At 32.7% G+C, this 72,089-nt stretch overlaps 2 protein-coding genes across 2 annotated transcripts; one reads left to right on the top strand and one right to left on the bottom strand.

Moving 5' to 3' along the window:
• Positions 1–22,509: 22,509 nt before the first annotated feature.
• LOC131057232 (2-oxoglutarate-dependent dioxygenase DAO-like) lies at positions 22,510–23,687 on the top strand. Its single transcript, XM_057991418.2, has 3 exons — positions 22,510–22,904; positions 22,999–23,326; positions 23,424–23,687. The coding sequence occupies exons 1-3, from the start codon at positions 22,510–22,512 to the stop codon at positions 23,673–23,675; spliced, it is 975 nt and encodes a 324-aa protein (XP_057847401.2). The 3' UTR covers positions 23,676–23,687.
• A 15,396-nt stretch (positions 23,688–39,083) lies between these two features.
• On the bottom strand, positions 39,084–40,454 carry LOC131857753 (2-oxoglutarate-dependent dioxygenase DAO-like). Its single transcript, XM_059210463.1, has 4 exons — positions 40,292–40,454; positions 39,820–40,222; positions 39,472–39,748; positions 39,084–39,326 (listed from the first exon to the last, which is right to left on the bottom strand). The coding sequence occupies exons 1-4, from the start codon at positions 40,452–40,454 to the stop codon at positions 39,084–39,086; spliced, it is 1,086 nt and encodes a 361-aa protein (XP_059066446.1).
• Positions 40,455–72,089: the final 31,635 nt, after the last annotated feature.

Genomic DNA, 72,089 nt, shown 5'->3' with positions numbered 1-72,089 from the left:
TTCCTATCATCAATGTTTCCTACCTAGTCAGCATCCGTATAGACTTTTAGGTCAAAAATATTCCCTTTTTGATATGCTAAGCCATAATCTTCAGTGCCTTTAAGGTATCTAAAAATTCTCTTGATTGCTGTCATATGTGTTTCCTTGGGATCTGCAAAAAATCTTGCAACTATACCTACTGCATGTGCTATATCCGGTCTGTTGTGAACCACATATTACAATTTTCCAATCATATATCAGTAAAGTGTCTCATCAACAAATGTAGAATCATCATTCTTTGATATTTTATAGTTGGTAGTCATAGAAGTACTTACAGGTTTAGAATCCTCCATTCCAAATTTCTTCAGGATTTCCTTTATATACTTGGATTGAGAAATGAAAATCTTATTTTTCATTTGTAGTATCTGTAAACCTATAAAATACTTTATTTCACCGATTAATGACATCTCAAATTCTTTGCACATTTCATTTCCAAAGATCTTGCATAGGGAGTCATTTCCACAAAAAATAATATCATCAATAGCAGTATACCATTGTTCTCATCATTCTTCATATACATGTTGTTGTTTTCACTTGTCCTTATAAATCCAATCTCAATCAAATAAGAGTGCAGTCTTTCATACCATGCTTTGGGTGCTTGCTTTAGACCATATAATTCTTTGTTCAGCTTACATACCTGATCTTTATTCTTGTCTTCAATAAATCCTTCAGGTTGTTCAATGTAAACTTCTTCTTCTAGTATACCATTCAAAAATGCAGATTTAACATCCATTTGATATACTTTGAAATTTTTGTAAGCAGCATATGCCAACAATGTTCTTACTCCTTCAATTATTACCACAGGTGCAAAATTCTCACCATAATCAATTCCTTCTTCTTGAGCATAACCTTTGCAAACTAGTCTTCTTTACTCCGAATGACCTCACCTTTTTCATTCAGCTTGTTTATGAAAATCCACTTTGTACCGATTACATGTTTCTCTTTTGGTCTTGAGACCAATGTCCATGTTTCGTTCTTCTTGATTTGATCAATCTCTTTTGTCATAACATTTATCCTATCTTTATTAATAAATGCCTCTTTTACTATCCTCAGTTCAAATTCAGATATCAGACATGTGTTTTGTCTCAGTTTGTTCTTTGTCATTACTGGATCATCCTTATCTCCTATAATCTGACTTGATGCATGATTTCTTTTGACATACTTGGCTAATATGGGATCAGTAGGCTATATATGATCTTCTTCATCACTCGGTAACTGAGTATTCTCTTCATTTTCTTCATCAACTTTCTCGGTAGGATTTCTCGGTTGAACATAAACAAATTCTTCATAATTTTCTGGTTCTTTGGAATTTCCTTCATCATTTCTTTCTCCATATTCATCAATTTTCACATTTGCACTTTCTACTATTTTGTTAGATGATTTTATCAGACATTTAAAAGCTTTGCTTCTAGAAGAATAACCAAGAAATGTTCCTTCATCACTTTTCTGATTAAACTTTCCATTTCTGTCATCTTTCTGAACATAACATCTACTTCCAAATATCTTAAAATAACTTATATTAGGTTTCTTATCATACTAGATTTCATATGGTGTCTTCAAAGTTCCTTTCTTCAATTGTACTCGATTTAGGGTGTAAACTGCAGTGCTGGTTGCTTCTCTCCAAAATGTTTGAGGTACCTTTTTTCTATCATCAGGGTTCTGGCACAATCTACAATTGATCTATTTCTTCTTTTAGCTATCCCATTTTTCTGAGGTGTTCTCAGTGCAGACACTTGTCTCTTTATACCATGATCATTGCAAAATAGGTTAAATTCATCAGAAATGAATTCTCCTCCTCTATCAGATCTTAGACATTTCAACTGTCTTCTTGTTTCTTTTTCAACTCTAGCCTTATACCATTTGAACATTTGAAAGGCTTTTGATTTCTCTTTTAAAAACATAACTGACATCATTCTTGAGTAATCATCCACAAATAATATGAAGTATCTATCTCCATAATAACTTTGAACTTTCATAGGACCACAAAGATCAGTGTGCACAAGATCTAAAATTCCTTTAGAAGTGTAGGACTTACTTGTAAAACTTGACCTTGTCATCTTACCCATCTGTCATCCACGACATATTTCATTCTCTTGATTTTTCCAAGCTAGGTAGACCTCTTACTTGGTGGTTCTTTCTTATTTTGATTAGGTTATCAAAATTTACATGACAAAACCTTTTATGCCATAACCAGGTATCATCTATGTTAGCATATAGACAATTGTTCTTAGTTGAGTCAAGATGAAATTTATTACCTTTTGTTTGTGTCCTAGTAGCAGCTAGCTATCCATGTTTGTCATGAACTTTGACACATCCCTTCTGAAATTATATTCGGTATCCTGTATTGTTTAGCTATGCTACACTCAACAAATTGTATTTCAAACCTTCAACCCATTATACATCATCACATTTAGCATTTTCAAGAAGTGTTATGGATCCTTTACCTTTCACTGGACATGGTGCATCATTACTGAATCTTACATAACCTCCATCATAGTCTTCTAGTTTAACAAACTTGTGTTTATCACCTGTCATGTGATGTGAGCATCCACTATCTATGATCCAAGAATCATTTTTATTTATGTGAAATATTAGGGATTTTTCTTCATACCTTTCTTCATCTGATCCATCTTTGATGGCCACATAAACAACTTCCTCTATATCAGTTCCATCAGATTTATCATCATTGGATTCCTCATCAACTACTAGGCATGTCTTTCTATCTTTCCTTCTGAAGTCTCAGTTTCCTCTGTATTGGTTGTCTTTCTATCTGTCATATCGGTAGTCTCTCTTTTCACTAGACTCTTTGTCAAGATAGTTAGAAGCCATATGGCCTATTCTATCATAGTTAAAACATTTTAAAGGTAGCTTTCCTTTATACTTACCTTTTCCTCTCGGTAACCTTCTAGCTAATAATGCTTCAAACTCTTCTTGCTTTTTGATTTCTTCATATAGTTTGTGTACCTCTTCCATGTTTTTGTGAAATATTTCACTTGCTCCACTGTGATTTCCTTCAGCATACTTATACATTCTATCATTGTAATCATTAGATTCACCAATATGAAAAGAACTGAATCCAGATTCAACTTTATTTACTGAAGACCCACTATTATCAAAATTACTTAACTCAAATGCATGTAGCTTACCAATAGTAGCATCCAAAGAAACTGACATGTTTGGTACAGATCTTAATTCATTGATTGCAAAGACTCGAATAGCATAAGCAGGTAGAAGTGTTCTAAGCAACTTACTTGTTACATCCTTTTCTTCAATAGTTCCCCCTGCTCCTTTGATTTGATTGACAATCTCCTTTCACCTTGTACTATATTGAATTATGTTCTAACCTTCATTCATTCTCATGGATTCAATTTGACCTCTTAGGCTATCTACTTTTTCTCTCTGAACATGTTCATCACCACCATACACAGATATGAGCTTGTTCCACATCGCTTTGGCATCATTGCAGCCTTCTAGGTCATTAAACTCTGAGTTGGTTAATGCAGATGTTATTTCAATCATAGCTTGAATATGTTCTTGCTTTGCCTTTATCTCTTCCATTGTCATCGGGTTGGTGTTGGGTGCTATGTAATCATTCTCTAGATAATATGATGCATATTCTCCAATTCCTGATAAGTGTAGCTTCATCCTTTTTTGCCATGCGGAGAAACTAGACTTGTTCAACTTTGGTGCATCCCTTTTATACATCTTTGGATCTTTGCCTCAAGTACCTTTAAACTTTTCTTTTGGAGTCCAAAGCTCTTATACCAATTGTTAGTTGAGATGAGAGGGGGGGGTGAATCATAAAAACTTACAATCCAATATATTCAATAGATTCAACCTTGGTGGCCTTTAATGATATGCAACTAAGACTGTAAATCATTCAATACTTATAAACAGATACACTTAAACATCATAACACATATAACACCAGATTTAACATGGAAACCCAAATAGGGAAAAACCACTATGGGATTTTGGACCCACTAAGAAATATACCCTTCTAGAGTATGCTCAGTTAAAAGCAAATCTTGTTAAAGATTACAAACACATTGCCAAATGTGACCCGGTTAAGGGATTTCCCTTAGACTTGTTTGAGTCTTGCACTTTGTTAGAAGTGACCTTGTCAAAGGATTTGAAACACTCATTTAGAATGTTACCTTGCTAGAGGGTTTACAAATAAGACTATTAAGTCTGCTTGGTTAAGAGATTTCCTGTTACTTACAAAATTAACAACAGTAATAAAATATATCTGCAACTTCACATCTGAAATGCTAAAGCAAATTCTATTTGCTCAAAACAATCTTGTCATACGACTTATCTTGTCCCTTGTTGGGCTTGTTGTGCTTCTCAATCTATTCTTCAATCAGTTCTTCAAGCTTCTGTGCTTGGTAAACATTATTGTAGCATCATTGTGCATACATTTTCTCGCATCCATTGTTCATCAACAATTCCATATTTATAAACAAACTCTAACCACTAAATCTCTTTGATCACAATTCCCATGATCAATCTTAGCCATCAGATCTTCAAACTTGACTAGGTTCAATGTATCCTTCAATCTAAAAAATGTTTTACCTTGCCTTGGAACTTGCATTCCTTCCTTGGAACTTTTGCTAGGTTATTGCGGTTCAATCTGTGTTGTAGATCTTCCTTTTTTATTTTCCATGTCGTTGATCCTCAACATACTTCATGTGTGTCATACCAATCATTTATTCATCTCCAGCTCATCAGCATCCTTTATTAAATAATGCTTTTATCCATCCAATGCAATCTATTATAACTCGGTTGTTACTCAGTAAATACTGAACTTCATTCGGTAGACATTCTATCTTCTTTAACCAATATCGATAACCTTAGGGTTTACCGACTAGGTTCTTTGCTCGGTGATATAGTACAATATTAAACATCATATGTAGGATATCAAAACAATCAAAACAGCATGATCTCATCATTGTCTAACTCGGTAATAGTTGCCCATTGAATAACTTATTATTCTCCTTCATTATCACCTTCTTTTTGAGTCACTTACCGACCTTGTAATTTTCATCAAAACATACTTCTTAAGATATGGCAACATCATTCTGAGTCAGAAAATCAATTGCTTGACATCAATAACAAAATAATATTATTAAGATAGTAAGCATCCTCCTTCAGTTATATCAACGATCTTTAACAACCTTCTCAATGTCCTTCTTGAAATGCCAACAATCTCCTTTTTTGTTGTAATGCCAACACACAGTCATGTATACACAAGGAAATATTTCCTAGACATTACAGGCTCACATGAAGGCTATCTCTAGCATACATCACATACCTAATGATTATCTCACTCATACATCACATAAATAATAGTGGTATTCTCCTATGGGCATTATAGGTGATGGTTACTCTCTCATATATGTACATCACAAGATATAAGTTGTTGGCTCATTTACAAGCTTAACAGATAAGTGACTGGTTCATATTCATGCATCACAAGTTATTAGTGATTGGCTCATGTACATGAAACAATAAATAAGAGTGATTGACTAAAGTGCAATCATAACATATAATAGAGACTGGCTCATATTGGCATCACAAAAACAACATGATTGACTCATCCTCAATAGCTAACTATCTCTTGTCCATAGTGCATCCTAGATAGAGAACGAATGTTTGTGCATTGTGCACTATACCATGGATCCCATTCTTCTCCTTCATCATTTGCATCAATGGATTTGGGTAGGGGATTCAGTGCATTCGATACTACACTATGGGTCCATCCTCAACCTAGCAGGGTCAAGTATACCATCAAACTAACAAGAAGAGGATTCAGTGCATCCCATACTACATTATAGGTCCATCCTCAGTCCCAAGGATTTCCACAAGTAGTGAACCAACCCAGCCCAATGGATTCTGACTTCAATCACCTATAGGCCATTGACAAAAAGTCTGTCCATTTTCAACATATACCACTTAGTGACCTTAGTGATATTATCAACAATCCTAAGTAACACCTAGAATCAATCACCACCATGCTAGGTGACTTCCAGTGAACCCTCATGATATAACGGTAATCTCTAGTTACTGCTACCTACATGGTAAGGTAACTACATGTGCAACTATTATCATATCATATCCCAAACAGCCCTTAGCAATCCCTCGCCTTCGTGAACTCGATGAGTGTTGACTGATCCAACAATACAATAGTAGCTCTAGGCCTCTGCTAGTGGCATGGTCCAATGACTTGACCTGCTATTTGTTACCATAAAATATCCAGGTTATTCTAGGAAACATCACCTCTATGAACCAAGTGATTGTTGACTAATCCCTTTTAGTATCCCAAAGATCAATCATTGGCATTGTCCAATGATTTCCTCTATCTACATGAATATCTCAATGGTCCACTCTTGTGGGGGGATCATACATATCAACATTCACAATACTAGAAAAATAGATAGTACAACACAATCAAGTAACTAAGGAGCCTATAACTCTATCTTTAACTTCACAATCACATGATACAATTAGAAAAAACCAACATAAGATAGCCTCATCTTAGATCCTATACCCTTAATCCATTACCAATTGTATCTTAGCCAACCCATGTTCACTTGGGTTGACCACCACTTGGCCACAACAATTCTTTTTTTAACATTGATTAACAACTTCATCAACCAAGCTACCTCCATTTCATTCAGAATTGTTGGTATCTAAACTCCTTCAATCTTCATGGTGGTAAAAAATCAAAGATACAATATATTTATATACTTATGATAGAGATATTAGCCTTCCACGATTAGGGTCATCTATTGACCCAAACATTAGCCTTGAAGTTTCACTCCTAATTATCTAGCCTGCATATTTACTCAGGGAAAGTCAAAGGCTTTGTAGTTCGCAATCAGAGGGAGATGATTCTCTTCTCCTGATGAGATCTTGATCTCTCTCTAAACCTGACAATTATGTTATTATATTAACTTAGTGTTGTTATCATTAAGAGATACACATTGCCATCAAGTGTTGGTTCCATAACCAAGAGTACCGGATAACTAGTGTTCAATGTGGACATACATACACAAAAGGGTCATATCACATATCCTATACTTGGTCATTATCACAATCACATATACACAAGGTAACATTTCCTAGACATTACATCTTTGCATGAAGGCTAGCTCCAACATACATCACATAGCTAATGTTTAGCTTGAGCCCATGCATCACATAACCAATATTGATTTTCTCATATAGGTATTATAGGTGATGGTTAGTAACTCATATATGTACATCACAAGATATAATTGATTGGCTCATTTACACTCTTTACAAATAATTGACTGATTCATATTCATGCATCACAAGTTAATAGCGATTGGCTCATGTATAGGAAACAATAGATAATAGTGATTGACTCAAGTGCAATTATCACATATAATAGCGACTATCACATATAGGCACCACAGAAACAACATGACTGACTCATCTTGAATGGCTAACTATCTCCTGTCTATAGTACATCCTAGATAAAGAAGGAATGTAGGTGCATTGCACACTACATCATGGGTCCCATTCTCCTCCTTCACCATTTGTATCGATGTATTTGGGTAGAGAATTCAGTTCATCCCATACTACACTGTGGGTCCATGCTCAACCCAAAAGGGTCAAGTATACCATCAGACTATCAAGAAGAGGATTTGGTGCATACCATACTACACCATCGATCCATCCTCAGTCACAAAGATTTCTACAAGTAGTGAACCAACCCAACCCAATGGATTCCAACTTCAATCACCTAAAGGGCATTGACAACAAGTCTTTCCATCCAAGAAGAAGTAGCTTCTAACATATACCACTTAGTGACCTCAGTGATATTGTCAGCTATCTTCTTCACAATCTTGAGTAACACCTAGCATCGATCACTCCCATGCTAGGTGACTTTGAGTGAACCCTCCTAATACAATGGTTAGCTCTGGTTACTACTACGTGCATGGTAAGGTAGCTACCCATGCAACTATTACTATATAAAATCCCTAATAGCCCTTAGCAATACTTCACCTTCATGAACCCGATGAGTGTTGACTGATCCAACAATACAACAGTCTCTTTGGGCCTCCGCCAATTGTGTGGTCCAATGACTCAACCTACTTTCTGTTACGGTATCATGTCTAGGGTAGTCTAGACAACATCACCTCTGTGAAGCAGGTGATTGTTGACTAATCACTTGCAGCAGCCCAAACATCGATCATTGACACGGTCCAACGATTGTTTGTCTCTGCATGAATATCCCAGTGGTCCACTCTTGTGGGGGGGGTCATACACAACAAGATTCACAGTATTACACAAATAGATAGTACAACACAATCAACTAATTAAGGAGCCTATAACTTTAGGTTTAACTTCATAATCACATGATACAATTAGAAAGAACCAACACAAGATGGCCTCATCTCAAATCCTATACCCTTAATCCATTACCAACTGTATGTTAGTCAACCTATGTTCACTTCCTTGAACTTGATATTCCATGGCACATTACATATTATTAGGCTTATTTTATTTTTTAAATTCTTTCATATTCTTTTAATTCTTAATTGGCCTCATCTGAAGTCTACTAGGGAGGTAAGGTCAAAACGTTAATCATAACTTCAAACCTTAGAGTTATCCCCCCTTGACCCTACATAGGGTCATCCTTCACCCAAGGACTACCTACTTTCCCGCTTCCCAATAGGTCAAAGTCACATGTATTTCTCCTTATAAGGTCTCTCAAAAGAACAACTACACACATGTTCCCAAGGTTTCTTTAGAAACCTTAATTTTTAACATGTCTTCTATGTCACATTTGATTTTCATCATGTGTTGATATTGGATCATTCTTCCTATTCTATTTGATTCCTTTCCAACCCTAATAAAAATATTCAATCATAATAGGCCCTAAATCATCATGATTGGCCATTTTATCATTTGATCATCTGGTCCTAAATCAACCTTTATTGATAATTAATCAATCATTAATTACCAATCTATTCAATCTTTTTATCAAATCCTTTTCGATTATCTTTAATCAATTTCTAGTAGTCTTCTATCAATCAACATTATCAATTTAAATCAATTGCAATGTCAGACATGCCATTATAATGACAAGATGGTTGAACATAGTAAAGGCAAATGGCATGTCTAACATTGCAATTGATTTAAATTGATAATGTTGATTGATAGAAGACTGCTTGAAATTGATTAAAGATAATTTATTTGTTGTAGAGCATAACCTCTATAGCCTGGGAGGCCTCCTTAATGAAGCGAAACACCACATGTATGGCCACCAGAAAATGTGAGTAGAAAAATAGAAAAACATCAAAGCAATATGATATTAGGCAATCACAAACCAAAATTGCAATGAAAATAGATCCTATCACATTCAATAAAGGAATAAAAGCACAACATAAAAAAATAATGCAAGCCAAAGTGCAGATGTCGCCTTCATTGACCTCCATTGTTTCTCTTTTTCCTCCAAATATGTTATGGATCTCACCTACAAGTGAAAAAGTGAGCAAAAAGAAAGATAATTGATAGTGAAATAGACAGTTTGAGGATACTTGAGATGTGGTTTTACTATTGGTTTGTCTTTGATATCTGGCAACTTAATGAAATTGGCTTGGATTAGATGTTGCATAACAAATTCAATGGGCTCTCCCAATGGTGTAAACTGTCAAGGAGGCCCATATCTTTACCAGAAAAATCTATGTTGGTGACCTTGTTTTTGGCCTTATTGCTACTGATTACATTGTTAATTTTGTCGTTGTTGGATTACATTACTTGTTTGGTTTGGTGTTTGTTGAGTTTGTTGAGAAGTCGGAGCATTAGAAGCACTTGGTCCTCTTATAACAATTTTAGGTTTATTCATGTTTATTGTCCTAGTATCAACCACACCATCACTAGTGACATTCTTATTCTTGGACTAAAACATAATCTTTTCATTTGAGATATTCGAGTTATTATCGTTATTAACTTTGATTACTCCCTTGGAAATGAGAGCATTCTCAATGTTCATTCCTTTTTTAATGAGATTTTGTATAGTACTTGGACTCTTTAACTTTGGCTAATACATCATTTCAAGGACCAAGTTCTAAATAGAAAGATTAATCTGTTTTTCTTCTCGTATATCAAGAGAACATCGACTAACCAAGCTTCACCATCTCTATAAAAATGTCATCAAGGTTCTCTTGGCTTTTTCTTTGTGTTGTACAGATCTGACATAGTTATCTCATTGTTGATGTTGAATGAAAAAGGAGAGAAAATTTTCAGCCAATTCATGCCAAGATTTGATATTACTAGGTAAATGTGAGTACCAATCCATAGCTTGTCCTATGAGACTTCATGGAAAAAGGCACATCAAATATGTTTCATCATAGATCACTTTAGTGCATGTCGCATAAAAATATTGGATGTGATCTATTGGATTACCCTTTCCTTGATATTTCTCAAAATTTGGTGCTTCAAAATGTTTAGGAAATGGAGGCATGTACAATCTTTTATCAAATGGATTAGGACACAAGTCCTGCTCTATATATAATTTATTTATAATTTTGGTTTCTAATGTCTCAATTTGTTGCTGCATCTTCTCAATTTATTTCATTAATGGATTCGATTGCAAGATCTTTGGAGGTTCATCATTCATCCCTGAATGTCCTCTTTGGTGATACACAGTGCCCCCAAGTGGTTGTTGATGTTCTGAAATGATCATCTTTGGCATCTCCGGCATGTATATATTTTGATATTGTTCTTGTTGTTGAGGGATTGTCATACTTTGATCATTTTTTTTGTGTTGAATAAGATGGGATGGCCATGTGCATCTGTGGTTGATATTGCACTTGAGGTTGTTTCATTTGCATTTGTGCATTTTCTTGTTGTTCTTGTTGTGGCACATAATAACTTTCTTGTCTTTGTTGCACATATTGAGGAACATGCTATTGTTGCAACTAACGTTTATTTTGAATTGGAATCTATTGATTTTGTGCCACATGTTGTTGTCCTGATGTAAACTCCATTAGCTTCAAAAATATTTGCATATGTGCTTTAGGTTGTTTGACTTTTACATGCAGAATGGAAATTGCATTTACTTGTTGTGAGGTTTATCCAAATGACTGTTGTTGTTGCAAGTTTGCATTTACTTGTAATGGCCTAAAAGGCACTGTTGCTTCTTGTTGAATATGATGCTGTTGTTGTGCATTACGTGTTTGCATTTTTATTGGTGCCTACTATGTACTTTTTAATTATTTCAATACTTGTTGTGCTTGTATGCCACTACTTGCTTTCCTTGTTGCCATTATTTAAGGCCATGTTTGTAAACTCTATGCCATTTGTGAATGTGTATTTATCGCTTGTATCAAGCTTGAATGCACATAAGAACTTAATTGCATCGTATAATTGGTTTGAACATCTAGGACATTAGGCATTCTAGATGTAAATTTCTCTTGCATTTGTGATTGTGATCCACTTTGTAGAACTTGTGATATCTTTGGATATGGCTGATTTACCAATGTTTTTCCATCGCTATTTGATCTTATGGATATGACGTAGAGTTGTACAAAGGGTTATTAACCGTTTCAAATGTTGCCTTTGTGTGAATAATCACACTCAAATATTTAGAACGATATTTTTTCTAATAGTGTAGTTGGGACCTCTTGTTGTGCATTCATTTCATTTGGATGAGGTTCAAAACTCAAAAGCTTGCCAACTTCATGTTTTGTTTGAACCTTAACTAGATTGTTAGAAGTTGTCGCAGAATCCATCATATTTCAATACTTGTTGGGAAATATCTTGAATATCTTATTGAAAAATTTATCCATTTTCCTCTCCACTTTAGGATCGTCAAGGAACATTTGAATATCATCAAAATTATCGAAATCTGATGAAGAGTCTGACATGTTACTTGGTTCAGTTTTTTGTTGAAGATATTGGTTTGATCCAAATCCTTGTAAAAGGGTTTGTTCCTCATGTGTCATTTGAGGTTGTGTGCCATGTTGTAGGTTTAATTGATTAAATTCAAATGGTGCACTGCTTGGTGGTGCTGGTGGAGCACTTCTAAATCCTGATTGCATTGGTACAAATATGGGTTCCTAATATGGTGGTGGCCCCAATTCAACTGTCCCATATTATGGTGTAGTGTTACTTATCGAACCAACATTTAGATTAACTACTAGAGTCTAATATTGTCGTTGTGCTTGCATGTTTTGAGGGTTTTCCATCGAAAAATACATGGCTTGATATGTTGATTCATGTGATTTTTTGGATTTAGACCTTGTTTCAACAGGCATGCCACTATGCAAGATTTTTTTGGGATTTTGATTTTAAAATTAATTTATGCAACTAATGCAACCTAAAAGGATGATGATGCAACCTATGCTTTTGGTATTTTGAATTTTTAGAGTGACAAGGGTATGCAAATCAATGCACCCTTAGCAAATGATAATAAAAACTAGGGAGAAAGTGCAACCTATGTTTTTTGTTGTTTTCAAGATTTGGACAAACCTTTGAAATGCAAACCTAAAGACACCACCTTAGGAAATCGAAATGAATTCTAGACCGTAGTGAGACAAAGGACCAAATGACAAAAGGACAAAATCATAATTTCAAACCTATACGCTTGGATACTAAGCTAGGTTTGACAATATGATGTTGCTGACAAGAAGGAAAAACGTTGGGCAAGGTCAAGACTCCCTAAAAATGACTTAGGGTTTAATCTTGGGTTTTTAATTTTTAATTTTGACAGAACATAATCTTGGAACTATATGAAAAACAAAAAATGATTGTGACAAAGACCTAACGTATGGACCGAAGGTATGATTTGATAATGACCTAAGTTGTGAAGAGACCTTAAGGGTGTAAATGAAACCTTGTTCTATGATATGGACAAAATTATTTATGACCTAATGATATGACTTAGGGTTATATGATATGACCTAAATCTATGAAATGTAATAACTTTTGGGACAGTGATATGATCTAATGTTATGAAACTAAATGACTAAGGACCAGTGACCTAATGCTATGAGACCAAGGATGTAAATGCAAATGTATGATTTTATTTAGTATGACCTAAGTGAAGACCTAATTTAGGTATTGACAATGATTATATAAAATGTAACCTAAGTGAGGACCTAATTTGGGTATGCAAAATGATAATCCAAGACATACGGAAAATTATTTTTAACTTAAGTGCAAAATGAAGACACTACAAATGAAATAGACTAGAAAGAATAGTAATGATTATGTCCTAAGACCTAAGTTTGGACTATGCAAAGTCTAACCCTAAGTGACATGTATTTTGAGACAAGGATTTCCAATGTTGAATGAATACTTGGACAAAATTTTGGACCTTTGTTTGAACCTTGTTTTGAATTTGGTTTGGAGAATGTTTGGACTTTCTTGAAAATGTTTTTTTGTGACACATGTTTTTAATTCAACTTTTGGCAAACATAGAAGACAAAATTTTTTGTGGAATTTGACCCAAAACAATCATTCACCTTCACAACATTTCCTAAGGTTGTCAAGGACAATATCTGTTTAATCCTCTTACCATAAAATACCACATTCAACCAAATAGTTAGAATCTTGGTAGCATTGGCTCCCCTCCATAGTGCTCACCTCTATGGGTATACCAAGCTTTGAATTCAAAGGGAATCACTTCCCAAGAATTTAATATCTCTAATTGAGGGGTACATGAGAGGTTTCTTTGGCATGCATGTATCACAATGCCTTAGTCAACAAATAGAGGGATTTTGGTCTCTAAACATAAGAGGTTTTAGCCAGGGCATCTGTTCAAGTGGGCATAGATCTGGTGAATTTAATTGTCACTATGCCATTCGAGCACCCATTTATTATAACGTTTCTTACAAACATAGTTATTTAGAGAGGTTTGGAAGAGCTTAATCTTAGCCTGTCACCACTTTGGGTCGTTCCCTCTCACCAACGCCTATGTGAAGTGTCAGGAAAATTAGTAGGCAGGCTCTCTAAAGGTAAAAACACACACACACACACAAAATGAAATAAGACATAAAAAACTCGGTGTTCTTTATCCTTTAGAAAATAAAGTGTGCAACTATTCTCAAATTGCAAACACTTAGTTTTGATGAAATTCTTTGACTGTGGCCTACACCAAATCAATTTGTAGTTTCATTGAAATATTTTGCCCATGAATGCCAATATGTTGCACAAATTATCAATAGACTATCCAATTTATACCCCTACTTAAAAGGCTATATGAAAATTGTGGGGTTCATTTTAACACCTTATAAAATGAAATAAGAATTTTTTGTTCATTCAATCCCCTAATTAGACTATGCGATGATTCATTTTGAAACCCTTAGTAGATTGTAATGAGAGATTGTTGTTGAAGTGGCATCCAAAATTGTTGTCCCTCCATCCAAACTTTCCAAACCTATTCCTCCATCACCTCCTTCATCCATTTTCGGTCCTTATGGCCCAAAATCCTCGACTATTCTTCCATCAAAATCCCAATATCTCAAATCCATTTTTCCTCCATTAGTCCACCACCCCTCAAGGTGTGTGCCAATATTGATATTGCCAACATTTTCATATACTCAATCCCAATTCTTCCAATATACTATACATTATCCAATGCATATTTTCATCCTTCCATCCCTCTAATCCAATCCTTGGCCTAAATCCTTAGTTCCATCTCATTTCAATGTCATTATCCTACCAACGTCTTTTCAAAAGTACTTTTAAAAGTCATGGTATATCTTCAAGGCTACTCTCTGAATAGCAAGATGCTTGAGTGCTCCATTCATATCCTATCATGTGTCCATTTTTGACTAAAAGTAAAAAATGACCAAAAATAAGTGAAAAAAATAAAAAAGTAAAAAAGAGTTTAAAATGATGAAAAATACAAAAAAAAAATTGAAAAAGAAAAAACAAAAAAAAAAAATTATTAAAAAGGAAATATATCACCTTGGTGAAAACCTGGTAAATAGGTGCCTTGTGTGAAAGCAAAAAAAAATGAAAGAGAAAAGAAAAAAGAACAAAAGGAAAAATCATTCGCCCTCTAGTAAAAACCTGGCAAAAAGGTGCTTTGGGCAAGTACCATGGTGAAAACCTGGCAAATAGGTGCCACGTGTAGCAAGGTCGTCGCTCCACCATCTATCTTGATTCGACCTATATATACTAATAGTTCTATAATGCCTATCCATTCCGATTTGACCCAGTGTCCCTATCCAGGCTTATGATTGGTCAACATCCATATCTATTTCCTATCTATTACAAATCCTTATACATATTTTGGACCTTAATTGGGGTTAAATCGATTGTCATGATTAATTGATGGAGTTATGATTGTGAACAACTTGAAAGATATGACATGTACATAACCTTTAAAGACCTAAAAAAAATCCCTAAAAAGCAAATAAAGTCCTAAAATAATACCAAAAAAATAAAAATAAAGTCCTAAAAAAATAACTAAAAATCAAATAAAGTCTTGAAAAAATCCCTAAAAATCAAATAAAGTCTTAAAAAATCCCTAAAAGCAAATAAATATCCTTAAAAAAATTGCAAAACGTCTTGAAAAAAATCAATAAAAATTAGGAAAATGTCTTGAAATAATTAAAAAAAATTGTAAAATGTCTTGAAAAAAAGCACAAAAAAAAAATCAAAAAGTTCAAAATCCTAAAAATTGGAAAACGTTAAAAAATCCAAAAACAATCGCTTTTGTTTCATTTCACCAATAAATTGTCCCCTTTGTACATAGATAGACATTTGAGCGGACGTCAAATAGAAACATATTAAACATTGGGCTTAAAGAAATCATGCATCAACATATGAACTGTTCAATCAACCAAACATTCAAACTAATTTAACTGTCACATTAATCAATGATCAACATCAACATTATCAGTCCTATGTCAACATTATCATGGGCCTTAGACAAGGTGTGGTATACTCGAAACTAGATTGTATCTTATCTTAGACGAGGTATTACATTCCCTGAAACCAGACAACATGATCGTCCTTTCATCACAACATTATCAACTTTTGACAATGAAGATCAAAAAAAAATTTTGACTTGTTTGAATTTACGAGTCTTATCTTTTTATTTATTTATCTTTGGCTTTGACCATGTTCCTATGTGGCTCAATGATGTCACTGAGTGATTTAGAGTGATTGGGATGGCTCATGGTCCTTTTTCTTATTTTTGGCTTATGTTTGTGGAGTGTTTCTAGCATTTTGGGGCAAGTATGTCTTAGGTATCTGTGATAAGTATGTTCCCTTTATGAATGCCACACATACCTTGACCCTTGACACACTTCATGTCTTACAATGTTTTGATGTGTTCCTTGTCTAGGATGTGTTTGTTTTACGCAAAGGGATTGCATTATCGCTCTAACCTTCCATGTCAGGTGCATTGCATCCAGTTTGCTAAATCAAAATAAGGCTCTTATTCCATAATGTGCACTTCAAGAAGCAAGGTTTCATCATTTACTAGCTTTACATCGTCTAATTTTTTCTTCATCTAATATTTCTTTAATCTGTCAACATGTCGATAAATTGGTCTCTCATTTGTATTTTTTTGGCCAATTTATTAGGGGGAACCCATATACCTCGTTATCGCTGGGGCAACATTATTATTATTTGAAACAATGCTCATAATCGCATTGTCTCAAAGAAGGGAAAAATGTACATGCTAAAAATATGTTTATGCCTGCATCGCTAAACCTTAATTTTAACATGTCTTCTATGTCACATTTGATTTTCATCATGTATCGAAATTGGGTCATTCTTCCTAATCTATATGATTCCTTTCCAACCCTAACAAAACTATTCAATCATACTTGGGCCTACATCATCATGATTGGCAGTTTTATCATTTGAACATTTGGTCCTAAATCAACCTTTATTGATAATTAATCAGTCATTAATTATCAATTTATTCAATCTTGTTATCAAATCCTTTTTATTATCTTTAATCAATTTCCATCAATCTTCTGTCAATCAACATTATCAATTTAAATCAATTGCAATGTTAGACATCTCATTTGCCTTTATTGTGTTCAATCATCTTGTCATTATCATCATTATCAATTTCCTTGTTTTATCAAAACACCTTTCGATTATGGTCTCCTTGATCATTTTTCCTTGTCAATTGTCATCAATTTTGTCAATATTGCCTATCAGTCATTTTATTTCAATCATAATTTGGGCCTAATTTGATATTGGGGTTGGAATCCTATAATTATTTCATCAATTTCTTCATTTCAGTCATGTCATATTTATTAACATTTCTTCCTAGGTAAATCAATTTATTCACTTACTCCTCTTATCCTAAGATTACAATTAAATTATTTATTTATTTAATTGGCTAGTTTGGAAATGAGAAAAAATTATTAATTTCCATTTCATTTCCTTTCTTCACTTAACTCTTCAACCTTCCAAAACGTACCTCGCTTCGCTTTCCATTTATGAAAGCTTCTCATTTTTTCTTTTTCTTTGAAAATAAAAAATTATCTTTTTGTTTTTTTTTCAAAAATTAAGGTTTCCTATTTACCTCTGCTTAACTCTTCTTCCTGACTAACATGAGTCGTTGATCATTTTTTGATCATAACCATCCATTCTGATCTTCTTCCTCTATAAATTTGATTTGTTTTCCTCTTATTAAACAACTTTGAACACTTGACATATGCGATTATTGTCACACTTTTTCTTTCATTTTCATAACTTCGAGTATTCTTGCGTAACACGCTTTTTCCCTTGCTTCGTTTGAATGCATAATGCATTGAGCCAACATACCAACATAATTAGAAAAGAAAGAAGGAGCAACGAGGCCTTCATCGAATGGAGTAAAATTGGTTTGATTTCCTTTAGTTTTTTTTACTTTCTTTGATAACCTTGTTGTATGTGTTCAATTGGTTTTTGGTGATGATTCTAACCAATTTTCTTGTGCACAGTTTCATCATATTGATTTTTAAGCTAGGCCTACTACTCAACAAAAGCTACCTTAGTTCACACCAACTCATAGGAATGTAGTTCCATTTGAAATACATATAATAAGTTCTATACTAATGTTCATACACTATAGGGGCTAATAAAAATTCTTACCCCAATAGACCAAATACCATTCTTAAATTATATAATGTCTTATTATTTCATTTAGAATGGAAGATAAAATAACATTAAATGAGCTTCCTACATGTATTATCACTACAATAGGCTTTTCAAATACTTAGCTGACAAATATGGTTATGTTTAATATTTTTCCAACTCAATTAGTTTATTAGTCACATATACACCACACATTATCTAATCTTATCAAATAATGATAGTCAAATTTCATAGCTACCTATTAGGATTCCTTTTGCTAATTATCAACTATGATAACTGCTTAACAATGTGCAAAGAAAGTCAACCCTATTTCATACATGAGTGGGATGTTTACCCTACGGTTCCACAATCCTTGACATACTATTACCCTTGAGGAACCAAGGATGGTCAAGTAACGAATCAAGACAATGTAAAGAAAACAATAAGAACACATGTATGATGTTACTATAATGTATTGGTTCAATGTCAGAATGGGCATTATTCTGATTATCTCCAACTTCTTTATATTATGTGGTCATAGTTGTGACATCTTATTATTAAATAAGTAGCAAAGTTGAATCATAACCCGTCTTTAATGACACAAACTAGACAATGGGCACCTATAAGGACAACTTGTCCAAATCAAATCCCTACACATAAACTAGGCATAATAACATAGTTAATATAAAATAAATCTAATTTAATTATAGTACCCATCCTCACTTCACATGATAATTCATATATCCAAGATCTCATCTTTAAGAGGTTGATAGACCTTTTGATCACATAAAGCCTTTACCACAGTATTAAGAGATTATCAAGTACAAAGTTTTAGCATTAGATATATATTTAGTAAGGTGTAGTTATAGTGCCACTATACAAGTCACCCTCATAATATTACATAACCAAGAGTTGAGACTCATACTAATTATATATTATGCTCGATTCATTATATAAGGTTATCTTATAACTAAGAATTTGTCTATAACTCTTTGTCATCTTGTTTCCCTTAAAATTCAATATAAAGTTGTTCAAATTAATATTTTTTGGTTACAATATGTTCTTAATACATTTTCCTTATTATATCGTAAAGGTTCATCCCCATGACACTGAGGTTAGGTTGATTTCTTAACAAAATTCTCATACTTTGCACGAACCATAAATAATCATCGATCCAAGACACCATGCCATATAGTGTATACATTAACATGAAGTTTCTTTATTGTATTAATAATTGCCACATCTTGAAAGTTATATTGTAATGCAAAGCCATGTAAGCTTTTATTGGCTAGTGCATAGGAATAAACAACACCTCATAGGCATCATATTATATGATTGAGCTCCTTTATTACTCTAATGAAACATGTCACTAACACATTGGAAGGTATCATTTACAACCAACATGACACCATTATATCACAACCCATTCCTAAGGATTTATGATGAAGGTGAGGTCATCAAGTTTATATTGTTGTTATAATCATGATATGGTATACACTTCTATAATATCTACATGATAGATTACCAATATCCATGAGTATAAAAACCAAACTTGATTAAAGTTTTCTAATGATACCCATTTGTCACTTCTTCATTTATACATTAGTAATAGGGAATCCATAATAGATATGACGGATATCTTTGGATTACAACAATATTGTGCTACATGAATAATATTCTATTCATCTCTCCAATAAATCTTTAAATTGACACTAGCATTTAAGTTTCACTATTTATATTGTCTATAACCTTACTTAAGAACCATCATAATTGATCTCTATTGTTTTGTCCAAATTGAAGGATTACAATTATTGTTCACATATTCAGTTTAATATTTACTAGCTTAATAGGTATGAATAGTAATAAAAGAAAGATTTTGATTTAAAATATAATTATTTTATCATAATTAAAATTTTAATAAGACAAATAATTATAGATTAAATTAATTATAATAATTTTTAATTATTATAAAAAGACATAAATAATTAAAATAATTTTTAACTTAATAATAAAAAAAAAGAAAAAGAAGACAAATTAGAATTAAATAAAGTTGGTTATTTCTTTCTCAATAGTTTTTCTTTTATTTTTTATGAAACTTACAAAAGATAGAATATTCTAATAAAAGAAATAATATTAAGAGATATTTTCACTAAAAGTAGATAATAGTGAAATATAAAAAAAAATTTATGCATGTTCTTTTTCTAATAAATAATATAAAAATGTATATTTTTATGTCAAATGCATTCCTATATGAAGCGAACCACCTACTTATTTCTATTTCTAGAGTCTTACAATTTTTTCCTCGATTTTGAATCATTGGTTTTAACAAATAGGTAGTTCAGTTCATATAGGGAATGGCTTTGACATGATGATTACAATATAACACAATTTTTATAATGAAAATATATATTTTTCTTAAAAGCATAATCCTAATTTAATTTAGAAATTTTGTATAATTATAATTGTAATAATACAGTTAATCTCAAAGTTAATTTTATTTTTCTGATCGACAATGGGCCAAAGCCGATAACGTGTACATACTCCACCCCCTTGTGGGATTTAAACTTGTAACCTCTCTTTCAAGAGAACAATTTCTCCACCATTAGGCCAACTCAAGTTTTACATCTCAAATTTAATTATTAATTTGTACTGTAATATTATATTATTTTTAATATTTATGTAATATTAATTATAATTAGTTTTAAGAAAATAACTATTACAATTATAAAAGTGAAAATAAACATTTTTTGAATAACTTAATGAAAAATATTCAAATTTATGATTAAAAGTTATTAAATCATTTTGTATGTATTAAAATGATTTAAAAATTTATGATTTTAAAAAAGTATTAAAACATAGAATGATTTTAAAACATATATAAAATATCTCTTGTTTCTTGGTTGTGGGAGTGTTGTTTGTTCCACAAGCATGCTGGATGCTAGCAATTTTAAAGGGCCCAGTCTGACCAATGATGGTTTTTGGTTAAGGGTTAGTTATTCTGTTGGGAAGCTAAGGACTATGTTATTGGTTATGGGAGCCTGGGAAAACCCTTGTTTGTTGGTTTTGGGAGCCAATCTAAAACCCTCAACGAAGGTTAGGGGAGCCTTTCAAAACCCCAATATTATGTAGGTTTAGGAAGCCTTGTAAAACCCTTGTTTCTGTGTTTGGGACGCTCTGTGTCCTATTTGTGGCTTGGATGCTGGTTTGCCGATATTCTTTTCTTTTAGCACCATTTTTATGTGGGTTCCAGATCCTAGTAAAATCTGAGGGTTTCGGATCCCTTCAAAACCTGTGGGGTTTCGAGTCTCGTCCAAACCTATTTACGAGGTTTCTGGTTCCCCCAAAATTTGTTTACCCTTAATAAAAAACATATATAAAATATAATTATAAAAAATACACATAATTATTAGGTTTATTTTTTTAATAGAAATATTTGTATTTAATTTTTAATTTAATTTAATTTAAAATGAATCAAGTCCTTATACTTGATTTTATTATCTATATTTTAAGATAAAAAAGAATTATGAAAATTTATATGTCTATTTAGAAAAATCTATTGTATTTACAATATTATAAATAATAAAAAATTGAAAAAAAAAAAAGTATCAACTTTACAAATACCAAGTTTTTTGTTTAAAGCAAAAATAATAATCACTTTTGATTGGTACAAAATTAATAATCACTTTTGATTGGTAGAAACTGAAAAAAAATTAAAACTAATCAAACAAAAAACAAGATAAATCTCGAAATTATAAATCACATCATCATCATCATTATTGAAAACGGAGCTCTTGATCAACATCATCATTATTATTATTATTGAAAACGGAGCTCTCCTATCCACAACATATCTACTTCTTGATGTTATCACGGGGCTCTATTTTAATCCATAATTTACAATTCGTCATTGCTCTCGTCACTTGCTTAATTATTTTTAAAATTAATTTAATGGCAAATAATTCCATTGCTTGGTCATCGACCAGACGCAATTTTGACTTGTAATTGTTTCTTTCTTAACACATGATGTAACATATTTACCTAGGCATTATCTTTATTTTAAATTTAATGAAACAACAGTGAATAAAATAATTGGAATAATTAATGGAAAAAATTCAACATAAATATACTATATTAAATTAAAATTAAATATAATTTTATGCAGGTTTTATGTATTTTTGTATTTTTAAACCAATCGCTTCGAGATATCTCGTTGTCTGAGTCTGGAAAATTGCTCCTTTAGCCGCCACAGGATTTAACTTTGGAGGCTTCTCTCAGTTGGGAATCATTTTTAACAATAAGTCCAAGCGAGGCCTAAATATTCCACCTCTGCATGACGGCATTTAAAGGAAGAAACTTATGCGTGAACTCATAAAACACTTCACATCTGCAGCAAAATACATAATGCCTTCACCCCTTGAACCAATTTTACCTGAAGTTGATCTCCCTGTAATTGACATCTCTGAATTTCCTGAAGACTTGGACGGTGAAGATCTGAACCAGATTCGATATCATCCCCTCCTTCCCAAACTCAGAAAGGCCTGCAAAGAATGGGGATTTTTCTTTCTTGTCAACCATGGAATTCCAGTAGATCTCCTGCAAAGGGCTGAGAATGTTTGCCGAGATTTATTAGCCGTGCCCACCGAGGTGAAAGAAAGAATCTTAACAACAGGTAATGTGTTCGAGACTCATTACCGAGGTCCAAATTTTCAGGGCTTTCGCCTTCCAGACCCGTCAAATCCAGCTTTAGTTGAGAAACTGTGTGCAAAGATATACCCCGACGGAAACCCAATTTTTTGGTATGCTCGTTAATTGTCCTTCTTTTCAGTTTAATGCTAATTCATTTTTCGGTGTCTGTCTACTAATTAGAACTCTTGTATTATTGTTCTGCAGCGAAACGATTGCAGCATACTCTTTGTCTGTATCAAATCTCGGAAACAGGATCACAAAAGTAATTCTTGCAAGCCTGGGGTTAGATGCCAACGCTTTCTACCACTCTCACTTTGAGAACTGCGGATCAGTATTGCGTATAAACGGGTATTCAGCGGGGCAATTATCCATGGGAGAGGAGACGCTCGTTTCCCATACAGATATCGGGTGCCTCACAATTCTTTACCAAGATGATGTGGGAGGCCTTCAGATTCGATCTGAGGAGGGCGAATGGTTCAACGTCAAACCTCTCTCTCATTCATTTGTTGTCAATATGGGGGACTCCTTTACGGTACCATATTTTCTCCCCTCTTACCATTAAAATTGTCTCTTTTAATATTACAGTCTGATAAGAATTGGGGATGAATATATGATGAATATGTTTGCAGGCGTGGAGTAACGGAAGATGCCGCAGCGCAGACCATCGTGTTGTTTACAAAGGTTGGAGAGATCGAATCTCATTTGGCTTCTTCACTACGTTTCCAGAGGATACTGAAATCTGGGCACCTGTGGAGCTTGTGGACGATGACAATCCGAGGCGTTACAAGCCTTTTATATACTCAGATTTCAAGAAACAAATTATGAGCGATAAAGGAAATAAAGAAAAGGCTACGGCTCTGGATAAATTCGCGGGTATATAAAGACGTGTTACATCCGGTTTCATATCTAATACTTTTTCAATATCACCTGATTCGCTATTTAATGGTGTTGGTTTTCCAAACGAAATTACATAGTGAGTCAATATAAATAAAATAATTTTCCAGTTTACATGTAACAGGGAAACCAAATATCCACGTCTGAGAAATTAACTTTTATAAATTTTTATATATTATGGTTTGTTATATTAAAAAAGGCTATATGGCATCTCACTTGGTGACTTTAGGCTGGCGTACTCAGACTAAATGGTTTTTAGGCTGGTCCTTTCAAACAAAATGTTTTTTTTAAATAAAATTATTTTCTTCTATTAATTATTTATCTATATTTTTTTTTAAAATATATTTGGAATATTATAATTTTGATTGTGACAATCTAGGTTTGTCTTAGTATCTTCTCCTTTTAGTGTTAGAATTGTTTGATCACCAATGGCATGCAATCAAACATTCAAAAATCAATGGTATAATTTCTCTTTTGTAAAGTTTTGGGGATCTTGTTCTCATCATTGAAAGATGGTTTACAAAAGACGTGTTCTTTTATAAGGCAGTTGATATGAATTTTTTAGTGCTTCTCACATGCAAGTGAAGTTCAATTTTAAAAGAATGAGCTACAAAGTAATCATACATGTCAAATGAGCGATGAATTGTGGAATATAAATAAATAACTTGAGATAAATTAAACCATATTCTTTTCTAACTATTGGTTAAACAAAAAGAAAAAGAGAAACATTAGATAAACAAATCTTGTACTTCCATAAAGTAACACTATACTACTAGTAAAATATATTGTCAATCAACTAAGATCTTCCTCAATTTGTAATTGAATAACCAAGGAAAGAACTGATAATATTTTTAAAAGAAAATTCAATTTTATGAGCTTAAAACTATCATACACCATATACATGCAAAGTATAAAGATTCAAACAACAAAAATTGATTGACAAGATAAAAATTATTTTGTATTATACTCATAAAATAAGAGTTTGTCACTTGTGTCACATAAGAAAACCTTAGAAAACTCAAGATATCCAATGAAAATGTAACATAAAAGCATTAGAATTGTAGAGCTAAAACCACTTCTCCCTAATCTACTTTTATGATGTATTCCTTTTTCTCCTTAAGTATCCCATTTTGTTCTATTTAATGATATCACATCCCTTGCATGAGTAACCCTTATTAATACATCACATATTTTTTTTTTTAAAAAGGCATACGCTTGAAGTAATATCAATAGATAAAGTAAAGGATACAACAGCAAGCGATAATCCAAAGGTAAGATTAAGGTTTGCCTGAAAACTCTATGAAGTAGCACTTAGAAAAGATATACAAGTCAATAGTACACGTTCAATGTGCAATGACAATGTTGTGTTGCAGGGAAGTTGGGTGAGAAAGAAAACATAGACGATCAACACAAAATATAGGCAAGGAGAAGCCAACATTCCATGTAGCTGCTCATTATGCTTATTTGGCTGGCTTTCATATCACTTCACATGAATAGGTAATATAGTTTTGACCACGAAATTCAACAAAACTTACTAATCCGCATACTTAGCTTTTACCTCCGATTCACCTGCATATATCAAATATTATTATCTGCAGTAGAAGAAATAGATCTCAGAGTGCTTCAACAACCTTGTGTGATCACTGCACCACAGGCTGTTGCAGAAATAAGAGAGCATTGTAAGCTTCAACACCCATAATGAAAATCATAATGTGCATTCCAATGTAGATAGCAAACCCAAGAAAATGACCAAAGCACAAACTGATCAGAGAAAGAGGGGTGCAAATTAACACTGGAACTAATGAGAATTTAAACAATAAAGGAGTTCGATTGTGAAGCTGGAAACTACCATGACCTCTAGTTGCAAAAACATGGCTTGAAATGTCCAAATCCTACTACATACACTGAAGATCCGAGTTAACAATTTGGAAGAAAATGTGGACTAATGTCTAACTTCAAGAAGAACCTCTTGAAGTTGAAATAAAACATCGTTCCGGATAATTCTCTCCCACACATTGAGTAACACCCAGTATGAAGCTTTAGTTTCCAACATTCTTAATGAGCATAACTAGTATCCACTTTACCCCTACAATCACATATTACAAGAAACCCAATAATGCAATTTTAAGTCTATGGGTCTATTAAAATTATAAACTATATTTAGTCATACTCCAAGATATTTATCATGGAGACTCAAGTTTGATGAAAGAGACAAACCTATTCATATATGTTTTTGATTATATAAGCAAGGAGACGGCCTTAAACCGAAAACACAAAAGAGTTACAACATTAAATCTTCAGGCAAGGAACAATCACCCAGAGACCAAACAAAAAAAAGAGCCCACCCATCAAAAATTATCAAAAACTTTCATAGTTCTATAGCTATTTCTGCACATCCTAACTAGCCTCCAACTTCTACACTTATCATTCCACTTATAAACATCATCAATAATCCTACTACTTAAAGTCTTAATAAACACACCAACAAAGAGCATATTGTTAAAATTCTTATTAGTCCTATGATAATAAAGGTTAACATTAAAGGCTACGCAGACCTCACATGACATCGGTAATATGATCATCAATAAAAAGGAACAAATAAATAGAACCCAAAGAGTAGTTAATCCTTCTTAAGAACATTCCAATCATGTTGGAGTCTTACGAGATTGTATCCCAAGTGTCCACCTTCTCCTCATCATTTCCCACAGCTTGCTCCATCTAGCCCTACTTCGCCAACTTCTTCTTGTTCCTTTTAATCCTCCCCTGACCAAAAACTATGCCCAGAAAAGTGTTCTTCATAACCCCATCTATAATGCAGCAAAGGGAGTTTAAGGCATCACACAGGATTTGAATCTTCATATTTTGTTCCTCGTTCTTCATCTCAAGAGTAGCAACTCTCTCCTTGAGCTCCTGTAAATTCTCATCCATATTCTTGTTTCTCTCTATCTTAACAAGGGAGTCCTAGGAACACGGGACCATTTCCTCACCACCCAACAAATTAGGGACCTCAGGGATTTATTCTGGAGTATCCAAATTTGCCTCTATCTTGTTGATCTCCTCCCCATCTTCTTCTTCTTCCATTTCCTCTTTGAAATTCTCTTCAAGGTCATCCTCCTCCTCCTAGAAATTCTCATCTTTAGGATTGTCAATAGAATTATCATCCTCCTCCAGGTCATAAATTTCCTCTAGATTTTTAATATTGGCCTAGTTATCAACTTTTCTATTTTCCTCTTTTCTTCCCTTAGCCCAAAGCCTAGTCGACCTCCTTTCCCAAGAGTTGCTTCCAATTTTATCCTATTCTAAAAGTTTTTCATCCATACCATCTTGATAGTGCAGGTCTAGGTCTATGGTGATACTTTTACTAGCAGACTCTTTGCCATTTTTTTAGCTTTAACCGGGTAATTCTTAGGGGTTTCTATCTTTCTCTTATCTAGGTTCACATTTAGCAAGGCAAGTTCTAGTGATTCTTTATCCAAGATAGCAAGGGTATGTTTTCATTTATTCTTAGCAAAGGAGGTGAAGTCGAGTGAACACTGAGACAAAGGGTTAGCTAGCACAAGCTTGGAGGACTTTCCAATATTTTCCTAAGAGTTTTCCTCATTCCCAAGCATAGAGGACAAACTACTAAGGTTGCAGGAGTGGTCCACAACAAACTTCTAAAGTAGATAGATAAGGCTCTGGCGGAGAAAGGGATTGGCACCATTTTGAATGTAGGACTCTAAGGAAGAAAATAGAAAGAGAGGCAAATTGGTTTTCTCTCCATGCCTAATATGATTAAGAATAGGAAAATGATAATTGTGCACAGTAGTGTATCTACCTTCAAGAGAAAATAACTTCATAACATAATAACTAACAATAGGGAAGGGTTTAGGCAAAGCCAAGAGACCATACCCATTCTGAATTACCTCTGGTTTCTCCTCTTTCTCAAAGGAATTTTTCATAAACCCTTTGTAGTCTCCATTGCTGCATCTTTCCACCTATTCACCATCATTTGACAAACCAGTGACCTTCATGATGTAATGCGGTGTAACAGTGAAGGAAATCCTCCCTCTAGTCACAACACCATTCTGCCAAGAGTTAAAAAATCGCGTCATTGGGGCTTTATTGTAACCCTTCAAAGCTAGAAAGAAGGGAGTAAAACCAGCATTCTAAAACAGCTCCCAAATCTCCTCATTGTCATGAAGCCCATCGTAGTTTTTAGACTCAGTTCTCTTAAGAGGGCCCCCCATGTCAGAAGAAGGATAAATAGAGTGTAGATTATCTCTATGAAAGTGGTCCAAGAAACAACTCAGATTCTTCATAGTCGTAGGAAGACATAAAGAAATATTTCTTGAAAGGTCTTTTTTCAACTCTTTTACACCATTTTCATCACATGTGTGATTTCCTTTCAAATCATTAAACATTAAGGCTCTACAAAAATCAAAATCACCTCCTTTACTTTTAATAAAAACCTAATCTAAAAAGATCCATTCAAAATATTGAGCCTTAGTTTTCATACTTGCCTCTAGACCATTGAGATCCCAATCATCTCCACTATACATATTCCATCTAGAAAAAGAAAACATCAGCAAAAAGCTCCAAATCACCCAAACCCTACCCGTCATACTATAGGGGCCAACATAATTTTTGAAAAAAATGAAAAAAGGCGGTCACGTAAACAAAAACTCAAAACCCAACCATTAAAACCCTTATTGATATCTTTCCTTGTTCCCTTGTTTGTACTTAAGCCTTTCACGAGAAAGAATCTCTTTGAGCTCCTTAGAGCTTTCACTAAAGTTAAAAAATCTCCAATCCATATTACTCAAACCCTAATTGGCAATAAGGTTGGCAGCCATATTTCCCTCCCTATAGGTATGCTAAATAATAATGTTCTCAAAGAGAATAAGGAGACATTTACACTTATTTATAATCCCTCTCATCTCGCGGAGTGGAGAAACAAAGTTATTAAGATAGTCAATAATCATATTTGAATCTCCTTCCAAGATAGCTTTCCCCATCGAGTTATGTTGAAACTTAGAGAGGTCCATCTAGGCCTCCATAGCTTCATTTATGTTATTCATACCAATCCCCAATTTGGTGCCAAATCCTTCAATCAAACTTCCCCCCTGATCTCTAATTAAGTCAATCGCCCCAAACAAACTAGGGTTACCTTTATAGCAACCATCAAAATTATACTTGAACCAGCCCATATCCAAAGGGAACCAAGTGTTTCTTTTTCTCAGTAATAAGTTATTCCAGTTAAGCTTCAAGAATTTATTCCAGTTAAGTGTTTCTTTTTCTCAGTAATAAGTTATTCCAGTTAAGCTTCAAGAATTTATGTTGAATGCCCCATTTTTGTCTTAAGTGGAGGTCCAATAGAGTAGGTAAGACCTTAGAGATACTTGGGGAGCTCGCATTGACATTCTCTCTCACCTGCTATTTTATGATGTTGGCGAAACATTGTGATTTTTCCTTTCTTCTCTGAAAACTCTGTTATTTAGTTCCCTCTAGATGTTCCAGACTATAATAGGGGGAATTTGAAGGCGCAAATTCTTAGCAACAGGGTTAGAGTACGGGTTCATAGTCCAAGAATCCATGAAATTTCTCATGGTTTTAGGATGAATCCAATTAATTTTCAAGTCATTCAAAATAGATTCCCATATTTCTTGAGCATAAATGCAGTGCAAAAAAATATGATCTATACTTTCCATGTCCTTATAACAAATCTCACATTTATTAGTAAAGGAGAAGCCCCGCTTGTTAAGATTATCATTAATCAAAATCCTCCCATGAGCTGTAGCCCACCAAAAATAGTTAATTTTAGGAATTAGGCCTTTGATCTAGATTTCTTTCCAAGTGAAATTCTCTGTTGTTTCTTCCACCATATCCTGGTAAGTCGATTTGATAGTGAAGGTTACTGCAGAATTGGTTTTCCATATCCATTTGTCCTCCATATGAGAGGAAAAAATGGAATAGTCAAGTAGAAGATCTAAGATCTCCTTAGCCTCCATCATAAGTTGATCTTTAACCTTTACATGGATATCAAAACAGATAGTGATAGTCTCTATCAAATTTCTCCAAGTAACTCTCTCCCCTTGCCACACTATCTAGTCATGAACTTTCACCCTGTAGAATCTACTTAGGAGGACATAGTTGTTTCTAAGATGCCAGAGATCAGCAAGATCCTGGCAATGCGCCCAAACACCTTTCTAGAAGTTAGTTCTTTTCCCATTACCTATAATCATTTTTCCATTCTTTTTTATGTCCTTTCTAGTTTTTAGCAACATTATTCCAAATGGAGGAATGATAAGGTATCTCCATTGAGTATATGAACTTATCAGAACTCTGAGTATGAAGGTATTTAGCTCACAGAATGCTAGTCCAATCCTTCTCCTCTTCAGATAAGTGTCATCTAATTTTAGTTAACAGGGCTCTATTGAAGGTTTTAATTTTCCTTATACCTAGCCCCCCCACCCTCACAGGTTTGCACACCTTTTCCCAAGAAACCAAGGAAATTCTATTTCTTTCTTCACTACCCAACCAGAGGAATATTTTTTGGATTCTTTCAATCTTTTCTGACACAAACCCAAGCACTTTAAAAAGGGAAAGGTAATAGATAGTTATGTTATCTATTGATATTTTATTGAATATATATCTTTAGCAATTGAGAAAATATACTTAATCTCAATAATTTTAATAATCAAAAATTCCTAATTATTAATAGTCTATAGAATAGATGTGTTCTTTGTTAAAAAGTAGAAGAAAGAATCGACCATCTTTTGTTCCACTATATGTATTATTGGCAGGTTAGACATAAGATCACTAGCAACTTTTTGTTATTGTGGGTGTGGCATCAATACCCTAAAATGGCCTCTGCTACTTGGACTTTGCCTACTAACCATCCTCTCATCCAAGAACTATGGTGGCAAGCCTTTCTCCATGCAAGATGGAGCTTATGGAAGGAACACAACAATAGGATTTCCATGGATCACACGTCACATTGGCTGGTCCTAACCAATGTGATCATTAATCAATTTAAGGAGAAAATTAAAGTCTTTAGTAATAACAAGAATTCACACCCCCATTCACCTTTAAACTAGTGTATGGCCAAGATTTGGGAATTTACGAATGTCATGTCTAATTTTAATTACCCTCCTACTAGGTTTTAAAATAGCATTAAATGGTCAACCCTAATTTTGGTTGGTTGAAATTAAATTTTGATTGGTCCTCTAAAGAGAACCTTGGTTGGGAGGGAGGGGGTAGGGTCATTAGGAAACTCTAGAGGAAAAGTGGTGGTGGCCTACGAGGCCAAACTATGTATCCAAACCTCCAATACGACTAATGTAATGGGGGCATTTTATGGCATATCCTTCACCAGAAATAATGGACAAAAATTAATTATTGAAGGTGATTCCAAGAATTTAATTACAATGTTGAAAGGCATAGTGAAACCAAGCTGGTAGGTGGTGGACATCGTCTCTAGGTGCCAAGATGTGATTGCTACATTGGACAATGTGAGCTATCAATATATCCTTAGGGAAGGTAACATGACAATGGAAAAGTTAGTCAACTAGGGTCCTTTCTTTGAGGGGATTAAAATCTTGATGAATTAACACAAATTTCTTGCAAATATTCATGTTGTGATTAGTTATGATATTAAAATCAATGAGTCCTAAAGATTTAAAAACTGTATTTTTTATTTGTATCTTGTCCATGGCATATGTCAATCATTACATACAGTGGACTTGGCTTTTTGAAGGTAAGGAAAGCAATATTTCTAAAATAACCCTTAATTGTATTTTTCCTAAACTTAGTTTGTGTAACCCTATTTTTGCCCCTAGCTTTTATTTTGGTGTGGTGACAATGGAAGGTGATTTGATTCAAATAGATCTTTGATATTTTTTGATAACTCTAATGAAAATGAGGCTCACTGGGAGAAAGTGGTTGAGGGTAATATTGCTAAGTACTTGGAAGGCCTAAAGGGATTCAATCCCTCGTTATCTAAATGATTTGCTTAGTCTTTCGAGGAAGGAGAAGTCTAGGTGGGGAAGGTGAAGTTCATAGTGTCAATGGAAACTATTATTTTCGAAGGCATGCCCTTCCCAAAAAAGCATAAGGGAAACTATAAGGAGGATTTCAAAATATTTCTAGGCCCAGGTGATAATTTCACCCATCTCCAAAGTGGGTTCAAAAGGGATGATCTGCTAGGAATCTAGAAAGAGGTAGTGTTTCTCTTGATGAAATTTGTCACCCTAGATGAGAGGGTTAATCACTTCCATTTCCAAATGTTTCCCATGCTTAATAATTTAAGGCATGGCATCAAAATAAACTTTCCCTTTTGAATTTTCTCATTTATTTTCTAATCTATTGTGGTGCCTAAATCAAAAGGTACCCTTCCCTCGCACCAAGGTCTCATTCTGCACCTTTATAATTTTCACCTAGGTTTAACCCTAACTTGTGTCCTAGTTATTAATCATTGTAGCCTAGCCCTGTGTGTTGAGTTACTAGTCAACCTTGTTGATACAAAAGAAACCTTGAAACCCTATAATAATCCTACTTGAGTTAACCCCTCTAAGACTACTAAATCCAAAAACCCCTAGCCCCCTACTAGTGAATGCTCTGTTAAAAAGTTAGAAATTGTTGATCAAGACTCATAGGAGATGACTTATTCTTGGTCCACTAGATCTAAATGGAACCCTAACAACTCTATAAGTAATGATACCACCCCTCCTCCTCCCCTCATTCTTCACCTATGAATGTTCTAATTAAAGATGAATTCCCCCTCTTTGCAGCCAAGGTGAATGAACTTTGCAACGACTTCAATCAACATGAAGATGTCATTTTTTGGCTTCTTGGTAAATTTCAAGTTTCTAGGAATAAAATCAATAGACTCGAGGCCCTTGCTAAAGCTTAAACTAGAGCTTTGAGTTGGGAAATGGGTGATAAGGACCAAAGAGTTTGGATGGTAGTTGGTAAATTCATCAAAATGGTTGAAAATTGGGAAGGTTTGGAGAAGGTAGTGAAAGGACTCAATGAAAAAATAAACCAAGTAAATGATACTAAGTATTTGGCAAACGTAGCTAAAGCTCTACATGATAAGGAGGGCTCCATGAAAAGGAAAATGGAGAATATGTTTTCTCAAAATATGAAGATGAATAAGAAGAACTTTATTGCCATCTAATTTATACAAGATGAAATTGAGAGAAGGAAAGCAGAAAAGTCGTGCTAGTTGGAGATGAAAATAATTTGGAGAGGGGAATCTGATGGTCATTTTTTCTGGGTACCTAAGGGTGAAAATAATTTGGAGATGAAGCTTCCAGTGGAGAAGACAATTTTATGGAACCAAAGACTTGGTCATATTGGTGAGAATGATCTTAGACTCCCAAGAACTTGAGATTTCTTTAAAGACTTTATCATTGTAATATGAGGTATAAATTTCAAAAAAATTGTGTTTATGGTAAACAATATTGTATTTTTTTATTCCAATTCTCATAAGTCTTCCAGTGTTTTGGATTATATTCGTTTAGATGTGTTTGGTCATGTTATTTTTTCTTCAATATCTAGATCTGTGTATTTCATTTATTTCATAGATGACTATAGTAGAAGGACATTTGTGTATTTCCTTAGAATTAAATTTGATTTTTTAAGTCAATTTAAGGAATTAAAATCCTTGGTTAAAAACCAGATTGGTAGAAAAATTAAGTGTTTGAGGATTGACAATGGTGATGAGTTTTGTTCAACATATTTTAATAGGTTTTGTAAGGACCATGGGATTGAGAGAAATGATATAACTCCATACACCCCACAATACAATTTATTTGAGAGTATTAATTAAATGGTGATGAAGGTGGCTAGGAGTATGTTGAGTGGTACTAGGCTTGAATAGAAGTTTTTGGGTGCAATTATAGCCGTTGCATATTATTCGATTAATAGATCTCCCAATTGGCACTAGTAAAAGAGAAACCCATGGAGGTGTGGTCTAGTAAGAAGCCCTTATTGAGACATCTTAGATTATTTGGTTGTGAGGCATATGCACATGTGTCGAGTGAGAAAAGATCAAAATTGGAGAACAAGGAAATTAAGTGTATCTTAATTGGCTATGGTGTTGGTGTGAAAGGTTACAAGCTTTAGGATACCATTATAAAGAAGGTTCTATATAGTATAAATGTGATATTCCATGAGTTAAAACCTTCCATTATTGATTTACAACTAGAGAAGGAATAAAAATAAAAAAAATGAGGTAGTTCAAGTACAACCTACTATGATGAAATATGAACTACACACCCGTTTGGACCTGATGATAAGTAGAGCTCAAGCTCTGAAATTTTTGAAGAAGAGCATGAACCTCAACCTCAACAATTGAGGATGTTTACTCATAGTAGTTGACAAACTAAAAGATAGAGTTATTCACTTGAAAGGTTTGCATATTCTTTGTTCAATTCTAGTTACATATTTTCTATAATTCTAAAACTAATGAGCCCAAGAATGTTAGAGAGGATATGGGTATTCATTGTGTAGATTCCTAGATGGATGTCATGAATAAAGATATGGTTGCATTGAAAGAGGATGCTACATGGAATTAATTGCCTTTTCCTAAAGGATACAAATATATTGAATGTAAATGGTTGTTAAAGAAGAAAATAGGTCCAAATAACAATATTGAGAAGCATAAAGAATGGCTGGTTGTAAATGGGCATTGTTAAGTGGAGGGAATTGACTATGGAGAAATATTCCCTCTTGTAGCTAATTTTATATCCATCTAACTCCTATTATCACTTGTAGTAGCTTATGACTTGGAATCAAACAAATGGGTATGAAGACAATGTTCTTTCATGATGATTTGGAGGAGGAAATTTAAATGTCATAACCAGAGCATTTTGCTAAAAGGGGAAAGAGAACCTTATTTTTAAGTTGAATAAATATATTTGTATGATTTGAAATAGTCTCCTAGAATATCGCATCAAAATTTTGACACCTATGTGTTGTCTTAGGATCTTTAAGATCTACATTTGACCATTGTGTGTATTTTAAATCTACAACTGGTCACATTGTTATCATAGTCCTGTATGTGGATGATATGTGTTTTAGGGAATGGTAAAAGAATAATTTTATATTTCAAGTCCCAACTAGAAATGTAGTTTGAAACAAAATATCTAGGTGTGGTGAGATATATTATTAGTATTGAGATCATCAAAGATAGAGATAGAAAAATGATTTGAATGAGCTAGAATAAGTATGTTAACTTTGTGTTGGAGAAATTAAACATGATGGCTTGTAGGTAGTTAGATGTTATACTGTTATAGGGGACAAATATTTCTATGGTACGTTGTCAAAAGTCTCCTACTAGGATGGAGGACATATCTAAAATACCTCATGCAAGTGTTGTTGGTATCTTGATGTATGCTATATGGTCTATACTAGACTATAAATTTCCCAAGTTGTGGGAGTCATTAGTCAATTTATGGGTAATCATGGTAGGGTGGATTGTCATGCAATTAAGAGAGTGTTCAAGTATTTGAGGGGTAGTTTTGAGTATTCATTTTTTTTCATTCTCGTCCTAATATACTTCAACATTAATTTTGCATTCATCAATATGAGGCTTTAGATTGGGTAGGTGAGATTGATAATGAAAGATCCACTTATGGATATATTTTCATGATGTTTGGTGGTGCTATCAATTTGATGATTAAGCAACAAGTTGTAGTCACTTTGTCCACTATAGAAGCATAGTACATGGAAGCTACTCATTCTTGTAAGGAAGCTCTTTGGTGTAAGATATTGTGTTCTAATATTGGTTTTGATGTAGGATAGATTACTATCTATTGTGATAAATAGAGTGTTATTTGTTTAGCAAATAATTCTACTTTCCATGCAAATAATGCACATTGATTAGAGTTTCATTTTATTCGTGATATGGTGGAATATGGATAGATAAAAATCAAAAAATTTGATACTTTGGTAAATGTTATAGACTCATTGACGAAACCAATGAACATTAAAAAGTTTAGATGTTTTGGTCGATTCTATTGTACATGGGGCCTTGAGAAAATGAGAGATTGAATCTTGATAGGTCTTTGAGAATTGGGAGAATGTCAAGTTTAAGGTGTCTCAAGTCCTAATATCTTTATTATTTAATTATTTATTGCACCCACTTTGGAAGTCCTAAAAAGAGGGGACTAGTGTCATAGGTTGTTAAGTTGGAGCTATATTGGTTTATTTTATTTACTATGATGATAACAAGTTCAATGGAAGAGTCATGGAGAGCTGTTATTTAGCAATTGGTAATTATGGTGGAGTTCACTTTTGAAAAGTGGTGTGAGGTAGGTGTTGCATATGGCAAGGTGACTACTATGGATAAGTTATGCAGTAGTGCTTTGGAAAGTTGCTATGTGCAATGTGTCTTTGAAATGGAAACTTGTTGCTTTTGATACCACTTACCATTTGAGTGTATGACCTAGTTTTGGAAACCATGGCCGCTTTCCACTTCTATCAAACTCTATAAATATGTGGCTTATTACTATATTTTATATGATAGGTTGGGTGTCTTCTAAGCAGCTATTTTATTCCATATATTCTTTAGTGTTCTTTGTTGTTATAATTACTCCTAAAGAGAATTGGCTCTATGCATTATATTATAACTATTGATTATTTGCAAATAATACAATCGAGCTCTTGCTTTTAGAGTGTGGGTTTTTTCTCAAAAGGGTTTTCCCAAGTAAACCTAGTGTTATGACTCTATTTGTTTAAATCTAAATTTGTATGTTTTAATCTAATTTGTAGCAGTTAAAGGGTTTGTAGGAAAATTTTGCACTCTCCTATTACATTTAGTATTTAGAATTATTTTTCCACACTTGAATTCGTTTCACATAATTGTCAAATCAATCTATAGTTTTAGGTATACTAGTAAGACAAATAAATGAATCAATAATTAGGTGGAAGAGATAGCAATGAAAGAGAAGTGGTAAAGAAGTATTATTGTTTCTCAAATGACACACATTTCTTGTAACTCCAACAAGTATACCCTCTTAAATTGATGATTTCATTACTATTTGGTGAGTTGCAACATCCCTTGTTAGCCAATTAATTATTTACTAAAAAGATATGGTACAACACAATAATTGACAAAGTATAAGTTTTGTTTCTTTACCATAAACTCATAAGAGAGTTAAATGGCACAAAGATAAAATTATGTTGAATAGAATATTTTTTTTATTATGAAGATCAATAATGTGTAGTTGGATTTGTAAATATTTTTTTAGTTTTTATAATTATTGTAATAAAAATTGTTGCATTCTTTTCTTCCTTATTATAATCATCTAATTTGATCCAAAGCATTAAAGAAATAAGCTCACACACCTATTACCAGAAGCTATGCACAATTTTTATTAATAATTATATTTATTAACTATGTTCAAAAAAATTACTTAATGTTTAGATATAAAAAGTGTTGTAGACATCTCACCAAAAGAAACAAAGTGGTAGGAAACAATTGGTGCTCCATCAAGAGACACAAAACCACATACCACATAGAAGAGAACCCAATCCTAGATTCTCATTAGTGAATGATAGATCAACAACTAGATCAAAAATAGGAGTACCACAACAAGTGAGAAAGAAACTATTAGTTGAGATCAAATGGTGAGAAACATTTGAGAGAGAAAAATATTTTTCTTAATCGAACTCCAAGTTCTAAAATTAGAGTTCTTTAATATATTTACACTATTACTTTTTCAGATTGCAAAAATAGGGTAGCCCCCTATGAATTGTAATGTGGTGGGTAAAACCTTTAACATGACCAATGAAATTGATTTGACATGTACTCTAATATTTCATGGGCTAGGGGAAGACTTGACCTCGTGCCTAACACAAGAATCGCTCATCGATCAAGCTGCTCCCCCTACCCTTATTTTTTAGTATTATTAAATTATACATATGCAAGGATATTTAAATAGATAACATGTGTTAAGAGATGTATCTTTGCCTGAGACATGACTCTACATAAAAAATATATTGGGGTGTTATTAAATATAGTTTAAAATAGTTATGATTTGTGACCATAAATGATTATCAGGGAACTAATTTAAAGGAGTCTACAATGATAATTGAGTTTATTTTAAATTCATATTTAAGGATTACTTCATAAGTGCCTCCAATAAATTCTACATATCTTTTCTTGGTGAGCAATATTGTACTAGAATCCATTACTAAGATAAAAACCTAATCCAAGATGGTTAAAATGATATTAAATGGATTATTCAAGAATTTTGACTATCATCTCTAATTGGTAATATATTTGTACTCAAGGGATTGAAAATGGTCCATATTTTATGCTTGGCATCCATCCATGTACTATTAGTATTTCTAGATATGAAAGTGAAACATTCAAAAATGTATTATGCAATTACCATAGAACATGGACTCCTAATTTGTAAGGAAAACAACTACCATATTAACATCAATATATACATGTTTGGTAATGAAATCTACTAATGTATCTAATAGACCATACCTACGTCAATATATTAATTAATTTCTATTTTTTTGAAACTCTTCTTTTGAAAGCATTAAATATTATCATCATTATTGAATTTGCAATATTCTAACACCATATTAGGCACAAGTTTTTAAACCAAGCATCAACTTTATAGTTGATTCCTTCAAAAAGAATCCCAAAGTAGCTCCTAATAGTCGTCTTCATAAATCTTTAATTAAACATCATAACCTTAATGGCTCAATGTTTTCCCTAGATGTTCAATTGAAATTAATCTTAAACCAATAACTTGTAGCAATCTCTAGCTGAGTCCATTTCAAAGGCCCGTGGGAGAATTCACTCTATTGTCACCATTAAGAGAGGAGCTCAAGATGAACTTCAATAAAATAAATTTAATTTTCATAAAGATGATAAAAGAGAACAAAATTTAAAATCATTTCTAATAAACTATAAGATTAATTGATAAAATTAAAAAAAAAAAATTACTAGAACTTGTTTTATAAATAAAATTGAAAACTTTAAATAATATTCTAAATGTTTCTTTTTACACAAATTAAAAAAAAATTAGATAACAAATTTTGTTCTAGAAAAGAATAAATAAAAACAAATATAATCAATTTAAAGATTATTTTAATGTAAATTGAAGTTACTCAAAGAAATCATGCTTATTTTGAATTAAGATGTATCACCAAAACAATTAAAAATATCAAAATAAGATTTGAGAAAATGTTTAATATTAAGAATAAATATTTAAGTTGAATGAACCATCCTAAAGTCAGGAATTTTAGTTTCCTTGTTACATAAATACTAAAAAACTCTATTATTTAAATAGACTTACTATTTAATTTTGTTGGGAAAAACATCATTATATAGTGAATCAGGTGACACACAAAGCAATCAATATGCATCAGAATGTTACAAATCTTTATATACCTGCGAATTTTTCAAGAGCTGTAGTTTTTTCTTTATAAGTCAGGCTTTCTTGCTTGAAATGCGAGAATATGAAAGGCCTGTAACGCCTTGGATTGTCGTCGTCCACAAGCTCCACAGGCGCCCATATTTCCATCTCCTCTGGGAAGACAGTGAAGAAGGCAATTGACATACGATCTCTCCAACCTTTGTAAACAACACGATGCTCTGTGCTGCGGCATCTACCGTTACTCCACGCCTGCAATAATATCCATCTTTCATCTCTAATTCTTATCAGACCGTAATAATAAAAGAATTAATTATAATTGCAGGCGGGGAGAAAATATCATGCCTTAAGGGAGTCCCCCACATTGACCACAAATAGAGTAAGGGAGAGGTTTGACGTTGAACCACTCGCCCTCCTGAGATCGAATCTGAAGCCCTCCCACATCATCTTGTTTAAGGATTCCAAGGCACCCGCCATCTGTATGGGAACTGAGAACGTCCTCTCCAATGGATAGTTTCTCTGATGAATAGCCGTTTATACGCAATATTGATGGGCATTTTTCAAAGTGGGAGTGGTAGAAAGCGTTGACATCCAACCCCAGGCTTGCAAGAATTATTTTTGTGATATTTGTTTCAAGATTTGATATAGGCAAAGAGTATGTTGCCATCGTTTCGCTGCAAGAAAATAATATTAAACAGAGTGAAATGAATTAGCTCAAAAGGAAAAGGGAAGATGAATAACATACCAAAAAATTGGGTTCCCTTCTGGGCATATCTTTGTACACATTTGCTCAACGGAAGTTGGATTAGTCGAGTCTGGAAGGCGAAAGGCCTCAAAATTTCCAGTTCGGTAATATGTGTCGAATGGATTAGCAGTTAAGGCTCTGTCTTTGACCACCGTGGGCAAGGATAATAAATCTCTGCAAACATTCTCTGCCCTTTCCAGAAGATCTTCTGGAATTCCATGGTTGACAAGTTGGAAAAATCCCCATTCTTTGCAGGCCTTTCTGAGTTTGGCGAGGAGGGGATGATATCGAAGCTGGCTCAGATCTTTACAATCCAAGTCTTCTGGAAATTCGGAGATGTCGATTACGGGGAGATCAACTTCAGATGCGGCTTCTTCAATGGGTAAAGGCATTATGTATTTAGCTGCAATAACACAGGAGCAATTGTGAAGTGTCTTATGACTTCAGATGCAAAGTTTTTTCCTTTAAATACCGTTTTCTAGAGGTGGAATATTTAAGCCTGGCTTGGACGTATTGTTAAACATGATGGCCACCTCCAAAATCGGAATCCTCTGGTCGCGGAAAAGAAACGAAATTTCCAGACAGACAGGACAGGAATATCTCAAAGTAATTGGTTTAAAAATACAAACATACATAGTAGCTACATAAAATTTATATTTAATTGTTTTTAATAACTTTTATTATTTATTTCAATATTATTTTATTAAATTTAGAGTTAAGAAAGAGGGTACGAATCTCAATGCCCATGTAAATATGTGCAATATCATGACCGACACTCACATGACCAAAATAAAGAAATATTGGATGTCCAAATCGTGTCTTACCAAGCAATGAAATTATTTGTGACAACTAACATTAAAAAACTATATACATTTGAACTCAGAAGCCATTAGTGATATAATATATAATTAAAAAAGGAAGCTGATGAGGGAAGCAATGACGAGTTGCCATTTATGGATTAAAATAGAGCCTCTATAACGAAAGAATTGGAGACAAGAGTCACGTTTATCAAGATAAATAATAATAATAATAAATAATGTTAAATTATATATATCCTTTCATACTTATGTAGGTTTTTGTTCTCATTTTTGTTTGGTTATTTTATAGATGATTTTTAGGGATTACGTATGGATACCAAATAAAATGAATAAATGCAGTTCAGATTTTAATAGAATATATTGTTAGGATTAATGACAATCCCAAAGATATTGAGAGGGGGGAGGTGAATCAGTATCTAATCGGTTGACAGAATATTTGACCTTATTAAGTATTTTGCATTCCAAAACAGTGTACCGGTAAATGAGAATTAATGCAGTGAACAGGAACAATAAAGACAACATAGAAAACACACCATAACACAAGATGTTTAACGAGCAAACCCAGTGTGGGAAAAACCTCGGTGGGATTTGTGACCCACAATATTCACTCACTGGCCAATGAATAAATATTACTTACAATGAGGGGCCTGCACATGCAGGAAGGCCAACTGCCTAGAGCTCACTGCTCAATTAACAAAATAGAAGTCTCACTGACTTACAAAATGGATTATGAAAATCAAATACAATGTACTGCTTCAATTCAGCATCAACTATGCCAAGTTGAGTACCAGTTTAAGTTCATACTATAACCATAAACCTTATACAAAATTTGTCCTTATTATTCGCTCATTCCTATCTCATCTCCTTTTCTTCTCTTCTCTCTTTTCAAAATGATTTACAAGATCTCATACATATATGAGTCTATTACAATATGTCATGTCGGCTTTACAAAATATATTTACAATTAAATACAATAAACAAAAGTTTATTCCAGTCGGCTGGAGTGTCGGTATGCATTGTTGCCACTGCCAGTGCCTACCGGTGGTTTACCAGATGAATGCCACAAGGTTGCCTGAAGGTTTCCACAAGGTTTTCATCAATGACAACACCTTCAATTCTCATTAGAGTGTATAATGCCAACAATCTCCCCCTTTGGCATTGATGGCAACACTCATGAGAAAAATCAAAAATTGTTCAAAAAATGAAGTCAAAAAATTTGCCAAAAATGTGTGCTCCCCCTGAGCAAATGATCTCCTCTGATTAGCCATTTTTCTCTATCCACTACTCCCCCTTTGACATCAATGACAAAGGTTGTCAAAAATTGTCAAACGAGTGCAAGATTTCACCTTAAGGTTTGTAACCGACTGGTTACAATCTGAAATATATCAGCCAAAACCAAGTTTAAACTATTCATGAATCTGTTGTTGTCCTTCATGGTTGCCTCAGTTATTTGGATTGTACTAGTGAGATGATGCATATGCTCCTCCGGTGACCTTTCCCCTTGAATTAATGCCTTAGAGATCTCATTCCTTAGAGAGATAAGGTTGTCCAATTTAGGACTAAGTTTGTACTCAAGTTCTCTGGCATTTGCCTTGATCCTTGCTTTTTCTTTCTCCAATTTCTCCAACTTTTCTTCAAATCCTGCTATTTCTTGCTCAATAACTAATATAGGTTCGGATGAACCAATGATATTATCAGCTATATCATCAATTTCCTTTTGTACTCTGCTTATTTCTTTTTCAATGTCCTGGGTCAACAGATGTGGCTTGCATGTTTCTCTGTATAGTTCCTTATACTACAAAATTGTTGTATTCAGTGCCGGTAAAAGTGTGTTAATGTGTTCCGTGCATTTATATCTTCTCTTTGAATGTATCCTCATTTACCTTATCCACTGTTATTACATTTCCAATAATAAATTTAGACAATGTGTCTAACTGACTTAAAGAATCCTTTACATTATCTACATTGCATTTTGGTTCAATCATCTTATGAATATGTATGGTATCATCAATTGCCTTGTAGGCCAAAGCATTACAATCAGTTATCTTTTTTATTGAGTCCAGAAGTACTTCAGTCACATTTGTAGGTCTAAATTCACTTAGTGAAGTACCTGATGTCTGACCAACTACTTTTACTATCTCAGTGCTTGCAGTATCAGTAACCAATTTGATTGTATCAACCTCTGAAGGATCAGTCTGAGTTTGCATTTCTACTAGCAATGGTTTGGGTTTGTCAGTGATTACTAGTTTTGCTATCTCAACATGTACCTATGCCTCTGTCGGTTTCTCTGTGTTATCTGTTGCCGGTATCTCTATCATTGTCTCTGTGGGTTTTTTAGTGCTAGCATCAATACTTCTAGTATTCATTCTACTGTCCAAAGGTTCCACTGAATTCTCTATTTGCTCTGTTGGTATTTCAACCTCTACATTTTTTGTCAGTTGCTCAGTAATGTTTCCAATAATATCATTCTTCACCTCTGCGCTATCCTTATCCACAATAATGTTCACTTCCTGACTATCAATATTCATTGTAAATAGAATTTCTGATTCAGGGTTAGTGTCCTCATGTGTTGTGTCAACATTTTCACTAGCCAACATGTCATCAATGTTTACCGGTGTAGTAGCCAAGGGTGGTGGTAGGTTGTCAGTTATTTTTATGTTTGGTATTCCACCAACTTTACCTTTTCCTTTGTCTCTATCCTTCTGATATACCTTGAAATTTTTCTTGGGTCTGTTCAATTCTTCCTATTTTTCTTTTTCTACAAAAAAAGATATCGCATTTATCTGTTGTTTCCTCTACAATTTCATTAACTCTTCCAGCCATTAGGCTCACATGCTAATGACCGCTTGCAAAAACTGATCTGTTAGCTTCACTAATTAGTTCATCAATCTCTTATTTAGAGTTAACCGGATGTACAGCTAGTAGTTTTTCAATCTTAAGTTTCTTATATAACTCCATAATTGCAATCCTCTTTGCATCTAACCTTCTATACAATTCATTTGGAAAATCATCTACAACTTCAATTAACAATTTCTTGTAAATATCCAGATGTAGAATTATGTTGTTCTCAATACTTTCCTTCTTAGAACCAGTGAATGTATTACACAGGTTTCTCACATTTGCCAAGTTGCCATCATTGGTGATTTCACTCAGTAAGTTATCCAAAGGTGGTATAACCTTTTTCTGTTTCTTCTTGGGTGTCAACTTCTTTTCTGGTTGTCTTACCGCTTGTTGCTTCTTTCTTGTTTTCTTTGGTGAAGGTGAGGGTACCGGTGAGGGTTTTCTCTTCCTATCAACTCTCTTGAACTCAGCAGGTATTTCACTTTTAGATGATGTACCAACATGTGAGATATGTGTCTCTGGTTGTAATCCTTCTAGTTCACTTTCCTTTATTCCAGTAATGTTCATGATGTTTTCTTTGATTTCCTTTACTTGTTTTGCTGCACTCTTTATGTACTTTTCTCTTTTCTTTCTTTGTTTCAATGTCTATACACCGCTTTGAATTGTTTCTACATTACCAAAAACTTCTTCAGTGGGTTCTCTAGGTGCTTCTAATAGGGCTTTAGCATAATTTTCAATAATATTTACATCAGCCTCATACCCCATTTCAGTTACCCATACAGTTCTAGGAAGAACCGCTTCCATCCATATTTCATCCATCTTAATCACAAACCATATTTCCTTATCATATTTGTCTGCTATAATTTTTGGTAGCCTCTCTCTTGTTTTCATTTTGGCTTGGAAGGTTTTGAAATACTTAGTTATATTGTTTTCCTTATCAGTACCCATGTCGGTGAAGGCTTGTTGCAACTGTTTGCCTACCGGCATGTCATATCCAAAATCTTTCTTTCCAATACTGGGAGCTTCTTTTGAGAAATACAACATAAGACATATCAAAAGATTACCAAAATGAAATATTCCTTTCTTATCACCTTTTATCTTTTTCAGGTTGTCTATTAATTCATCCTTTAGCCACTAACACACATCTATTTTTGCATCATTATTTACCATATCATAAGCACTTTTAATGCAAAGACTAGAAACTGAATTGAGTTTGTTTGCATGTGTGGTTTTGTAACCTAAGATCATACTTATGAATCTAACATTATATCCTTGATGTCATTTACTCTTAGGGATCTACTATCGGATGTTGCTCCTGTTAAGGTCATGTCTGTGTTGTTAGGTACCTTCTTTGTCTTGTCTGGCCTGGTACCAGTGGAGGGTAATCCTATCACTGCCCTAATTGCTTCCTTCGTGAGTTTGACAATTGAATCTAGCCAAAGAAATTCTCCATGTACCCTACTAAGGACAATTCTTACTACCTCCTTAGGAAATTCAGGGATGTCCAAGATTTCCATAAAACCTAAGGTCTCAATAATTTTGTGCTCAGGTTTGATATTGTCATTTTCATCACAGATGATGGTTCTAAACATCTTCAATACTTCCTCATAACCTTATTCCTCAATATTGCAATGAATGTAAATTCTAGGGTCTTCAGCATAAGCTACACCTTTAGGAATTTTTGAAAATGCGCCTATGGAATCATCTTGCTTAGCTATTTCTAGAATGATTTTGAAAATGAGCCTAGGGTATTTTACAACTTCCACAATAGTAGGGTTTTCAATAAATTCTGGAGCAAAAGAGGAAGCCATTTGAAAAATACCTTAAGATTCCTAATAAAGGTTGAGTGCTTGAAATAAATCGCTTCACTTCTTCACCTTGAATGCCTTCGCTCAGATTTCATGCTCTCTGAAAGTTTGAATGCTCGGTGAATCAAAAAAGAGGGAAAACCGATGATTTATAATGTCTTTTCTTTCAAAAACCCCATTAAATGCTCACCGGTTAAGTGAAACTTAACACATCTTCTGGTAGATAAGAAATTCATCTTCACACCATCAACCGAGGGTAAACTGCATGATATTCAACTTGTTTCAATACCCCCAAAGGGTTAGTTTTTAGTTGGATGAAGAATCTTCTACCAGTGGAGTAATACTTTGTTCTACCGGTGAAGGAATAGTCTCGTCAACATTCTGATTTCTCTTTCTAATCCACTGTTTTGAACATTCTTGTTTTACCTCATCTACCTTGTCTTTGCCTTTCAAACTGGGTCCTTTATTATTTGCCAGTAAAGTCTTACTTCTACAAAAAATTTCAATAGTTCCAATCTTTTTACAAGCATAACAAGTCACATTATTATTTTGAATAGCCTTTCCATATCCTATACCGGTTTGTGTTCTGCGTTCATTGGATAAGTTCCTGAATCTTCCACAAGCATAACATCTCACATTCATTCTACAATTTTATGAATTATGACCAACTTTGTTGCATTTGGAACATTGACCGATGGGTGCATTAATGTTCTGATTGTTTCTAGATCTACACTGACTTTCTCTATGACCATACTTGTTACAGTTAAATCATTTCCCATTAAATTTGTAAGCATTAGATTGTCTTACTGGTTTACTGTGATCATGATTGTTTGCAGTACTAGAACTTTCACCAACTTCAAATCCAAGTCCATTAGTATCTCCATTAGGTTTCTGACTTTTCAGCATATCATCAAGTTCTTCAGATCTTTTCTTAAATTTCTCTTTATGTTGATTTGCAGTAGCCAACTCATTTTCCAGAATTCCCATCTGTCTCATAAGTTGAATTTTATCATGTTGCATGCGAATTAGATCTGTCTTTAACATATCATTTTCATGACTGAGTCTTAGATTTTCATTACCAGCATCATTGAGTCTCCTAGTCAAGTCATTTTAATTGTTGGCATTATACACTCTAATAAGAATTGAAGGTGTTGTCATTGATGGCAACCTTGTGGAAACCTTCAGGCAACATTGTGGAAACCTTCAGGAAACCTTGTGGCATTCATCTTGTAAACCACCTGCAAGCACTAACACCGACACTTCACTGACACCGGCAACAATGCATACCGGCACTCCAGCTAACAGGAACAAACTTTTGTTTATTGTATTTAATTGTAAATATCTTTTGTAAATCCGACATGGCATATTGTAATATTCTCATATATGTATGACATCTTGTAAATCATTTTCAAATAAGGATAGAGAAAAGGATAGTGGATGGAATAGAAGATGAGATATATGCAAATGCATAGGACAAATTTTGTATAAGGTTTATGGTTATAGCGTGAGTTTAAACCGATACTCAACCTGGCATAGCAGATGTTGAATTAAAGCAGTACAATGTATTGGATTCTCATAATCCATTTTGTAAGTCAGTGAGACTTCCATTTTGTAGATTGAGCAGTGACCTCTAGGCAGTTGGCCTTCCTGCATGTTCAGGCACCACATTGTAAGTAATATTTATTCATTGGCTAGTGAGTGAATATTGTGGGTCACAAATCCCATCGAGGTTTTTCACACATAGGGTTTCCTCGTTAAACATTTTGTGTTATGGTGTGTTTTCTATGTTGTCTTTATTGTTCTTGTTTACTACATTAATTCTTATTTACCGGTACACTATTTTGGAATGCAAAATACTTAATAAGGTTAAATATTTTGGTAACCAGTTAGATACTAATTCACCCCCCCCCCCCCTCTTAGTATCTTTGGGACTGTCATTAATCCTAACAATTGGTATCACAACCTGGTCCTCTATTTTCAAAATCCTAACAACTTGAGGAAGATTCTAACACCGGTACAGATGGAGAACTTAAGAAAGAAATTAGAAGGGGCTATTATAGACTATGATTCATAGAAATTGAAGAATATCAAACTTGAAGATGATCTGAGGACTGCACAGGAATTTATTCAAGGACTTCAGGAGAATCTTACTATTTCTTTTGAAAAGAGAGGACCAGGCTCTGATACCAATTATTAGGACTAATGACAGTCCCAAAGATACTGAGAAGAGGGGGTGAATCAGTATCTAACCAGTTACCAAAATATTTGACCTTATTAAGTATTTTGCATTCCAAAATAGTGTATCAGTAAATGAGAATTAATGCAGTAAATAGGAACAATAAAGACAACATAGAAAACACACCAACTACAAGATGTTTAACAAGGAAACTTGGTGTGGGAAAAACCTTGGTGGGATTTGTGACCCACAATATTCACTCACTGGCCAATGAATAAATATTACTTACAATGAGGGGCCTGCACATGCAGGAAGGCCAACTGCCTAGAGCTCACTGCTCAATCTACAAAATAGAAGTCACACTGACTTACAAAATGGATTATAAAAATTCAATACAATGTACTACTTCAGTTCAGCATTAACTATGCTAGGTTGATTAGCGGTTTAAGCTCATACTATAGCCATAAACCTTATACAAAATTTGTCCTTATTATTCGCTCTTTCCTATCTCATCTCCTTTTCTTCTCCTCTCTTTTCAAAATGATTTGCAAAATCTCATACATATATGATTCTATTACAATATGCCATGTCGGCTTTACAAAAGATATTTACAATTAAATAGAATAAACAAAAGTTTATTCCTGTTGGCTAGAGTGTCGGTATGCACTATTGCCGCTGCCGGTGAAGTGTCTGCCAGTGTCGGTGCCTGCCGGTGGTTTACCAAATGAATGCCAAAAGGTTGCCTAAAGGTTTCCACAAGGTTGCCATCAACGACAACACCTTCAATTCTCATTAGAGTGTATAATGCCAACATATATAACATAATGAGAACTTGCTTTTTTATTAAAGAAAAAATAGGTTTAGAGGGGACCCAAAACTCCTTACAACAAGTTTTGAAGGGACTTGAAGCCCTCAGATTTTACACGGATCCGAAACCCACAAAATAATGTTGCAAAAAGAATGAGCAGAGACAACCAGCAACACACTCACACCTTAACAGAAAAAACATTAAGGCTCAAGCTAAACAAAGGACGATAAAGCCATCATCCAAAAAAATAAAACAACACAAATCAAAACAAAAAAGGCACAAGGGTTTTATCAAGGCTCCCTTAACCTTCATCAGATACCAAGGCTTTTTCTAGACACCCATAACCTAAATATTAAGTTTGAGCAATGATCTCACAACCATAGCATCTAAAGTCTTAATGAGAAACATAAATGAACAATCTAGAATCAAAGGGTTTTGAAAGGCTTCCCAAACCTTCATATTGGGTTTTGACTTGGCTCCCAAAATCAAAAAATTGAACCCAACAAAGATATACCAGCAAGAAGTCAGTACCCTCCAAGCATGATTCCTAACAACCTCAATATGAAGAAGACCCACCTCAATAGGAACTGAAGGGAAATAAACTCCGTGTTGATCCTTCCAAACACTATTCAACTCCACTAAACAACACCTCCCATCTTCTTCAACAAAAACCACCTCCACCTCTATAGAAGATAGTACCACCAAAGAAGACCAAAAATGCTGGTACAAAAAGACAAACAAACTCAGCCCGAAACTCTCCACCTCAATCTGAGAGACCAAAGCCGACACATAATGAGAACTTGTTAACATGCATTTTATAGTTTATTTTAAAAATGTGTAGAGACAAAAATTAATTCATTTATTTAATATTTTTTTTAATTTAAAATATATATATATATATATTTTGTTTTTCATTTGTCTAGTTAAATCTACCTGAGCTATTTATAAAATATCATTAAAAAGATAATAGTGAAAAACTATCAATCTAATGATGGATCATGGAATATGTTCTAAACATTGATGCAAAAAAGTTGTAATGCAATCAAATCTAGAAACAACAAAATTTACATAATAGATTGTAGAAATCTCATGTCATTAATCTAAAGAAATGACAAGTGGTGTGTAGGTACATACCACTAGTGTTGTTTGAACAAATATCATTTACAAGTGGTCAATTTAAATTTAATCCTAACTTATCCTAAAAGAAAGGCTTTGAAATAGGATATGGAGATTTAATCCTAACTTATGCTAAAAGGAAGGCTTTGAAATAGGGTATGGATATTTATGCAAGCATACAATATAGCGGAATATCATCAAGCATTTTTATTGCCACTATACTTGTTGACATGAATTCAAAATCTAGAAATCGACATGGAAGAAGAGAATTGATTTTCTTAAATTTGATTTAATTAATATGGTAAAAATAATTTTTAGAGTTAATAATCAGAAAATGGTGTGATAAGTATTGTTAAGTAATGTGGAATAGTAACACAATTTTATTCCCATATCTAATATTTTGAATTTATTGACATTTTTGGTAAAATAGGTTTTTAATTGGGAGTAATAAATTTAAAAATTGACCTAAAATGAGCTAGCAAAAGATGTTGAATAATAATACTCTACTTTTTAGTTGTAACATTTTTGTGGGTAAGCTAGGATTTTATTTTTAAAAGGGTAAGCTATTATTGTTTGTCATTTTACTTTAGCTTTATTTTGCGATTAAATTACAGCTTTTGTTAGAGATAAAATATTTTAAAATAAGATGTAAAATTATCGTATTTCTTTTGATAATGTGGATAAAGGGGTGGGTAAGAGAATTCATGATGGAGTTGTGTAAGTAGAATTCTTTTTACTATAATTTTGTTAGTAGTGTAGGGAATGCAAAATTTTCATATGATTTTATATGATAGTTTCATTTCTATCTTATTATTTCTCTTCTATTTGCGTTGAATAATGTGCATCACCAAATTTAATTATGTTTATTATATACATTCCTCTTAGAAAATTGGCTATCTTTAATCATTATAGATAAATATGATAGAAAATGACTTTCAAAAAGGTAAAATGTCATCTTGTGCAATATTACAATAAATTTGCATTCCTTTCATGCTTTTTAAATTAAAATAATTAACATTTATAAAAAGTATAGATCTTGGTAGTCACATGTCATTATGTTATAATTTTTTTTTTAAATTCACTATTGTATTTTTAGTGTGGGCAAATAATACATCTTTACAACACAATATGGACATCTATCAAAGTATAAAGTTTCATTGCGACTATTGTAGTAGACACATGCAATTTGTATAAGCATGCATAAGACATACATGTCATTTTGTATCTTTATGTTTAAAAATTTATACAACCTTAGTGATTTCTCAAGAAAAGTTCTAAGGAAGGAAATTATTATAGGTAATACACAAATTAGATTTGTTTCAAAAGATTTAAAATTTTTTAAATAAATGTGACTAATACATATGAATTAAAAAGAATAGACCATTAAGGAAGGCTATTTTATTCAGGGAGGCTCTGGCAGCTAAATTGTACTAGAGGTGGTGTGTCGAGCAGGATCGTGGCTGGGCTAAGATTTTGGCCTACAAATATATGAGAGGATCCTAGTGTAGGAGGTTCCAAGATATCCACTTGAGGGAAAAGGCTCAACAATTTGGTATACTCTCAAGAAGGGGGCCTCTCTCATTAAGGAAGGACTCTTTTGGATCTGCAAGAGGGGGGAAGAGGTCCTTTTCTAGAATGACTCTTGGGATGGGTACCCCCCCCCTCCTTCATCAGTTTCCTAATCTTGGGAACCTTAGCTAGAGGTTTTTGGAGGTAGGGTGGTCAAGGGTGAGTGAATTCAAGGCTGTTTACAGGTGTGGGCGGCTAGAGCTGGAGCAATGGAAGGCTCCTAATGAGTGGTCGGTTGCTAGGATGGAGGAAGAGTGTGTTGAGTTGCATGGCATTCTAGCAAGTAGAAACTATAGTGCCCTCAAGCGTAGGGATGGACTTTCCTAGTCTCTGAATCCTAAGGGCGTCTTTACTGTAGCTAGTGGATACCAGGAACTGTTGAACCGAAGATTGGAGGGAAGAGAGGTGCACTGGTGGAAACAGGTTTGGAACAATTCTTCATGGCCAAAGTGCAACTGCTTTTCTTGGACTCTGGCCTTGAATATATGCCTAACTTGGGATAATATTCACAAGCGGGGATTCTTTGGGCCTTCTATTTATGCTTTGTGTGGTAATGGGGAGGAAGATTCCTCACATCTGTTCTTCAAATGCCCCTTCTCTATGCTTATTTGGCATTACTGGTGGGGGGTGTGGAAGTGTCCTTGTGTTCACGCAAACTCTCTGGTGGAGTTTTGGAGCAGTTTGGGTAGACCTCCTATCTTGTCCCCCTTCCTCCAAACGGTCTGGCATATTGGGCCCATTTTCATACTCTGGTAGATCTGGCTTGAGAGAAACAGAAGGATCTTTCGTGAGGCTAAACTGTTAGTGCAACAAGTGTGGAATAGAATCATGGTTATGATTCGGGAGATGGTGGAAGCTAAATGTGAGGTGAATTTTCCTTTGGATAGAGATGAGGTGGATATTGTGAGTAGGTTTGGCTGGCAAGAGTTGTCTCCCACGTCCGCTTGTGTCAGAAGAGGTAGATGTGCTATGAAGAAGGTCCAAAGGGTGGGAAGGTGGAGATCCCCTCAAGATGAGTTTATCAAGATTAACACCGATGGCTCCTCCAGGGGTAACCCAAGCCCTGTAGGGGTTGGTGGTGTTGGCAGGAATTATATCGAGGAGGTGGTTTTCTTCATTTCGATGCATAAAGGGAGGCAATCTAATAATTTTATGGAGGGACTTGCTATTCTCTATGCCCTAGAGTGGGCTTGGGAGTTGGGTAGAATGAAGGTTATATGTGAATCGAATTCATAAATTATTTTTAATTTGTTGACAATTAAGGTGAGTGGGATTCAGTGGCTGCTGGTAGGGATTGTTCATCAAATTCTTCAAATTAGTTCTTTAATGGAGCAAATGTCTTTCATCCACGTTCCCCATGAATGGAATAGAGCAGCTAATTGTTTGGCTAAGTGGGCTTTGGAACATGACAGTGATTGGAAAATTGAAGGTTGGGAGCATCTCTCCCCGGATTACTGTCAGGTCTTGCAGAAGATTTTTGGTAAGGACATGGATAGTTATGATGTTGGTTTATCTTGGACTAGGCTTGTGGTTCTTTTTTGGGGCCTCAAGATTTTGGTCCTCCTTGTAATTTTTGTGTCTTTGTTTCAATAAAGTTTTTACCCCTTTTATTCAAAAAAAAAAAGAATAGACCATTTATATACATTAAAAGATAATAGAAGGGTGATTTTTTTCAAAATTTCTTAGTATGCATGTATGTAAAATGTAAAAACATAGACAACGTATGTGATCTTTTTTTAGAAAATAACTTAGAAAATAGACTACTCTCATACAATGGCTTTATTGTAGACATTTTAATAGCTTAAAAAAAAAAATTAAGACAATATAATTCAAAAGTCTAATTAAAAAAACATCAACCCTTAACATTGTTCCTACTATTTCTCAAATTCAAGCTTTAAAAGATGGTACAAACATGCATGAAATCTTAAGAAAAATTGAATTATTTTCTAACTTAGTAGTCCCAAGTACTAACTTTAAATTAGCATAGGCTTCACAAGAACTTATGCACAAACTCAATTAAGATGAATTTATGCACCAATTCTCACTGGAACAATTCCAAATTATGAATAAGTTTCATTGTAGCTTAGATTGTATGGATGGGAATTAACTTGTCTTATAACTTAATATGATTTTCATTAAAGTGGCTCAAATTTTCAAACATATAAACTTGTAAACAAATATTTGGCATCTTCAAATATGATTTCAAGAAGTGTAACTTATTTTATAAAATATGTTTTTATTTTTCTTCAAAATTTCATAAGTTATTTTTCCACTAACACAAAACTTTTTAGTTCAAAATTTTATTTTCAACAAGATCAAAATGGATGGAATATTTTAATTTTTCAATGTAAAGATAATTTTATTTATTTAATATTTTTGTAAATTCTTTATTTTTTTTTTATTCATTATTATAGGTAGCAATACTACAGCCTTTGAGATATATATATATATAAAGAGAGAGACACACACACACACTAAAAATTGGTTTATGCCTATGTCACTAAACCTTAATTTTTAACATGTCTTCTATGTCACACTTGATTTTCATCCTGTGTCGACATTCGGTCACTCTTCCTATTCTATATGATTTCGTTCCAACCCTAACAAAATTATTCAATAATACTTGGCCCTAAATCATCATGATTGGTGATTTTATCGTTTGATCATTTAGTCCTAAATCTGTTGGCAATTGACACTCATCTGATAAGGTTCATGGCTTTATGGGTTGTCATTGATGGCAACTCATCATCTCAAAGTAAACGGTTTTATGGTTTGGTTAACCGGCATATATTGCACTTAACCGGTATTGGTATTCACATTGCTTTACACCGGCACCGACACCGACACTGACATCGGCATTCACTTCATACTCGGCTAAGTCTTGATCCCAGTAACATGTCTAGATCCCGGTAACGTGTAAATGGAACTTGGTAATGGATAAGACCCGGCTAAGGAAATCATTTGGTCCTGATTATGTCTTCATGGATATTGGAGGTAACATATGATGGTCGACATGGTCATTGGATTTATGTTTGATTTTTATTATGTTCCAGCAACCGACTTGCTTATTTCTTGTTAAAGCCGACATGGTTAAGTTAGAAGGATATTTAAGAAGATCACTTCAGCGATAGATCAAATATTTGTTAGATGGTATGCGATCTTTTGATTGCAAATATTTTAGTGATTTTTGGTATGAGATTGGTAGAGACTGTGCAGTTTCACGTGCACAACTTAACCAGTAGCATAATAGAGTATCAGACAACCGGTATATAGAGAAGGATATCAGAGCATTTACCGAAACTTATCCAACATGGTTAGATTCTATTTATAAGATCATTTTCATTAAACACTTGTAAGTGTTTTGTAAGTTGGTGAGTCTTCCTATGTTTTTTGTTTGAGCGGTGAGCTCTAGGCGGTTGGCCTTTCTGCATGTGTAGACCCTCTTATGTAATATTTGTATACCTTGATCAAGTATATAGATATTATGGGTATTGGCCCCACCATGGCTTTTCCCTTTGCAGGGTTTTCCACATATAAATCTTGGTGTTATGGTGTTTCATTTCATTGTGTTATTTTCTGTATGCATTCTAATTTTATTTACTGTTAACCGGTTAATAAGGAATAAGTTCAACACTAACATTACCCATAGAACACTAATTCACCCCCCCCATCTCAGTGTTCTTGGATTCCAACAAAATCAACCTTTATTGATAATTAATCAGTCATTAATTATCAATCTCTTTTCAATATTTTTATCAAATCATTTTCGATTATCTTTAATCAATTTCCATTAGTCTTTTGTCAATCAATATTATCAATTTAAATCAATTGTAATGTCAGAATTAATCATTTTGACATCTCATTTTCCTTTATTGCATTCAATCATCTTGTCATTATCATCATTATCAATTTCCTTGTTTTATCAAAACACCTTTGGATTATGGTCTTTTTTATCATTTTTCTTTGTCAATTGTCATCAATTTTGTCAATATTGCCAATCAGTCATTTTATTTCAGTCATAATTTGGGCCTAATTCAATAGTGGGGTTGTATTCCTATAATTATTTCATCAATTTCGTTATTTCATCCATGTCATCTTTATTAACATTTCTTCCTATGTAAATGAATTTATTCATTTACTCCTCTTGTCCTAAGTTCACAATTAAATAATTTATATATTTAATTGGCTAATTTGGAAATGAGAAAAAATCAATAATTTATAATTATTAATTTCCACCTCACTTCTTTTCTTCACTTAACTCTTCCACCTTCCAAAAAGAACCTCACTTCACTTTTCATTTATGAAAGCTTCTCTTTTTTGCTTTTTGTTTGAAAATAAAATCTTCTCTTTTTGCTTTTTGTTAGAAAATGAAGGTTTCCCATTTACCTTCGCTTAACTCTTCTTTTTGACTAACATGAACTGTTGATCATTTTTTTATCACAACCATCCATTCTGATCTTCTTCCTCTATAAATTTGAGTCATTTTACTCTTATTAAACAACTTCTAACACTTTACATATGTGATTATTCTCATTCTTTTGCTTTCATTTTCATATCTTCAAGTATTCTCGCCTATCACTCTTTTTCCCTTGCTTCGTTTGAATGCATAATAGATTGATCCAACATACTAGCATAATTAGAGAAGAAAGAAGGAGAGCTAAAAGCCTTCATCGAATGGAGTAAAATTGGTTTGATCTGCTTTAGTTTATTTTATTTCATTTGATGACCTTGTTGTGAATGTGTCTGACTTTACATGGTTTTGTGTAATTTCTTGCTTACAATATATATAAATATATTTGAAAATAACTTAAAATGAAAACTTGGTCGAAGAAGAATGATAAGTTACTAATAAATATGAATATGGCTGTGTGCGAAAAATATGAATTTGTACATCTACATACATATAAATGTACACTTTTAAATAAAATTTGAATCAATATTTGGAGAAATTCATTTTTACCCACAACCAATATATATATATATATATATATATATATATATATATATATATATATATATATATATATATATATATATATATATATATATATATATATATATATATATATATATATATAATCTGAAAATTAAATAAATGGGTAGTTGGATTGAGGCTTAGCTTACAATTATGAAGGTCGCATCTCCTTAAAGGGATGATACCTCCATCATGGGGGCATACCTTCTAGTAAGGGAGTGGGGGGTTGTATCTCCCCAACTCTCCCTCTTTTTATTTTTCTCAATAAATTACAAAAATGACACTTTACATAATTATTTGTGAGGCACCATTTTCAAAAACTATTCCAATAAATAAAAAATAATAATTTTAGTTGGGTAGGGTTCAATAAGAAAAAATAAATAACTCACTCTTCTTTCTCAACTAAGGAGGGGTAAAATTTATCAACAAAATTATCATTTGAAAGCTTGATGAAACCCCCTAAGAATTTAAATCTATAAAATGAATACCACAATGAACAATGTAATCAATAATATTAAAATTGAAAGGGAATGTATATGTTAGAAAAACAGTAAATTAGAAAATGCTAAATTCTTTACCCAAGAGGAGACTCTAGGGTTCTTCTATTCTAACAAAATTATTGAACATTCCAAATGAAGGTAGATTATCGATTAACTCTCTTTTATTTCTATAAAAGTGGGCTTTATAGTTGTTGGAGCAATTAATATATCCAATGGCTTGCATTTTTTGATCCAATGATTGAGATTTATTGCTCAATCAATTAACTCAAATCACTCTTTTAATTTGAGTTATTTCAATTACAATTGCTTATTTTTATATAAATTTTCTTTCAAAGTTTAACTAAAAATTAAAGTAAATTTTTTGGTAGATTTTCTTTTTGATAATTAGTAAGTTATCATTCTTTATTTATTAAGTTTATCTATTAATTATGTTTTGAAATCAATTATTTAAAAGTTAAATTATTTATTTATTTGTTATATTAACAATAACGAATAGTCCTCTTGTAGATCCCATCAAGGTCTTTTCCACCTACATTACACTCCCTCTTCATTTTTTGTACTCTTTTGACTATGAATCCATTGTCAACAAATCAAGCTACTTTATCAAAGTGGATCCTAATACAAGTCTCTTCTCCCACACTTCCTTTGCAAGGATCCAGGTAGATCTAGACCTTTGTAAACCACTCCTTGCTGATATCTCACTTAAGATTTGTGAGCTTAAGTAGAGGCAAGAGCTTGGAATATGAAGGGATCCAATTCAGATGTAGACTTGTCTTTGTAACTAGACACGTGGTATATTCCTTTATGTGTGGTTCTTAGTTATATTCCTCATCTACTTGGTGGAAAAATGTTGAATGGTGTCAGCTTACTATCCTCCTACGGTCTTAGACTCAGACTCTTATTTAGGTTTGGATCCCCCCTCTCCACTGGATGGCTCAACTTCTATGGTTCATGGTTGATTGACCCTTGAGGCCCCTACCCAAGTGTCCCCTACTTCTATGGTTACTGATTCTTGTACCTTTCCTACTCTAAATCTTCTTGATCCCCCCTTTCTTTCTATTGACATTGCTTTGGCTCCCTTGGGGGATCTCTTGAGCATAGGATTGATTCCCTCCTTGGTCTTGGATTCCTTATCTTCGAACTATCAAGTGCCCCTTTATGGGCTTAACAACTTGACTCTTAAACTTTGGTGCTACTTAAGAGAGTTATAATAGCACAACTACCCTTGTTTCTCTAGAAAGGGATTCTTTGTGGATAGTTATTAGGTGAAAGACAAAGAATCACTCTCTTGTGACCCAAAAATATTAGGTTAATCCATTGGGTCCACTCCTCAATTCAAATTTTGATGGTTTTTGTGGGTTTCTTTGTTCTACTTCAACTATGTGATTTTGATGTCAATTTACTAGTATGTTACTATATTATTCTTCCATCGTTCTAATGTATTTAGTCTAAGCTATAATGGGTTAGGGCCCTTCACCACATAAATTAATAAAAAAGAATGTTTAATTGTCTCACTACTCATTAGATCTCTCTTTTCCACCTAATGGTTGTTATTTAAAATGGTTTGGGCCCTATCATGATTTACCTAATTAGAGCAATAATTAGTTTTATTTAAATGTTTGGGAATTTTATTCAAGAAAATTATTTCCTTTTATTTATTTTAATATTTTTTCTATGTTCCTTGTAACTTTGTTATGCTCTATGTATTTATTTAAATATGACCTTACATTTAAATTATTTATATACTATTTATCCCTTCAAATATATTATTAGAGTATGAATAATCAATATAGTATAGGTGGCATATTTCTTGACAACCAACAACATTTAATCAAGGGTGTTTAGTATTACACAATTTCTCTGGTGGTTAATGTGAAAACATAAACAATTATTTGATATATTGATTCAATCAGATAAACTTACATTGATGTTCTTTGGCTATATAGAGACATTATTTTCTCAAATAACTACAAAAACTCCCTTATGGGAATAACCACCAAAATAACTAACTATTTATTTAATTTATTTATTAGCCTAAAACTAAAATAATTAATGTAAAACTCTAGCATTCCTATGCCCTTATTACAGTAATTCAAACAAGAGCGGAACATTGCAAGGGTTTTGAACCCAACCCTTCTAGATACTTTGATGAATCACCTTCACCAATTCTCCCCACTCACCAAAGAAACACTGAACTGACTTCATCAGTGGATCTCTTGACTATAGAACCTACAACCATCTACACAACATGAAAGAGCATTAAAGTGTTCCCACTCTCCATGTACAATGAGACACGTTTCATCTGAAATTCCATATCTCCTCTAAGTCTGTATAATGCCTCCTCTAGTGATACACATGAGACACCTCTCCTCTGAGTGTGCCTAACACCTCCTCAAGTGCTTTGGAAGCAATCCCTTCTCTACTACACAAATCACTAACCAAACCTATGCACATGAAACACCTTTCCTCACAAAGTCCACATCTCCTCTAAGTGTATCTAATGTCTCCTCAAGCTCTCAACAAATCACCAATCAAATGTGAATACACCAAATGTACCCACAAGAAATTTGATTCCACCTTGCTCCTTGAAGGGAAACATAAGGCCAAGCCCCCTCTTTTCTTTAGGTACAAAAATGTAATGCTTCTCATGCATGATTAATCCCTAAGCGAGAAGCTAGCTTGGGATGACAAATAACCTCCTACCTCTACTACCTCCAACCTTCGATAATACTACTACACTTTATCCATTCAATGGCACATTAATCTCCTTGATAACATAAGCATGTGAGTCTTTGAAGGCCTCATCATGAATAAAGATAACCCTAAAAGAACAAGTATTATTTGAAATTTCTATAACCATAACAATGTTAATTTCAAACAATGATAAACTCATAAGGTAGTCAGCCTTATAGCCAAATCAGAAAGTCCTCTTATAATTACATTGTCATGGTCTACAATATGATCAAAACCATCCAAACTTCAAGTTTGATGTTGATCTCCAAACAAGATAGTTTTCTACTAATAGCACAAATAAGATTCATGCATACCTTTCACTCACAAATAAAATTTTCTTTTAACTTTCAACTAAAAAAATAAATTAAAATTACCTTTGTGCTTCATTTCACCCTTTTGACTAGTAAAAACAAAAGAATTTGATTTTTAGAAAATTGCATAGATTGTTCTATGCTCACAACACCACTCAATGATCGATATGATTGCCTCTCTACCAAAACTTGCACTTTAAATTGGATTTCATTAATTTTGCACTCTATGACTGATCGAATCTTCTTCACACGGTCTTCCTTCGAATTTCCATCCATGCACTCCTTAAAAACACCTTTAGCAGAAATGCCTCGGTTGTTCCAACTTCTACCGAAATGGTACTTGGATCAACATAGAGCATAGCCACACCAGAACTGTGGTATGTAGCAGAACTATAGTCAAAACTTTGAAGCATTTTCTTATCAAATCTATGTTGTCAACCACTCGGCCTTGTTTTCTACTCAAAAACCTCTGCTCCACTTCATCCTTTTGACACCCAATCAGTGGCAGGAAAGGTGGAAATTTTAGAAAACTATTTGTAAGTGTCTCACTAATCCTATTCTCCACTCGTTATATAGCTATGAAGCAAAAAAAGGTCCCAAAACTCTTTCATGCCATGGTCTTCCTACTTCTTGAACACCTGAACATCACACCATATTACTATCTAAATGCACAAAGAAAATTTCTGTGTCTGTGACTACATCTGCTAGTAGTACAAAGAGTATTCACATGAAAATGAACAGATTAAAAAATATTCACCAATTTCTACTAAAAAATATTCACCAATTTCTACTTACATTGATGTTTTTTTATGGCTATATAAAGTGATTATTTTCTCAAATAACTGCTAAAACTTCTATATAGGAATAACCTAAAATAACTAACCGTTAATTTTATTTATTTATTAATCGAAAACTAATTTAATTAATGTAAAACTCCAACAGTTAATTTTATTGAATATATTTCCTTTCCAAATATGTATGACATGAGATAATTATTTAATTAATATTAAATATTATTAAATGAATCATTGAGATTATTAATTTTAAAGAAATTAATATTCTGTTAAATTATTTAATTTATTAATTATACAAAAATTCATATTCCTTTAAATTATCTAAATTTTAGACATCTGAATTAGATTAGCTAGATCAATTAATGAAATAAATTTTATTGGAGTATATAGGTCTAATAATATTATAGTATCAATTATAGTGTGTATATTTAATTATGTAATTGATTTTGTCATGGGGATCAAATCATCTCATATAGTTTGACCTTGAGAATTAAAATTTTAATTATTCCCTTGACAGTAACTTAATATTACCTAACTCTATTAGGAATACCTATCATTGTTTGGGTGTTAGATAAGTAACCTCATACCCACATTGTTTGAAAAAATCTCTTTCTTGCCTACTAGGAAACATGTTATTGACAACACATAGTCAATGTCATTAACTATGCATATACTTTATGAAAACTTTACCGATTTATTTTTCTCTAATTAAAAATTTAGATTGTTTCATGATATAAATTTAAAGCAAACTTTGGGGTTTCTCTTATGTTCACTTGTTTCAAATAGTGGGCTTGATGTGTGTCCTTTTCTGGTCCAACTCTTTGGGATTAGCACAAAACCTCTTAACTACATTTTTTATTCTCTACTACAATTTTAGACATCTTAAAACTAGAGCCCCCAACAACACTTTCTAGCATAATCTACTCTTAATTTTAGATCCATATTTTGCTTTGTATCTTTGTTCTAGATCTAGCTTACTATTTTAGTTATTCATTTTATATCTTCTATTTTCTATCAAATTCAATCACTTTTATATGTGTAACCTAGATCACATATATACACTTCACAATCTCATTTCTTTTGTAACACATAAACAAAACCTTAGTGCTTAGCTCTCCTATTAATACTATAGCCAAGCTGATTTGTTTTGTTATATTATGAAATAAACAAGGATCTTTTGTTTGTATTGATTTTCCTAAGATCCCATTTCCTAACATATCGAGTGCAAGGATAAAAGTCTAAGCTTGCAAGACTTAGTGACTTTTTTAGAGGGGAAGGTATTGGAGATTGAGAAGTAGATGAATAGAGCATGTACTAAGGGATTGTATAGATTAGGAAGTATAAAGCCATGTGGATGTAGAAGACATATATGTTTAACAAAATTTCAAGCTTCAAAGGTTTAGAATACTAAAGATATTTTATTATGAAAAGGAAACCCTCGAAACTTTAGAAAGCAATACATATTTTTTTTTTTAGGACTTGAGTAAGTTTTTTAGATGATTGGTAGGGAAGGTATGCAAGTATGGAAAAACTTAAAACACCAAAAGTTTGATAAACAAAAGAAAACACCAAGGAAAATATTCAAAATAGCTCAAAGTTAAACTTTTTACGTATTTTTATATGTTTGGACACTTATAAGACTTATTTAGGATATCTCAAATTAGTTATAAATAGTGAGTCCAATTCAACTAGGAAACAAAAAAAATGGAAAACTGTAGTACCCCTTCCCTAATCAATTTCTAATATCGGTTTGACCTTGGTTAGTTTATCATAATGTAATGATTATAGTCAAGTGTTTTGATTTAAGTGCATAGCTATTAATGTGGTTTTTGCACAATTTGTATGCAAGGTATTAATTCTCCTATTTCGTGTTATAATCTCTGGCTAACGCTTTCATTAATTTTATATATGTATGCATGTATGACTCTTGGTTGTAGGAGATTCCAGGTACACTGTCGCGTGGGTGCGAGGTTCGTCTTCACCTGGATTCACAGGTTTGAGTGTACCTCTTTGGTCCTTAGAACTTGGATTAGGTGGTTGTAAGACCCTCGTTTGACCATAGGCATGCTCAAGTGAGCATCATGAGTTGTCGTCAGTATTCCCTTTGGTTGTGGTTGTGGGTTGTCTGTTCATTTGACTTTCTTGGGTTGCATGTTTTGTGTTTGGTTAAATCAAGTATTTAATCCTTAATCTCTAATTTTATTTAATGTGTGTTTTCGCATTCGTATTTTCGGGACTAAATTAAATAGGCTCCCTTTTTATGTGATTAATCGTTAATTGGATTGCTCAATTCAACTTGGTAGCAAGTTCAATTAAATGGGTGATTTTAATGTCAAATTATTATGTTTATGATGTTGGAAAAGAAAGATTTAAACTTAATTAAACTAGAATTAATTTTATCTTGTTGGCATTTTGAAAATAGAAAGGTTAATTTCAGTTATTTGAGAAAATCAATTTTAAATTGAAAAGCAAGTTTAATTTATTGATATAGTTTAAAAGAATGGTTTTTGTGATTTATTTTAAATAAAAATTTTGGTCAAACCTTTCCCATTTAACCTAGATTTTTGGAAAATATGGCAGATTGATTTTTTTTTGGAAAATATTTTTGGATGAAAAATTTGGGGGTTTTGGGAGGAGAAGGAATTTCTTGAGATGGAGAATTGGGCTCTTCTTCAATCTTGCCAGGATTGCTTAACCAGATGAGCCTCTGGTTAATTTCATTGGTTTCTTGTTTTTAAAAGATTGTTTTGGTGTTTTTGTAGTAATCTAGTTGTGATTGTAAATAATCTCATTTATTTGGGGAAAATGAAAGAAGTTGTAGATTAATTTCTGAATTAAATTCTCCTTGCTTCCTTTCCAATCTCCAGATTGAATTTTGGTTGTTCCCCATAAACTTTGTTAAAATCTCCATTGGATGTTCTTGATTTAAGTTTTATTTAGAGAAAAAAGTTGTTTTAGTCAAGTTTGGTATAAGGGTTTGGATAATGGATGGTAATCCTTCTTATTTTTCCCATCTAGTGTTTGTTTGTAATAAATCTTTCCCTTCCTTGGATCTAGGCTTTAAAAAAAAGAAGAAAATGTAAATTTAAGAAAACTTATAGTTTTCTGAAAAAAAAATATATTTTTCATGTCTCTGCTGAGATTGTATTTTTTTCTGCTACTGTTAATTTTTAACAGTAAATTTATAAAAAAAATTTTAAAAAATAATTTACACTATATTCTTGTGTTTTAGCTTAATCCCTTCAAGATTTCCTGGCGGGGCATTACAAAAACACTCAAGAAAAAATATCACTACATATTCTATTCCCAAGAAATAAAATCTAGCATGTGAAAATACAAGAAAGTGTGGAGCTAATAAATAAGAATAAGTGATCATTAAATTTCCAATTCTATTAGATTGTAGGGCTTGTGTGGAATAGAGAAGAAAGAGAGATATTAAATAAATTCTAGAAAATTGATAAACTATGAATTTCTATAAGACTACAAGAATGTACATAGTGAATGGAAATAAGTAGAATTGAAGAAATATAAAACTAAATTAAGGAAAACTCCATGGGGATTTAATAATATGGAGGTCCATATATCATAACATGTTGAGCAAATTCTTGATATGCATGAAAGATATACAAATTATTTGAGAAGAATAGAAAAGAATCATTCAGAATAATTCAAAGTGATATAAATGTATTTGAAAAAAGTATATGTTTGAAGGTTTACAAATATAATTTATTATGGAGCTTAAATTAATTAAAAAATCAATAACTTTTTGAAAAATTAGGCAGGACTATTGGAATAGAAATGTTTGTATTAAATCATATAAACATAGTTCAAAATCTAGATTTAGATGTATTTATAATGAATCATTGATTTTTTGTAAATAATCTAAAAATATAATAATTCTTAATCCTAAGTAACTATTTGTTTTGGATTCCAACTAGAAGAACTAGTTATTAAAGATGAAAGGTTCAAGCTAATTTTCCTATCCATATAAGAGAGCCTTCATCTAAGTCAACATGTAGACACGGTAGAATAGAAAACATAATTAAAATAAATGCTTCACTCAAATGAGAACTTTTTAAATATCTAATTTTATTATTATCTGCTAATATCTTAAAGTGTGTTTGATCTCCTTATTTCAATTATATTTTTTACTCTCTCAATTTGAGATACAAAAATATACTTCTAAAAAGGAGCTACAAAATTATGAAATTCTATATGATAAACAATTTGACGATTTAGAGGGCAGAATGGCTATGGACTGGAATGATGTCCATGTGTCGGATGACTCAAATTATAAACCCTTGGAGGATGAGGATCCCCTACAGAAGACCACTCCTGGTACTAGTAGCAGTAGAAAATATCTACCTAGATGAGCTACTAAAATGAAATCCCCTTTTTCATAGACCCACATCTTGGGCTTGCAAAATATGAAAAAATAGAAGACTACAAAAAAGGTGAAGATCCTTGACAAGGAGGATAATGAAATTAACTTGACATCCCCCTCAATGTAGACTCCAATGAGACTAAATATGATGAAATGGATGTTGATAAGCTCCTGGGGAATTTGTTGATGTATCAAGAGAAGTGCTTCTGATGGATTTTTGGGGAAATTAACATTCTAAAATAGGGGATTGAGGATCTCATTGTTACCTGCACTGAGATTTTGGCTCTAGATAAGACTGATGAAATCCTGAATTTGACCCAAGAAATTATGAAAGATATTAAGGTTATGAAGACTGAACATGACGCTAAAATTGATAGGCTAGAGAAAGAAATACATAAGTTGAAAAGTAAACTTAAGGTTTGGTGGAGGTTAGCAAGGAAGCCATGTATAACAGTGTCGAGGGCCTCAAAATATTCAATGAGGAAATTTCCATGCAAAAGAAGCAAATGACCAGAGCCAAGAGATTCCCAGATATCAACTTGGCTAAGAAAAACCAAGAGGTGCAGGCGTCCACGTGACCTACTACCAGGACCAAGAGAAAACATTAGGAAAAAGGTAGTTTGAGGTTCATTATGGAGGAACTCTAGGAAATTAATAATAAAGTGATCCAGAAGAATGTTGAGCTTATGAAAGCTCTACCTTAGTTTTTTTTTCTTATGTATCTTGTTTAGGTCTATTTTTTGTGGTTTTTTGTTTTGGGGTGAATCCCCTGGTTCTGTTATTATTTAGTGGCTAGTTTGACTCTGGTTACTATATTTAATGTTTTGATGGATTTCGGTTTCGGGTCCCTATAAAACCTGTCTATCTAAATTAAAAATAATTTGATGGCTAAAAAAACTTAATATTATACATTTATGCAAATACTAATATAATGAATTACTATTACAAGCTCAATGATATCAAGGCTAGGTCTAACATTGCTATTGATCCTTAAAACATTAAAAAATTATATTGGAGTAAAGTTTATTTAAAAGATTTTTGAGAAACTAAAAATCATAATATAATAATCTTATGAGCGTATATAAATCTTAAGCCCAAATATTATATGAAGTCGTGACATTTTAATAGAAAACCTAATTTATGAAATTCACCTCACACAAATAGTAAGAGAAGGTCACTAAATTCACTATGAAGGACACCAAAAGAGGAAAACAGTACCAAAACTTTCATACAATCAAAGATATCTTCAAAAAATGCAATGATAATAGACATAAATATAATTAGAAAATATATTAAAAATTAATTGTAGATTTATTTTTTAATTTGATAAATGGACACTACATTTTAAATTTTTATATCAAAAACATACATAGATTTAGATCAAGTAAATATTAGAATCTCTAAGTTATTTTTTTATGTGTATATTACTTAAGGTCTCTAAAAATAACACCCAACATACAAAAATATTATAAAATAGTTGACTAGAAGTTTTAGTCTATACAACAAAGAGTTTAATCATACTTTGAAATCTAACCAATGTAATCAATTAAAGACTAAATAACCTAATGTTTACTCATTTACTAGAGGAGATGGTAGGTTCTTTGAATATTATTTCTTAAGAGATGCAACAAACATAAGTAGCTCCCAAATAACTTGCAAAATGTAAAACAACCATCCAAAAGATAGTAGAAAGAAATGTTTTCTAGATTATACATGTAATCTAGTAGATAGATGGAATATAATGATATCAAAAATATGAGGGATCTTAATCACAAAAGTAAGGTAAATGACACCACAACATAGGATTATATTAAATGTAAAAATAATATGATATTGGACATGTAAAGTGAATGACACAAATATGTCTATAGTAAGTTTTTCTATATTTAATGCTTGATAAATACCCATGTCTTTTTTGAAAACTCTCCATTTTAGAATAGGATGGGATTGAATGTGAACTAACCATTCACCTAGGATACATGTTCAAACTAGACTACAGATATGTACTAACATAACACGTGTCATCCCATTCGATTTTTTTTTTTCACTTTCTTAATAGAAAATTAAACTCACCTAAATTTAAATAGGTCAATGAAAAATTTCCAATAGAATTAATTTTTAGAAGAGAGGAAAAAAAATTAAAATAATGTAATAAAATTAATTAATTTGTTCTAATATATTTTTCAAATAAACCATAAAGACTTTAATATCCTTACCCAGTCTCTAAAAATCATTTCTAAACTAACCAAAAAAAAATGATTGACCACAAACAAAACAAGTATCAAAAAATATAAATTAACATTTTTGTTATTATTTGTGGAGATACAATCAGAACAAAACATAGTTAAACATAATTCTCACTTATATGTTTACAAAAATTGGCTCTTAAGAACATCAAATTGATTGTCAAGCCATGTTTATGTTGGATCATACTGATTACCAGTCAATGCAGCTCATCCAAAATTACAACACATCTTACTAACCTTGCATTCTTCCACGTATTTTCCATTATTTTAATCCATAGATTGCATTTTTCCTATTCTATTCTCAACAACTTATCTACTTCCTTACTCTATTTTAATACTTAGATTTCAATTCATCATGGCCTACGTCACTAGCTTCTTTTTTTATTATATATTATATCACTAATATCTTTTAAGTTCAAAAGTATGTATATTCTTAAAATTAATTTATTATCAATACTTTATTTCTTGGTCATCGGCAAGACACAATGTTGACCTCTAACTGTTTACGATGACAATCCAAGGCATTACAAGGCTTTCATATACTTGCATTTGAAGTATGAAGATAAAAGAAAGAAACTTCCAAAGGTATGCAAAGTTGAATATCTATGAATTTTTTGTTTGTTCAAGAAAGGATTGAAAATTTAAAAAATATTTGTTGTAGCATCTTATGTTTATTTGCTACATGTGTGTGAAAATTTTACATGAAGAAGAAGTAGATCAATGCATATAAGAAGTATCACTAGTTTGAGATAGGAACCGAGAAAGAAAACAATTTGTGAAGCAATCAACCAATTTTAATACTAGGTAAATTAAGTTATTTGTTTTCAATGGGAAAAGCAGTAAAAAGGTGAAAAAAAATATAAATTTAATTACTCAAAAGGATATTTTAGACAAAGAAATGGTAGAAATTAAGAAATGTAATTCACAATTGATATTAACTAAAAAAAATTGTGAAATAAATCTATATGAATAATTATGTAAAATTGAGAATCTTGATAAAGAATTGGAGAATGTTAGAGTAAGAAATGTAGAGTTAGAAGAAAAATTAAAATTGTTTGATGAAGTTAAAATGAAAAGCGAAGATCTGTAAAATCAAATACAAGTGTTGAAAAAAGAAAATTAATGCTTGAAATTAATTCCATTAGTTTTTGGTGTATCTATTAGCAAAAAATATTTTATATTGGTTTATAATGTTGCCTTTGATAAAGAATGTACAGTTAAAGGTGTGTTCCAAACTAGAACTTTTGCAATGTGATAAAACAAAAAACAAAAAAAGAAAGGTTTGAAAAAAATGTTGGTCTAAAAATTATGAAGAAAATGATAGATGAAGGAAAAGGTTTAAGAAAACATGGGCAAGGAATTAGATCTCGCCCATTAAACCAAATATGAAGCCAAAGAATGAGGGCCTAAGATATGGTAAGAGAAATAACAATCATGTTGCAAGTGTTAGAAGTTCTTGCAAATCAACTCAAGGAACACATTGTATACAGTGTTCTCATTGTCATAGAAGAGGACATAAGAAAGAAAAATGTTGAGATCTCCTCCCTAGTATAATTTATGGGTTTAGGAATCATTCGTAAAGTTAATGTTGGAATAAAGAGTGGACTAGACACTTTTTGGAAGATTTTAGGTAGGTCAATGGATTGGTGGATCCAAATGGAAAAAGGTAATAAGTATGTTCAAAAATTTATTAAAAAAGTTCATATGTTGATCAAAGTTGTGGTAAATCAAGGTTTCCATGTTTGAATCAAGTGGTTGATATCTACTTTTTGTGTTTGGCATGTTGAAGTGCCATGAGTTATATCAATGTTGAAAAATGAAGGGAAATCTTTGTGATCTCTCATGAGGGAGAGAGATGAGTAAATGGGTACTACAACAATAAGTTTATTGAGAGGGTATATAAGACCAAGTAAGACCAAGTACAATAGTGATGGCAATATTGCATTTTGAATTGTAAAGATTTTGTTTGTGAGTTTGCATTAAGGGGAAGTATGTTGGATAGTGATGCAAGCATAAAACTGGAAATCATATCAATAATATTAAGAATGTAGTTGAAGTTTCTAGAGATACATTCTAAATTAGTTTTTTTAATGGTTTTGGTAAATTATCATAGATGGTAATTTTCATCGTCTAGAATTTTCCTTATTTGTAATGCAATGAATCATTGTGTTTTAGAGGCTATAACCTCTATAACATACCATTTCTTGTATTGTTTATGTAGATTAAAATGAAATCTCTATGTTGGGGTGAATCACGATGTAATAGATATTCAATTAATAAAAATAACTCTTTGTGTTGAATTTATTTATGTTTTTAATCTGAATAAATCTATAAAATAATTATGGGATGGTACAAATCATTTAATAATTAAAAAAGTGAATAAGATCTTGATAATAAAACCATTGGAAAAAGATTCCCATATGTGATTTTTAGACTCAAACCATAAACCCAAACAATTCACATAAAATATGGCAAACAAAATATGAGATTTATACAAATAAAAAATGCAAATAGCTACAATTTTTATCTATACCTCATCAGAAAGTTTGACAAAACTTGTATATTGAAAACCATTCACATTTTGATTAAACAATGTTAAATTATTATTAAATATTGTTAAAATTATTTATTATTTTTAATATTAAAATAATATAGATTACTTATTGAAATTTAAATGAGGATTTCTATTTATAAAATTAAATTAATATTAAATAGTAATTTTACATTAAAATACTTTTACCAATAATTATGAAATTTAAATGAGGATTTCTATTTATAAAATTAAATTAATATTAAATACTAATTTTACATTAAAATACTTTTTACAATAATTATGTTTAATATATATTTTCATAATTTATAGTACATAATCAAATGTAACACTCTTGGATAACAAACATACTACTAATGACAACATACATGGTAAATATATTAATAACATAACATAGTGAATATATAAAGAGTGGCACCATCAACTGAACCAATTTGAACATCAACCCACTATCATTCACCTCCATTAGTAGAGAGGAAAGCCTTCACTACGACCACATCATTGACCTCGCCAAGGTTTTTAAGCAAGGCTTCACTATTCACAACATTAAATGGGTAACCATAGAAAAATGCATCAATATTCAATGGGTAACTAGGTGGAACATTAAAAATAGTTAGTTAAAATATACTTACTACATCAAATGGGTAACCATAGAAAAATGCATCAATATTCAATGGAAAGAAAATAAATAGTATGTAAAGGACTAAAACAATTTAATGCTTGAATGAAAAATTTATCTCCCTTAGTTTTGGTGTGTTTATGGACATATTTGTAATGTTTTCATAAACATCATGGATGCAAGTGAGAGAACTAGCAAATAGAGGAAACTGAAGCTAAAGAACCTTTGAGAAAAGGTTTGGGACTAGGAAAACAAAACTACAGAGCACACAATAGACAAAATCTTCAATGATATCCTTAGTGACTAATAGTTCCTCACTTATATCAAATGACAATCGCAACACATAGAAAAAACCTCTCCCACTTGCCGCAAAATATTGCAACCAACCTGTCAAGTGGAGGTAACCTGCTAAGAAAATGAAATAATTTTTCAACAAATACAAAAAAAAAAAAAATGAGGATGATGTTTACCTTAAGTGGCAACCAGAAGATGAGGATGTCGAGAATGGTGGCATGGCAAGTAGGTGTCTCTATATACGTCAAGGTCAGGTCTCCTTGTGTGCAAGCATCTTGTTGCATAGTAAATGGTAGTTTTTGATCCTCGGGCAACTCACTTTGCAGTTTGCATTGCTAGAGTGAAGAATAATACAAAACAAGTGTAAAAAATGGAGAGAAAGTGGGTGTGCTTTGAGATGAAATAAACCATTAAGTCGTTGTTGCATTCAATATTCGGTGGTTAATAGGTCGATGAAATGTGGTGAGATGCGTAGTAAATGCCCTCCAATGGATGGCATTCAGAGGATGATGCAACATTAATATAGCTTGTCTTGTATAGAGGTTGGTACACTTCTTGTATGCCATAGAGACAATAATACTCGGATGCCTTCCTTGACATGTCACTTGTCTTGGTTGATGTGCACCATGACTTGTCAACATAAAAATAGCTCCCTTTTTTGACAACTTGGACGAATCACACCATTACATGTGTCTGGTCAAGTCCATGGTGGATAAAAAGAATTTTTCCAGGTTTTTAGCTATTTTTACTGCATGTTAGAGTAGTTGGATGTCACTGTGTACATACATGGAAGTCCATGTGGTGGCTTGAACATAGGGTGTCCCACTTCTAACCCTTCTTATTAACTTTCTTTTGTTAGTAAATATTCTAGTGGCTATGCCACTAGGAAAATATTTGTCATAGGTGGTAAATTGCCTTTCATAAGAATCATAATCTAGATGTCATTATAAGAGTCTATCAATCAATCTCCAAATGTATAGACTGCACAAATAAGTGGCTCCCTACCAAACTTTAGCTAGCATAATAATATTTGTAAAATAAAGTCCAAGAGTAGGAATCCACATTTAGAGAAGCTTTCTATTTGAAATTAGGGTTGTCATTGCGTAACAAACTAATTGCAATTCTAAAATTTAGTCTGATAGTATGTAATGAGAATTAGATAGATATATATGTGGACCACTTTATCTTATTTTTATATTTTTTTGTATAGCTTAAAATAAAATATTGGATCATTATCTTCAAATGAATTAGTTTAGCAATAATTTTAATGTTCTTCAAAAATAATAACATATTTGAATAGCATTGGATCATTATCTTCAAATGAATTAGTTTAGCAATAATTTTAATGTTCTTCATAAATAACAACATATTTGAATAACATTGGATCATTATCTTCAAATGAATTAGTTTAGCAATAATTTTAATGTTCTTCATAAATAACAACATATTTGAATACATCAACAGAAAAATTATCAATACATATTTGATTCCTAACAAATAAAATGTAGCATGTGGGGATACAAGAAAGTGTAGAAGTAATAAATGAAAAAAATTGATCATTCGATTTCAAATTCTATCATATGTTAGGGTTTGTGTGGAACTATATAATAAAGAGAGAGAAAAATTAAATAAATTCTAGAAAATTGATAAAGTGTGCATTTCTAGAGGACTACGAGAATGTACATAGTGAATGAAGATACGAAGAACTAAGGAAAGAAAAATGCAAT

Source organism: Cryptomeria japonica, chromosome 8 (assembly GCF_030272615.1).
Source record: "Cryptomeria japonica chromosome 8, Sugi_1.0, whole genome shotgun sequence".
NCBI classification, from domain to species: domain Eukaryota; kingdom Viridiplantae; phylum Streptophyta; class Pinopsida; order Cupressales; family Cupressaceae; genus Cryptomeria; species Cryptomeria japonica.
This window is presented reverse-complemented; position numbering and strand designations above follow the sequence as displayed.

What these genes read in the sequence shown, in the direction of transcription:
- LOC131057232 (XM_057991418.2), top strand. Translation starts at nt 22,510, where the DNA reads ATGCCTTCACCCCTTGAACCAATTTTACCTGAAGTTGATCTCCCTGTA. An exon ending in GACGGAAACCCAATTTTTTG is followed by an intron (nt 22,905 to 22,998) that starts GTATGCTCGTTA and finishes ATTGTTCTGCAG; the next exon opens with CGAAACGATTGCAGCATACT. An exon ending in ATATGGGGGACTCCTTTACG is followed by an intron (nt 23,327 to 23,423) that starts GTACCATATTTT and finishes ATATGTTTGCAG; the next exon opens with GCGTGGAGTAACGGAAGATG.
- LOC131857753 (XM_059210463.1), bottom strand. Translation starts at nt 40,454, where the DNA reads ATGTATGTTTGTATTTTTAAACCAATTACTTTGAGATATTCCTGTCCT. An exon ending in GAAGGGAACCCAATTTTTTG is followed by an intron (nt 39,749 to 39,819) that starts GTATGTTATTCA and finishes ATTTTCTTGCAG; the next exon opens with CGAAACGATGGCAACATACT. An exon ending in AGGAGGGCGAGTGGTTCAAC is followed by an intron (nt 39,327 to 39,471) that starts GTCAAACCTCTC and finishes ATATTATTGCAG; the next exon opens with GCGTGGAGTAACGGTAGATG.